This window comes from Nicotiana sylvestris, chromosome 6 (assembly GCF_000393655.2).
Source record: "Nicotiana sylvestris chromosome 6, ASM39365v2, whole genome shotgun sequence".
Taxonomy (NCBI): Eukaryota; Viridiplantae; Streptophyta; class Magnoliopsida; order Solanales; family Solanaceae; genus Nicotiana; species Nicotiana sylvestris.
The window spans coordinates 122,565,727-122,637,815 of NC_091062.1; the positions used below are offsets into that span (position 1 = coordinate 122,565,727).

Genomic DNA, 72,089 nt, shown 5'->3' on the forward strand with positions numbered 1-72,089 from the left:
TGGCGTTTCCCCAACCTTTGCGTCTCCTATGAATTTCCCAATTATGTCCATTGCTTTCCGCATTGTTCTTTCTTGATTTTCCACTGGCCTTGGCCTTATAACCCTCGATTTCTGCTGGGGATATCCTTCTTGACATTGGTCCATCCTTTTGTCAATCTCATCATCGAATATACCCTCGGTTCAATCCCTCTGGCCCTCTTTTTGTTGTACTGTCCCTGAATTGATATGGACCAATCTTGGGTATTTTGCGCGAACCTCAAAGCACGTTGACTATTACCAGCTCATTGTGCATGTTCTTTCCTGGCTTATACCACTTTGATGTACTAGTTAGATCTCGTTTTGCATAATTGGAAAGCTGATGGCAAATTTTGAAATCATTTCTCACTTGTTCTGACCAAAGAGACTCAAGAAGAAGAAATGACAAAGGTAAAAGGAACGGAGTAAAAGACAAAAGGAAGAGATGGCTCCTAACGAGAAAAACTACAAAGTAAAACCTATCAGATGTGGATACCAACTCTATTGGCCATGACATGCACACGTGGCCTATCCTCCGTCGTTAATCGCCTTTCACAATCTTCGTCTGGTGATTTCCTGTATGATTCTCAATCTTTATTCGACTTGTAGTGCCCGAAGGGTTTTCACTATCAAGCCTCTCTCATTTTGGTTTTTCTCTCAACTTATAGCTGCCTCAAGGTGTCCGTGAAGGTTTTCACCGATAAGACTCTCTCATTTTATTACTTTTGCCGGGGATCAGAGTGTTATTCTCCACTCCCATTTGCATGACTTGGCATCTTCCGAAGACTGGTCAAAAGGTCTTTCTTTGGACCGTAACATGGGGTTTTGGATAGGGCTAGAAACAAAGGGTATTAGCGGCTCAAAACGAATCAATTTGGGTTCAAAATTTACAACCTTCGGAACCAGATTTATTTATATCAAACACAATTTATGCCCCAGTTTCTTGCTTGGGGATTTTTTTTATATTTGTTACACTATGCACACTATGCACACTATGACCGAGCCGTGAGGCGCTTATGTATCCTTCTTTGAGGAATCAGGTCAAACGTAGTTCCCAATTCCTTTTTTTCGTTTTCCTTTCCACTTATTTATTATTTTTCTTTTCTTTTTTTCTTTTTCTTTCTCTTTTGCTCATTTCTCCTTTCTCTTTTGTTTTGTTGTTTCTGTTGTTTTCTTTTCTTTCTCTTTTTTTCTTTTTCTTTATCTTCCATGCTTGTGTTTTCTAGTCTTTGCTACTGATTCCGAACGAGGAGTACGAAAGAAAACCAATAAGGCTCAAAAAGGGTTAACGAAGGATAAAGTGTTTAGATAGCAGAATAAAATGCCTTCGTCATTCCAATCTTCAAAACATGCCAAGCACAAACAAAACAATTAAACATTCGCCACATCTTCTGATTGTGCCGGACTTGATAACCATATCCACACATTCGCCTTTTCATTTGGCATTTTTAAAGCACCGTTGGGCAATACTCTCACTTGCTTTTATGGTTTTTCTTTATGTTTTACTTGCCCCAGTTTCACGTGGCTCGGGCTTCAAAGAATCTCAAGCTGTTCCTATTTCCCTTAAGTGTCCCGATCACCCCCCCTAATGGCTTTATAATTAACTCTTAAGATTAGGCCCAAACTTTGCGCGCATGTCATGTCACTAGAATCGGCGTTGAACAAAGACAAAACAAAAGGATAAAAATAACTAAACAAAGAAGATGACTGGGGTAACAAAAGACCGGAATTTGCATTAGACAAGCGGTGAAATGATTCGTATAACAAAACAAGCAAAACAACTGGGGTACAACCTTAGACCAAACCTAAAACAATCCTAGACAACACTAAACAAACCATTAAGACAAAATGGAAGGATAAGAGGGTTTGACACAAGACAATGTCTGGATTACAACCCTGCAAATAACCCGGACAACAGAAATGATAACAAAATGAACCACCAAAACTCCTCCCTGACCAACCAAGAAAGGAACGTCTTTCCAATTGCCAAGCTCGACATCTCAGCCACTGGGTTCCCCATCAATATTTCCAAAACCATTAACAACTTCAATATCATTAACTTCAGTCCGCAAATTCCCAAGAGGATTTGCATGCTCCTTGTCATTGTCATTGATCACAATTACCCCTTCTTGAATCATTCTTTCTATTTCCCTTTTCAAAGAACGACAATCTTCAATGCTATGCCCTTGGACATTAGAGTGGTACATGCATCGTACAGTAGGATCAAAGCCTTTTGCATATGGGTCTGGAGTATAGCCGAGAAGCGGCTCAATCAGGCCAGAATGCTTTAACTTTTCAAACAGACTTGCATAATATTCTCCGATCGGGGTAAGAGCCTTTTCTCGTTTCAGCAACCTCTCGTTCCTAAATGCTTGATTGGGCCGGAAACCTGATCCAGAGGGCTTTCGGTAGGCTTGTGAGGGTGGATAGGCATTTTGTGGAGCTGAGTATTTGGAAAATGAACCATGTCTTTGGGAGTCTCGTGGAGAAACGTAGCGTTGGGAAGGGGAGTAGCGTTGACGAGTGATGGAGCTACTCGGGTGGCTGGGAAAGCTATCATAAGTGGGTTGATATGGAGAGTATGGGAGATCATCCGTTATGGTGTTGGGTGCTTGGGTAAGGACAGAGTTCAAGAAGCTAGGCGGTGGCGGGGTTGGTGCTTTCCCAGTCATCCATGCCTGATATATGTCTGCCACATGCTGTCTCAACATTTTTACCTCTTCTACCAACCCGCAGTCATGTTCAACCAACCGCTTTCGGGCATCGGTACCAACCCACTCAGTTCTGTTGTTTTCTGCCATTGTCTTTTGCCCTTTGTGTTGCAGGGAAGCGTTACTTTCAGGACCACAACCAACCACCTTTCTAAAGATTGAAAAGGGAACAAAAATGAGAGCAACCGGTTAGCATTAGGGTTTTTCACAGATAGGAAAAACACACATTGAGGATGCAATGCAACTAGGCAGTTAACCCTTTCTATCATGCATTTGCTTCAGTTACGTGCGTCATTCCGGCTTCTTGTAATTGTGCTCCCCTTTTTTCTCTTTTTTTTTTCTTTTTAATAGTGGTCGAATCTTATGTGGATTGCATACGTATCATGTCCCTGCATGAATCAGACCGGGCGTAGTTCTGCCACATAAAAGGTAAACAACAATAAAACATTTTTGGAATCACTTAAAGACGAACAACAGACTCGAAAGTCAAACGACCCACATACTCTAATCAAAAGAAATACAAACTCAAGAAAAATAAAATGACAGATTCCTTCCCCTATATGCCAATTTTAACCAAATCGTTGTTTTTGCAAATGTGGCCCCTTCCCAATTTCATATGAATTTTGAGGCCGGGAAGATTATTTTATGACACTTCACAAACTTGTCCGTTCTTTTACAAAAATAGCCTTTTGACAACTGAAAGATACTCTAAGGCTATCTCGGCAAGAACGGTTTAAGACACCGCCGAAGCTGGTTCGGCTTAAAAAAATCTAAACGGTATTCTTGATCACTGACTCTTTTTCTTATTATTTTTCAAATTAAAATAAAAGACCGGGTTTTGCCAATGCGGCCTTTCGGCACCTCGGGGACGAAGATTTTAAGGCTGTGTTAGCTAATCGACCAAAATCCTAAAAACATGACCAAAGGTGGCCGTTTATGCAAAGTCAGCCTTCCGGCGTCCTTTTTGGGAACATTCGGCTATTTCTGACAAAAACAGCATCACCCAACTCTATGACGAAAAAATTAAATTTTTTGACATTTTTTGGCTATTTTGCAAAAGGGGAGGTTGGACCCGATGAGGGCTGCCTACGTATCTCACATCTTGTGAGAATCAAATCGGCGTAGTTCAAGCCGATCAGGAATAAAGAAAATAAACTAACTCTTTTTTTCGAATAAAATACTTACAAAGAAGAAAGAAAATATTTTTTTGGATTCCGATTTGTTTTTTTAAAAAAAAAAAAAAAACTTTTGAAGAGAAAGACTTCTAAAGAAATATTTTTTTGAATTTTAACTTCTTTTTCTTTCTCTTTTTTTTTTGGAAATTTCGAAAGAAAAAATTCTAAAGAAAAAAGGAAATATTTTTGGACTATTACTCTGAATTTATAAAAGAAATACTACAAAAGGAAAGAAAAAAAATATTTTTGAATCTTGAATTTCTTTTGAATTTTTAAACAAATATTTTTGGATTTTGAGAGAGATTAAAAGGAAATATTTTTGTATTTTTTTTTTAAAATTGAGGTCTAAAAGATAGACTTTCTAAAGAAGCGAGCAATGAAAAATATTTTTGGTTTTTTTTTTTTTGAATATGGTGGGCCGGAACCGAAGAGGTTTGCCTACGTATCTCACATCCGGTGAGAATCAGACCCGCGTAGTTCGGGCAACATAAACTAAACTTGTAAACAAGACTCCTTTCTTTTGTTTTTTAAATAAATCAAACTAAAAAAGACAATTTTTTTTCATTTTTCAAAATTTCGGCAGGGTTTTGACACTACTTGGACATTGGTTTTATTTTTCTAAAAATAAGTAGTTATCTCCCTACACTGCTATTTTTCTTTTTCTCTTTTTCACAATTTTTTAAAAATTCCCGATTTCAGAAGCCGGTCAGCATGCAGATCTGAAGCAAATAATTGTGCAAAACAAACAAGATGCAGCAGGATGGTCTTTTTTCATTTCAGGTTGCTTGTCCTAGACGGACTCAACCCCTGTGTTGAGTCCCCTAAGTCAAATGCAACATGATGCAAATAAACATTCCTACTAGGGATCCGGCATGAAGTCAAGTTATTCTAGGTTCAACCTGGGTATATGTTCTAGACAGTGTACCCGAGCGGACAACTCGAGTTGAGGAAGGAGCTCCTTTCGGGGAACCAAAAGGCCAGTAGGCTTAGAAACTTTCCGAGCCTCTTTTATTTCAGGGTATGACATTAACAGAATAGGTAGTCTCAACCAGTAAGCACATCCCCGGAGGTGAGAAGAGAAGGTTTCGGCACAATTTATATGTACAATCCAAATAATATCAAAGCGGTAAAAAAGCATCATTTTGCGCATTTAAGCACAATCATACGATAAAGCCAAATACAACAATTATTCTAAGCTCGAATTTCTAACCCTGAACCAGTGGTTCTAAAAACCATCCCCAGCAGAGTCGCCAGAGCAGTCATACCTCCTTTTTCGCCCGTGCCACCTCAAAGGGACGCGGAAGGGAGTTTTTTCCAATTAAAGGACAATCGAAACGGGATTTATTTATTTATTTCAAAGTCGCCACTTGAGAGATTTATGGTATCCCAAGTCACCGGTTTTAATCCCGAATCGAGGAAAAGAATGACTCTGTATTACAGTCCGCAAACCAGAAATCCGGATAAGGAATTCTGTTAACCCGGGAGAAGGTGTTAGACATTCCCGAGTTCCGTGGTTCTAGCACGGTCGCTCAACTGTCGTATTTAGCTTAATTATCTGATTTTATACAATTATGAACTTATGTGCAAACTTTAAACTCTTTACCGCTTTTATTATTGTTATTTTTCAACGAGAATTGCAACGTCGTGAAAACACATCTCGAACCACGTCACATCAATGCACCCGTGGTTAGAGACACATTTCGACTTTGTTGAGATTTGGGTTTGGGTCACATAAATGTGCACCCGGGTTTAAGAAGGTAATGTTACTTAAAGTACGCGCCTAAAGAGACTAACGCATGGTTATTTTGGGAAAAGGCCGTGAAGTTCGCTAAGCGGCCGATCTCGAGTTCTAAGTAATTAATACATATATGTGTGAGGGCCCCGCAATCTGTGTGTTTTGCTAGGCGAGGCTCATCTCATTTATTTTAAAAGGACAATCCTAAAGTGACTACATTTTCTCTATTAAATTTGTCTCTAAAAAAAATTCTAACTAATTACATACTTGAAAAGGCCGCTACTTATTTATCGGATTAAGACAAATGCAAGCTGAAAATTGCAATCGAGACAAAGGGAGATTGTTTCATGCCTTATTCTATAATTGAATATTACTAAAATTGAAATTATAAATAGAATACGGAATTTACAAATAATATTACCAAAATAAACTAATTATCCTCTAACTAATTTAAACCCACATTGTTAGATGAATTGAACCGTTGGAATTAATTGTTTACAACTATTTGAAACTGGAATTAACCTTAATCACTAATGCTTATTCGAAAGTTTGTTAAACTTAATCGTTAACTCGTCTTGTTTGAACTCAACTCATGCCTATTGGATTAATGATCTTAGCAATTACTACTACGATCCTAACTTAAAATATAGTGGGCCTACTGATTCTACGAAATTACTGGCCATTTTTTATCCTGCCTAATATTTACAGATCTCCATTACTAACATGATTAGAAATTTACAAGCTTTGACTCATTTCTATTCCAGCTAGCATGAATTCAGAATTATACTTCACTAATTAAACTAAATCAAAATAATTTCCAGTAATGACTATCTATCAATTCATGTACCCATAGGCATATAGAAAACAATTCAAACTACTTAGAAAAGTTCTAGGTACAGTCCAATTTTCAGTATAGTTATACAATGTAAATACATGTCTAAGATGAGTACAAACATATACAATATTTTCTAATGTACATTCTAATACATTAATTGAACACACTTTAATAGGCAATCTGTTAAGCCTTTTAATTCAACATTTTTGCAGTTTGAAGTCACATCAGTACTAATCTCAGAAATGTGTACCTGGAAAGGGACCACAAGGAAAAGAAAGAAAAGGATCAGCAGGAACAGTAGCAACAACACAGCAACAGCAACAGTAACGGAAAACAGAACAACCCAGTAACAATGTTTAATGAAACCAGAAGAATTACAGCAACACCCCAATGAAACAATAACAAATAACCAACCAAACTCAAGGAACAAACCAAACGAAAGTCCAGAATACCAACAACAATCAACGGGCAGAAACAAAGTGAACCTTTTTTTTTTAGGTTGAAAGGCCAGTTAATGTTTAACCCTTAAATTCTTACTCTATATATCCAGTGTATTCAGAGTGTATATTGGGTGTATACTACTCTTCTCTTTAGATTTCCAGAATGTTTTTTCTGTTCCGACAAATCCCCAATTCTCTCTTAATGTTCAGAAAATCCCCCCAATTCTCTCTTAATATTCAGAAAATTACTTCCCCTAACTTGTGTCAAGCTCTCCTTTATTTATAGCCAAACTTGAAGCACTTAAATTAAATCTCACCATCTTCTTCTCATCCCCCTTTTGAATCCCTCTACTTAATGTTTTGTCCCCCACTTTTATTAAATAAATGTATTATTCCCCACTAACATATGTCTTGTCCCCCACTATATTATTTTAATACCTTATTTTAATATTATTAGTGCTTAGTGGACAGAGCACTCAAAATAAATAATTGTTCAAATTTTCAATTCCAAAAATACCCCTATGAAATTACCATTCTAACCCCATCAGCTATAACCAATTAACCAAAATACAGCAGCTATAACCAATTCCTAATCAAATTTCATCAAAAAATTTAAGCTAGAAACTCAGATTATGTCAAATATCATCAAAATAAAGACTAAGGACTCAGGGAACCAAACCATATGATGAACAATAAAGAAACAACTGAAATCATTTTGACTGAACAACATTTTTAACAACAAACATACTTTCAGATTCAATAACAGTAACAAATTGAACATAACAAACAAGTAGATTCAAATCACTAAACTCAATAATCAATTGAACTTCAAATTAAATCTAACAACATTACAACCAAGATAAAGGATTCAAGTGATTAAACTAACACACTTCTATATTAAAACTAAACAAGAACAAATGAATAAAAACAAACTGAAGAAATAATCAAGAAATGATAAACAACGAACAAGAAAAGAATCAAACATATACTGATTTCAGATCCGAGAATATCAAACAAAATACGGACAGAAATGAAATTTAAACAAACTAACCGGATCAGAACAACGACGAACTCGAATGGAAACAAATCTGCCCGGAAACTTTGAAACCAAAATAACTCGAATCTGCCCAGAAATTTTTTGTATGTTTTCCGGTTGATTTCAGGCGATGAAGCTGGACAACGAAGACGACCACGAACACCACTGAAAATGACCGAACGGTCAGTGGTTTCCGGCGTGGCTGGGCGACGGACGAGTGAGCTGGGTTGCTCGACGAGCAGGAACGCAGCAGTGGCGACACTGGGTAGTCCGTAGGGGGTCGTGCGAAGATGGAGCTCGCTGGGGTTTCAGGTGGACGGGGATGGTGGTAACGACAGGACGGGGTTGTTCGTTTGGGGTTTTGTCCGGCGGTGAGGGGGTTGACTTGGGTGGTCATTTGGTTTCAATGGCGGACGGGAGGTCGACTTGGGTGGTCTGTCGACGGAAAAGAAGAATGGACCGGGAAGGGGGCTGGACAGTGGTGAACGGAGGGGGGGTGTGGGGTTTCGTAGAAGATGAAGAGAAGGGGGGGTGCATGGGTCCGGCGGCTAGGAGAAAGAGATGGGGTGTCTTTAGGGTTTTTTAGATAGTGAGTAGCAAATGAAACAAAAATGAGAGAAAGAGTGGGGGGGTCGTGTGGTCAGATGGGGTTATGGGGCGGACCGGATCGGGGCGGACCGGGTGGGGTCGACCCGGTGGGGTTTTTTAGGTTGGATAAGGGGTTATTTGGTTTTGGGCTTGTGGTTTAGAATTGAAGAAAAGGCGCAATCTGATTTTCTTCTTCTTTTATTGCTTCTTTTTTCTTCTTTTATTTTTTCTTAAACTAAAACTAAATTCTAAAAATCCTAAATAATCCTATAGAACTAAATTAATTTATAAAAATGCAAATTAACTCTTAATAACAATTAATGCACAATTAAATAGCAATTACGGTAAAATCACACAATTTGGACATTAAATGCTAAAAATACAACGTACATTATTTTTATGATTTTTTGTTCTTGTAAAACAAACTTAATTGCTCCTAATTGTAGAATTAAATCCTAAATACAAATGCGACATATTTTTATATATTTTTTATTAATTTAACAAATAAACATGCACGGACAAATACAAATAATTATCCAAAAATGCCACGAAAATTCTCAAAATTGCACACAAAGAAATATTGTTTTATTTTGAATTTTTGGGAGTATTTCTCACATAGGGCAAAAATCACGTGCTTACAGTTATCTCTTATGTGAAGGCTCGATGTATGGTCGAGAAGGGGTGTTTGGCCTATTTGGCGTATATTCGTGATTCTAGTGCTGAGGTTCCTTCCATTGATTCTGTGCCCGTTGTTCGTGAGTTTCCTGAGGTTTTCCCTTCAGACCTGCCAGGTATGCCACCCGACAGGGATATCGACTTTTGCATTGATTTGGCTCCGGGCACTCAGCCCATTTCTATACCGCCGTATTATATTTCCCCGCCTGAGTTGAAAGAGTTGAAGGTGCAGTTGCAAGACTTGCTTGAGAAGGGTTTCATTAGACCTAGTTGTCACACCTCCTTTTTACACACCCGAAGGTAGCACAAGAGAGTTTTTCCAATTTAAGTGACATTGTTCGAAATGAGATTAATTATTCAATTCAGAGTCGCCACTTGGGATAGTTTATTTGGTGTTCCAAGTCACCGGTTTATTTTAAATCCCAAATCGAGGAAATTTCGACTTTCCTTTTGAAGTCTGCGAACCAGAAATTCTGAATAAGGAATTCTTTTAACCCGAGGGAAGGTGTTAGGCATCCCCGGATTCCGTGGTCCTAGCACGGTCGCTTAAACTATTATAATTGGCCTATTATCTGAATTTAATACATGTTTTAGCCTATGGTATACTTTTAACTTATTAGCCGCTTTTTAATTATTTTTAGGAAGATTCAACGTTATCTAAAACACATCTGGAACAACGCCACATGAAATGCACCCGTAGTCCACGACATATTTTATTTAACGTTGTTGAGATTTGGATTTGGGTCGCATGAAATGCACACCCGAGTTTAAGGAAGTTAATTTAAATTACGCGCCTAAAGTAACTACGAAATTTCGAATTAATAACAAGGTTTGCGAGGTCCATAGGAAATTCAATTGATGGCGCGCCTCGAATTTTCTTATAAAAAAATAAACTAATTAGTTTTGTGAGGGCCATGGGCTTAGGGATTTTATTTAGCATGGCACGCCTCAAATTATTTCAAAGGGTTGTATTCAACTAAAGCAAACTAATGGATGTTCATTATTTATTCTTTCTAAAATTAATTTGAGATTGTTGCAAAGGCCAAGAATTATGGATTGGTTGCGAAAGGTATAATAAATTAGTTATGAAAAGTGGACTAGTAGAATTCCTTTAGCCTACTCAACAATTTCACTATTTTTAAACCACTCAATTCATTCAAGGGAAATTATGTACATAAATGAAACACTATACCAAACCATAACTTTGAACATTCAGTTATAGTTACTCGAGAATCATGAGACAAGGAAGCAAGAATACTAGATTGGGATCACATTCAATAGCGTGACATATTCTCAAACATTTGTTTACCAAATTATAATATACAACATCTTATATACTAAAAATTCAAACTTTCCAACAACAATAAGTATCGAGTTAGCCGTTTCGGGAGAAAAATCAGTGAGTTGCTATCAATGAAGAAAAATCTTTAACTAAAAATATAAAAGAAAGTAAACTTTCATAGAATCAGGAGAAAGCAAAATCGACTTGCAATCTAAAATCAATATAATAAGAACACATTCACGGAGTTTACTTTAACTCACACGAATTGACATATAGTGAGCCTTCTATAACAAATGATTGTTTCTGTAATTCAATCATAATTAAACAAATTGCACTATTAAAATGATGATCCTGATTATATAAAAAGGAAGTTCTGCAACTCAAATAAAGAAAATGTTATATAAAAAAAACATGTCTAGCGCTCAATTAATCATCCTTACACCTTAACTATACAAAACGGGTCATGCGTTCAGCTCCAAGAGTTGCTTTCCAAAAATCCAAAATCACTTAGAGAAAAATTATATGTGAGTTTCATTGTTGTGAATATGGCTTCAAAACACTTGAAGAGATTCAAACTAACTATTCAGATTTTAACACTTAACAGAAAAATCAAATGAAGGAGATCTAGTAGCCAATCACGATGAATACACAGAATCGTACATTGATTCAGCAAACAATTCGGATTTCATTCCTCAAATTCACTTCATAACCAAAGGAGTTACAGGGTCGTGTACCTGATGACAACAAAGAAACACCAAAGGAAATGGAAGAGCAGCAGTCAGTAGAAGCAGGAAAATAGCCCAGATTTTATCCGAGAAAACAATGAATAACCCCGGATATATCAATGTATCAGTTAACAGATACAAAACTTGAACAAACACTTTCCGAAACCCATTCAAATCGTTTTCCAACACTACAGAAAATCAGAAACTATCTAGGAATAGAAAGTTTCAAAAATTCAAATGCAGAACAATAATGGAACAGTAGTTTTCTCCTTTTCTTTTCCAGAGTATTCTCAGTTCTTCCCTCTCTCTTCCCTCCCTTTACTATCTATGTGTGCTCCCAGTTATATACCTCATCAACTAACCCTTTCCAGCTCCTCTTTTTCTTTAAAATTGTATTCTTTCCGCTTTTGAAATGTCCCCCATGTTAACTTACTTTCCAACTCTAAAAGAGGCATTAAGCTAACCATTGTTAGTCTTCTTTTCCTTTTTAATTCACTCCACTAACCTAGTGCTTTTAATTAATTCATCAATGCAATTTCTACCCTACCACCATTGAGAAACCCTCTAATTAATTATTGATAGGTTTCCCTACCCAAATTACCCTCAAAGCTTCTGTTATTCATCCCCCCTAAACTCCGAAGTACCACAATTATAGTAAACAAAAGACTAAAACCTTTAAAAATCAAAATCAGCTATTAAATTAATTAACGACATACATGAATATGCACCAAAGACATCGAATGGACAATTCACAATTTTAAACCTAATTCAAAACTTAAGAAGAGAAGAAGATGGGGCAGAAGTGGAATAATAACGAGAAAAGAAAAGAAGTAGTACTGGATACTCACCAACTCAACGGGCTCATTTGGCACTCGATTTTTTTTTCTTTTCAACTTCATCGCCAAATGATGTTAGTCATTTGTTCTTTGTTAGAACAAATGATTATCACCATTTTTCGACGAAATCGGCCCTGAAATCATCAACAATTCTTGTATTTAACTCTGACTTTTAGAGTCAGAACTCAAGATTTGAAATTCGACCTATTTTAGACAAATTCGAGGGAAACCAAATATATATTGGATATGAGGAGGTAAAGCAGGTTATGGGGTGTCAGTTTGGGGTCGATTGGTTAAACTAGGGTTCGGGGTTCAGATTTCGATCGAAGATTCGATGATTTTGGCCGTGATTCGAAAGGAACGGTTTGGGAATTTGAGATGATGAGGCGAAGGAGAATCAATGGTGTTAATTTGGGGCTGTTTGGGCCACCGGAACCGCCGTGAGGTGATTTCCGGTGGGCATACGAGGGCGGTGTGCGGTGGTGCATGTTCTTGGTCTCTGAAGAGACGAGTGGGAGGGGGGGTGTTTGGTATATTAAATTAGTCAGTTAATTTGGATCATTGGATGATGGGAATCCAACGGCTCCGATTAACTTTCTGATGAAACGGGGTCATTTTGTGTAGTTACTGGGTGGTCCGGGTATGGAAATGGGTCGGATTGTGGGGAAGGTTTGGGACCGTCCGATCAGGATGATTCAACGGTCCAGATCGAAACAACCGAAATGGCGTCGTTTGGTCTAAGCAGTGACGGACCGGACCGGGCTTGTGTTGCGCTGGGTTAATTGTTTGGGCTTCTTAAATTAAATTGAATTTGGCCCAATTCCAATTTCCTTCTCTTTTTTTAATTCTTTTTCTTTTCTTTTTTTTTTCAAAATTAAAACTAAGATCCTAAATTAAATTACAAAACTAAATTAACTTATCACAAATTTCAGCTAATCCTAAATAATTACCACAATTTAATTAAATATCAATTTAAAAAGAAATCACAAAATTTAACATTAATCATTAAAACGCAAGATACATTATTATTATTTTTTTATTTTTTATTTTTGTAAAACAATAATTTACTTAATTACTATAAAATATAAAATTATATTTTAAATGCAAATGCTATATTTTGTATTTTTAATGCATTAGTAAAATTAGACATGTACACAAACATAGGCAAACAATCAGGAAAATCGCACAATAATTCCTAAAAATAATATATAATTAAAGAAAAGACCTAATTTTGGGAATTCTTTTGGAGTAATTCGTGTGAGGCAAAAATCACGTGATCACAGCTGCCCCTCTTTGTCCGGAAACACGAAGAGTTTTCGTGCAAAGACAAAGTGAGTGGATACGATCGATTTTTGCCCGTCTGAATATTCCGTGGGAAGCATTTTTTAAAGAATTTGACCGAACCTCTGCTTCAAAGGTTTCCTACATATCCTTGGATATAGAGGAATTAGGTCAATGTAGTTCGGGAAGTTTCGGTAGCTGGGACTACCATGAAGCTGTGGTTTAACTGTTACTGCTGCTGCTGCTGATACTGTTTATTGACCTCCTTATTTCATCATGACAAAAATGAAGAAGCTAGACTAAGTTATAATCTATGCTTTACAAAGATTTATTTTCAGACTTGGTCTTGTGACTGTTGCTGCCTTGTTGACTTGTATTTTCTTCAGAAGTTCCTTTGTTGCTGACTCGAATTGTATTTTTGAGATGCTTTCTCTCTCCTCCAGGCGGGTACCTGATTGCTGAACTCGAAATGTATTCCCTTGTTCTCCGGGTAGGTTCCTGATTACTGAACTTAAATTGTATTCCCTTGTTCTCCAAGTAGGTTCCTGATTGCTGAACTCGAAATGTATTCCCTTGTTCTCCAGGTAGGTTCCTGGTTACTAAACTCGAAATGTATTCCCTTATTCTCCAGGTAGGTTCCTGATTGCTGAACTCGAATTGTATTCCCTTGTTTTCCAGGTGGGCTCCTGACTGCTGAAACTCGAGTGTATTCCCTTGTTCTCCAGGTGGGCTCCTGGCTGTTGAAATTTTGACCGTCTTTCCTTGTTCTCTAGGTGGACGCCTGATTTCTGAAACTTGGTCCATCTTCTTCTTGGAACTGTTTTTCTTTGACTTGTTCTCCCTCGTTCCTCCAGGTGGGCGCCTGATTACCAATACTTGTGCCAATCTTCCTTTGAAACTTGATTTGTTTTCCCTTGTTCTCCAGGTGGGCTCCTGATTGCTGAAACTCGAACTGTTGCTCCTTGTTCTCCAGGTGGACACCTGATCGCTGATACTTCAACTGTTGTTCCTCGTTCTCCAGGTGGTCGCCTGATTGTTGATACTTCAACTGTTGTTCCTTGTTCTCCAGGTAGACGCCTGATTGTTGATACTTCAACTGTTGTTCCTTGTTCTCCAGGTGGACGCCTGATTGTTGATACTTCAACTGTTGTTCCTTGTTCTCCAGGTGGACGCCTGATTGCTGATACTTCAACTGTTGTTCCTTGTTCTCCAGGTGGTCGCCTGATCATTGATACTTCAACTGTTGTTCCTTGTTCTCCAGGTGGTCGCCTGATTGCTGATACTTCAACTGTTCCTTGTTCTCCAGGTGGACGCCTGATTGCTGATACTTCAACTGTTGTTCCTTGTTCTCCAGGTGGACGCCTGACTGCTAGTGCTTGGTTACGCTCTTATCTTTACATCTGTGTTTTTCTCCCTGTTCTTCAGAGGGGCACCTGACTTCAACAAAAATAGACAAAACAAAAGAAAATTTTCTGCCCCAGTTTGGTAGTTGGGCGTATCTGTGAGTGTTAAACTGAATCATATTACCAAATATTACTAAGAATTTGAAAGCTAGGTTCCATTATTCAGGGTGGGTCCTGACAACTCTTAATTAAATGACAATTTTAAAGCTAAATCATATCTACTGAAGGTATGTCTTATGTTAAATCTTGTTATCCAATGGAGATCTCAAAGCTAGGTCCCATTATTCAGGAGGGTCCTGAAAATTCCTGATTGAATCATATCTTAAACACGCGAACTTTAAACCATCTTATTCCTTGGGATACATTTATGCTAGATTTTACTACTCGTGACTATTTTAAATTTTAAACTAGGTCTCATTTTCCAGGAGGGTCCTGAAAATTTTCGATTAAACTGGGGAAAAGGTGGAAAAAGATGGTGTTTCTTCTTGGGGGAAAGGTTGAGGAAGCAGAAAATCATGACTACCAGTTGGGGAAAGAAGAGAAGTCAGAATCTTTGTTCTCATGGGGTAATGTCCAAAGTGTATCTCCAACATGCAAACTTTGGAGCTCCACTTATCATCCTCTATGGTGCATTTATGCCAAATCCCGCTACTCATGATTATTTTGAATTTTAAATTAAGTCCCATTTTCCAGGAGGGTCCTGAGAATTTCCGCGATCAAATCTGCCTAGTACTTACTCTCCCTACGGATGATTTCTCGAAACAAATGCCATTTTTGCCCCTGTTTCAAATCAAAGAAAATTTTGTCAGTTTAAAACGTGGTGGTTCGTTGTGGCATTCTTGCTGGAGGTGGTTTTCTCTTTGCCATTCTTTTCTTCATCCAACTGCCTTGAACTGATCGAAAAGATTATTTTGACCTTCTGACTGGTCCTTAAATGCAAGATCCCCAACTGCTATTCACCCCTCCTGACCTTTCTGCCTGAAACCGTACATCTCCCACGACATTACTGAACCATTCCACCGTTTTGACTTTTGCTTACACCATAGGTCCCATTTTTCATCATATCATCTTTGGCACGTTCTAGCTGCATTTTACTTTGTGCAATTTCGAAACTGGTAGTAAGCTTTGAAATTCCTTCTTACAAGGCTAAACTTGGAAGAGCTTTAGAGAAGTAAAATTAACAGCAATGAAATGCAAGGATTTTAATAATAAAGAAAAGAATCCAAATTTGGATGATTGTTGGAGATAGGAAAAGGGACTTATCTGAGCGGAATCACCGGCGCCAGTGATCATGGTATGCATTTGGATTAATCAACCCAGTCTATTTAACCAACCTTTTTTCCAATTGTTTTGCTTTGTGCTCCAAGACTTTCCATAACCCAAATTTACTTTCCGCTAACTTTACGGACCTTGTTCGACTTGCAGTGCCCCGAAGGGTTTTCACCGACAAACCTCTCTCATTTGTTGATTCCTCAATTACTTGTCGCCTGATGGTGCCCGTGAAAGTTTTCACCAATAAGACTCTCTCATTTTTATTTTCTCTCAGCTTTCGTCGCCTCATGGTGCCCATGAGGGTTTTCACCAATAAGACTCACTCATGTTCATTACTTTCCCTGCTTGGACCAGAGTATTACTCTGATATGAATCACCTCTATTCGCTCGACTTGGCATCTCTCGAAAACTAATCGGAAGGTCTTTCTTTGGACCGTAATGTGGGCTTTTGGATGGGTTTAGAAAGAAAGGGTATCAAAGGCTCAAAATAATTTTGACATGGGTTTAAAATTACAACTTTTGGAATCACATTTCTTATTACAAATATAACCTCTACCCTAGTTCCTTGCTTGGGGATCTTTGGATATTTTATTTCACTTTGACCGAGCCGTGAAGCTGCCTACATGTCCTTAACAGGAATCAGGTCAAACGTAGTTCACACATGAATTTCCTTGTTGTTATACTTTTTACTTCTGTTCTTTTCTCTTTTTCTTTTCTTTCTTTTTCTCTTTTTTCGTTATTGATTCCAAAAGAGGGGTATAAAAAAAAGAAATAAGGCTCAAAAGGGGGAACAAAAGGGTAAAGTATTTAGATAGCAGAACAAATTGTCTTCGTCATTTCAATCTTCGAAATAATGCCAAATACAAACAATCAACAATTATACCAAAGAAATCATACATAATATCTTTTTACCGCATCAGCATTGATAGCCATGTCTATGCATTTTCCTTCGATATTTGTTAAACATAAAGCACCATTGGACAATACTCTGAACGAATGGCCCTTGCCAATTTGGGGCGAACTTGCCTTTCGCTTCAGCCTAGTGTGGAAGGATACGTTTCAGCACCTGCTGGCCCACTTCAAACTTCCGGGGACGTACCTTTTTGTTGTATGCTCTTGTCATTCTCTTTTGATATAACTGACCATGACACGCTGCTGCCAATCTTTTTTCATCAATCAAATTCAACTGCTCTAAACGGGTTTTGACCCACTCATTATCATCAATTTCAGCCTCAGCGACAATCCGAAGGGACGGGATTTCAACTTCCGCAATTATCACTGCTTCGGTTCCATATACCAACAAATAAGGAGTTGCACCTACTGAAGTACGGACAGTAGTGCGATAACCCAGCAACGCAAATGGTAATTTTTCATGCCATTGCCTGGAATTTTCTACCATTTTCCGAAGTATCTTCTTCATGTTTTTGTTGGCTGCCCCAACTGCTCCATTTGCCTTGGGACGATATGGGGTAGAATTGTGATGTGTAATCTTAAACTGTTGGCATACCTCTTCCATCATTTTACTGTTAAGATTAGCACCATTATCCGTGATGATCACCTTTGGGATTCCGAATCGACAGATGATATTTGAGTGAACAAAATCGACCACTGCTTTCCTGGTCACCGATTTGAAAGCCTCAACCCACTTGGTGAAATAATCAATGGCTACCAGAATGAATCTATGCCCGTTGGATGCTGCTGGCTCAATTGGTCCAATGATATCCATGCCCCAAGCAACGAAGGGCCATGGTGCCGACATCGTGTGCAATTCCGATGGTGGAGAATGAATCAAATCTCCATGTATCTGGCATTGATGACATTTGCGCACAAAACTGATACAATCTCGCTCCATGGTGAGCCAATAATAACCTGCTCGGAGAATTTTCTTTGCCAGCACATACCCACTCATAGGTGGTCCGCAAACTCATGAATGTACTTCGGACATGACAGCCGTAGCTTGTCTAGCATCTATGCATCTTAACAATCCAAGGTCTGATGTCCTTTTATACAAAACTCCTCCACTTAAGAAGAATCCACTCGCCAACCGTCCAATTGTTCTCTTCTGATCCCCCGTGGCTTGCACTGGATATATCCCTATTCTGATGCACTCCTTGATATCATGAAACCACGGTTCGCCATCAAGTTCTTCTTTAATCATGTTGCAGTAAGCATGTTGATCTCGTACTTGAATGTGCAAAGGATCGACATAGGCTTTGTCCAGATGGTGCAACATTGACGCTAGGGTAGCTAAAGCATCGGCGACCTCATTATGGACCCTAGGAATATGCCTAAACTCCACTGATCAAAACTGTTGACAAAGATCATGCAAACATTGTCGGTATGGTATGAGCTTCAAATCTCATGTTTCCCATTCTCCTTGAATTTGATGTACCAGAAGATCCAAGTCTCCTAAGACCAAAACTTCCTGGACATCCATGTCTGCAGTTAGCCTCAAACCCAAAATGCATGCCTCGTACTCAGCCATATTATTGGTACAATAAAAACGAAGTTGAGCCGTGACAGGATAGTGATGCCCTGTTTCAGAAATAAGCACAGCTCCTATTCCGACTCCCTTTATGTTAGCCGCCCCATCAAAGAAAAGTTTCCAGCCTGGTTTTTCAATTTGCTCCAGTTCATCGATATGCATCACCTCTTCATCGGGAAAGTAAGTTTTCAATGGCTCGTACTCATCATCAACCGGATTCTCGGCCAAATGATCGGCCAATGCTTGGGCTTTCACCGTAGTTCGAGTCACATAGATTATGTCAAATTCTGTGAGCAAAATCTGCCACTTCGCAAGTCTTCCTGTCGGCATTGGATTTTGAAAGATATACTTCAATGGATCCAAGCGTGAAATGAGGTAAGTAGTGTAAGATGACAAATAATGTTTCAATTTCTGTGTCACCCAAGTTAGGGCGCAACATGTCCTTTCCAGGTGAGTGTACTTAACCTCATAAGTCGTGAACTTCTTGATAAGATAGTAGATGGCATGTTCTTTCCTGTCGGTGATGTCATGCTGCCCCAGTACACAGCCAAATGAATTTTCCAGGACAGTCAAGTAAAGAATCAAAGGTCTCCCTAGTTCTGGCGGTACCAGCACAGGCGGGTTAGACAAGTATCCCTTTATCTCATTGAATGTTTCTTGACACTCATCAGTCTACTTGATCGCAGTGTCCTTCTTCAGCAACTTGAAAATAGGCTCACAAGTTGTCGTGAGCTGAGCAATAAATCTGTTGATATAGTTCAAACTTCCTAACAGACTCATCACTTCAGTCTTGTTCCTCGGAGGGGGAAATTCTTGTATGGCTTTGATCTTTGATGGGTCCAACTCGATGCCTCGCCGGCTGACTATGAATCCCAACAGTTTTCCGGATGGAACACCAAATGCACACTTGGCGGGGTTCAGCTTGAGGTTGTACCTGCGAAGCCTCTGGAAGAATTTCCTCAAATCCCCAACATGGTCGGCCTGATGCTTTGATTTTATGATCACATCATCTACATATACCTCAATCTCCTTGTGTATCATATCATGAAACACAGTAATCCACAAAAGATCCAATCTCACGCTTGGCACAATTATTGATCAAAATATGGATATTGGGTAGTGGGAAGTTATCCTTTGGACTTGCTTTGTTGAGATTGTGGTAATCGACGCATACTCTGATCTTTCCATCCTTCTTCGGTACAGGCACGACATTAGCAAACCAAACAGGATATCGAGTGACCCGAATAACCTTTGCATCCAATTGCTTGGTAACTTCTTCTTTAATATTCACACTCATACCAATTTTGAATTTCCTCAACTTTTGCTTGACGGGAGGGAATACTGGATCAGTGGGCAATCTGTGGACCACTAAATCAGTGCTTAAACCCAGCATGTCGTCATATGACCATGCAAAAACATCTTTGTACTCGATGAGTGTTTTGATTAACTCCTCCCGGATTTTTGGCTCGATGTGGATACTTATTTTAGTCTCTCGGACATTGTCTGTGTCCCCTAAATTGACGGCTTCTATGTCATTCAGGTTGGGTTTGGGTTTTTCTTCGAAGTGAATTAACTCCTTACTAATCTCTTCGAAGGCTTCATCCTCATCATCGTATTCTGATTCGTAATCACAATCTACTTCTTGAACTAATATTTCGGAATCAGATTGATTTTAAGACTGAGCTGAGGATTCCTTATGCATGCCATGTCATTAGAACCAGCGTAAAAAGAACTGTATAAAAAAGAAAACAAAACAAAAAGGAAAACCATCAGGAATGATGAAGAAAGGGAAATTGTATTTTATTGAATGATAAAAGATAACAAGGTTTGCACACTCAAACAGACTGAAAAAATGAAATTTGGATTACAACCCTAGAATAATCCGTACAAACTTAAAGGAAAATCAAAGCAAACTACCAAGACTCCTTCCGAGTAGGGAGAGGAGTAGCCTTCCAATTATTAAGCTTTGTTGTTGGCCCGACAAATTGCACTTCCGCGTTGCTAGAACCTTCTCCAATTTCCACCATGTTCACACTGTCGAACAACTTCTCAAATCTTCCAATTAACTCCTTGTCCGGATCAATCACAGAACCGGGAATTGCTGTCACTGGGCGACTCCTCGTACCGGACTTGACAAATGATCTGGAAAGACGTGGGACCGGCTTTGGAAGGACCCATGCCCTCTGTTTCAATTTCCTGGCTCTTTTTATGTCTGCGGATGTGGGCTTGAATCCTAGACCAAATGTTCCCAAGTTTTCAGGAAGAGACACGGGCTGTATGATGCCTTGCAGAGCTGATCCCAAACCCTTTCCTGGTACAAAACCATTCTTCAACATTTCATACGCTACCATGACTGATGCGGCAGTTATCTTCGGATTTGGGATACACTTCCCTTCTGGAACTTTCTCGACTGACATTGCATCAGAAACTTGGTAGACCCATGGTCCCTTGTCATCTTCCACTTCAATGAATGGCACAATGGTGTTGCTGTGAGCGCAAAAATTATCTTTGCCGTGCACAACTATTCCTGTCTGTCCCATTCAAACTTGACCATCTGATGGAGTGTTGATGGTACTGCTTTAGTGGCGTGGATCCATGGTTGCCCTAATAGAAAATTGTGGGAAACAGCTATATTCAACACTTGGAATTCCATTGTGAATTCTACTGGACCTATAGTCAGCTCTAACATTATGTCCCCGACTGAGTCTTTGCCTCCGCCATCAAATCCTCGCACACAGATATTGTTCTTATGGATCCTCTCATCTTCTACTTTCAGCTTGCTTAGAGTGGAGAGAGGATAGATGTTCACACTTGAACCATTGTCAACCAATACCCGGGTAACCACGGAATCCTCGCATTTTACTGTCAGGTAAAGGGCTTTGTTGTGCTCAGTACCCTCTACGGGCAATTCATCATCGGAAAAAGTGACTCTGTTTACTTCAAAAATCTTGTTGGCTATCTTTTCCAGATGGTTTACCGAGATCTTGTCGGGGACATGGGCCTCATTCAAGATTTTCATCAGCGACTGACGGTGCTCATCTGAATGGATTAGCAATGAGAGCAATGAGATCTGAGCGGGCGTTTTCCTCAACTGTTCTACAACAGAATAGTCATGCACTTTCATTTTCCTCAAAAATTCCTCTGCCTCTTCTTTAGTTACAGCTTTCTTTACCGGCGTTGGATTATCTTTAGTTCTTCTTAACTCCTCGGGAGTAAAGCACCTTCTTGAGCGAGTCAAACCTTGTGCTTCACAAACTTCTTCTTTGATTTCTTTCCCTTTGTAAATCATTGTCACTCGTTCATAATTCCAAGGAACAACCTTGCTATTGATCACTGGAAGCTGAGTTACTGGTTTTATAATAACAGGCTCTGTGCGAGCACCCTTCAAGCCCACAACAGGTTTACTTGCAACCCCTGGCACTACCACTTTAGCTTTCTCTGGTTTCACTGCAACAATGTTTGACGACCCTCTATCGGCTACCACAGCGGGCTTATCGACTACCCTTTTCGATTGGACCATTGATTTCCCACTAGTTACCTTTTCCTTTGAGCTGGTTTCGCTGGAACGGATCATCATTACCGTCTGCGAGGGCTTCTTGGGATCTCTTCCTTTGTGTATCAACTCAATCATATGGGTCTCATAGTGAGCTGGCAGTGGATTCTGATTGATATTTTGTGCTTCTAGGGCCTGAACCTCGATCCGATGAGTATCAATAAGCTATTGCACAACTGTTTTCAGTTTCCAACACTTCTCTATATCATGCCCCGGGGTTCCTGAACAGTACTCACAACTCACCGAGTGGTCAAGATTTCTAGGAGGGGGATTTGGCATTTTAGGCTCAATTGGATTCAGCATGCCCAACTGCCTCAACCTGTGGAAAAGACTGGTATATGATTCCCCCAGTGGAGTGAAAGTCTTTTGCTTCTGTAACCTCTCATTCTTGAAGGCTTGGTTTGGTCGGAAACCCGTTCCGGGGGGATTTCTGTAGGCTCTTGGGGGTGTATATGTGTTTTGTGGAGCTGGGTGTGGATTTTGTAGAGCCGGTGCACGCCATTGTGCGTGTGTCGGGGTTTGGGTATAGGTTTGTGCATGATGGACAGGAAAATGGGGATCTGGATGTGGGTAGTAATGCTGTGGAGGGCTATATGGAGCGTGGGGGTAATTTTGGTGGTAGGGTCGGGGTTAGTTATAGTAGGGTGATGGGCCTTTAGATCCAAACCAGGCTCTGGACTCAACTGTCGCGACATCTTCTTTCTTTTTTTTCCCAAGCACACCCCTAGTGCCGTTTTGAATGGCCTGGGTGGTTGCCTTGATTGCTGAATAACTCATGATTTTGTTGGACTTAAGCCCCTCCTCTACCATGCCTCCCATTTTTACAACCTCATTAAAAGACTTGCCAATTGCGGACACCAAATGACCAAAGTAAGTCGGCTCCAAAGCTTGCAAAACGTAATCAACCATCTCGCTTTCTTTCATTGGGGGATCTACCCTTGCTGCTTGCTCCCTCCACCGGAAACCATACTCTGTAAAGCTTTCACTGTGCTTCTTCTCAAGTTTAGTCAAAGATAGTCGGTCTGGAATGATCTCAAGATTATACTGAAAATGACAAGCGAATGTTTGTGCCAGATCATCCCATGTGTACCATCTTCCGTGATCTTGGCAGGTGTACCACTCCAATGCTGATACGCTCAAGTTCTGACTGAAGTAAGCCATTAGCAATTCATCCTTTCCTCCGGCTCCCCTCATCTTACTGCAAAAACCTCTCTAATGAGCCACCAGATCACCTTATCCGTTGTACAAGTCGAATTTGGGCATTTTGAACCCTGCCGGTAGTTGTACATTTGGGAATAAACACAGGTCTTTGTAAGCCACACTTACCTGACCTCCTAGCCCTCTCATATCCCTGAAGGATTGTTCTGTGCTTTTCATTTTTCTGAACATCTCTTCATGTTCGGGATTTTTGGTTGGTCTCTCAGCTTCTCTCGGGAGATCAGAGCGTGGATCATAGGGGTAGGTTTCGAGAACTTTGAGGGTGGGCTCGGGGGATAATACCGGTTGTCCTGAGCTTGGAACATAGGTTCGCTCGAGGATATATGGAGTGCAGCTGGTAGAGATGCCACAAAGACAAGGGCGACTGGCGGAGGGGGGTATGGAATTGATTTTGGTGGTGGAGCTTGTGGCATATGAGAAGTAGTGCCATGGTAATGTTGGTAAATGGGAAACCTAGATCGGTGGTAGGATGATCCTGAGACTAAGCTAATGGTGGGGTAAAAGTCGGGTTAGCCGGGTAAGACGGGGGTGATTGCCCTTTGGACTAGGCCTGGTACATTTCGGCCATCTGTTGCTTAAGTTTGAGCATCTCCTCCTTTATTTTATTGACATCCAACTCCTCCACCTCAGTACTAGTGTCGACATCCGGGATAGACATGATTTCTAGTATTGGTCCTTTCGATTTCGGCTTCTCATAATTGTGCCCCTTCTTTTAAGCTTTTTTTATTCTATCCTTCTTTATTTCCCCTTTTCCTTTTTAGTGGTGGTCGAATCCTATAGAGATTGCCTACGTATCATGTCCTCGCATGAATCAGACCGTGCGTAGTTCTGTCGGAAACAATTATTATTTTATTTATTTTAACAAACAAAACAGTACAATGACAGAAATGACATTACATTTGGACAACACTTTAAGAAAATGGTTTAAAAGACTCAACATGGACTCAAGCTAAAATATGACTATTATATGAAAAGTTCCAACAACTATGACTACGCTTCACTCCACAATCTTTTGCTTTCAATCACTAGAACATCTGCTCACGGTGGGGTTTGACCCGGCGGACCCCCTAGTGTACGGTACATCCTCTCTAACTCCATTGCAAGATGACGGGCAAAAGTAGGTGCATGCTCTAAAAACCTCTCATAATCCATCCCTTGACAGTTCACATAACTTTGAGAGGTGTAAACAGCCAAATCATGGATTTGTGCTCTGAAGTCCTAGAGATTCTGGTCTTGGTTTTGTAACTACTGTTGACGAGTGATGGCTATGTCTCTTATGTGGCCCTCACGATCTAAAGCCGATTCCAATTGAGCCCGAAGTCTCGCCTGATCGAGTCTTGCCTATGCTCTCTCCTTGTCAATATATGCATGCTGATGTTCTTTATTATACCTTCTAATTTCTTCCAACTGTGCATGGAGTTGAGCTTCTGAATGCATCCAATGGTCCTTCTCTCTCTCGAATTGAGCTATTTCTTCTTCAAATCTCATTACTTGGCGTTCCTTACTAGATTTGGCCTCCTCATTTAACTGTATGATTTTTTCCTTAGCTTTGTCTAACGCCTTTTCAGTCTTTGTCAAGATGGAGTCATAATCTTGCATTTTTTCTATCAGATTGGCAATGATTCTCTGATCTTTCCAACTTCTTACTGGCGCTTCGGAGGCTTTCTTCATCTGTTGAAGCTGAGCATAGAGAGTTTTATTCTCGCAAATCAGAATCTTCTTTTCACCTTCTGCTTCCTGTGCTTGTAAGTCTTTCTCAAAATTGAGGTTCCTCAGGCTTTTTTCTAAGGCATGAATAGTCGCTTTGTACCCCTTTTCTTTTTCACCCCAAGCCAGCCGTTCTTGGATTTTATCCTCAAAGGCTTGAACATGCGGCCTTTTTATGGGCCTTCTGGGATCGGGTTCTGATACATCATCCACACGAAATCTTTTCTCAAACCAGCTAGCATATCCTGGATCTATCTCACCCTTCGCAGGATCTGGAACTTGGGTATCATCTTTCAAGTATCGACAACCATTCCAAATCCGCTGGATTAAAGCCTCAGGGAGTGTGGCTTCGGGGTGTAGCTCAATCACTTGCACACTCAAATATTCATCATCAGGCACCACTTGGTATCTCCTTAGCTGTCTTAGAACTCTATGTGGCACGTACGGCTGGACACTTCTTAAACCCAACAACAGCAAATAACTCTTTAAGGTTGACATGTGTAGCACCTCTTTTACCGGGAGCCATCCCAAAGTCCACTCGATTTGATTTGCCATTAAAGATCTTAAATGGGATACCCAGGCTTCCACCCCTTCTGGAGATTTATAATCTTTTATTCTTTCTTCATAACTTTCAATGAAATTGTCCTCGCTTGGACCATATCGCATGAATTTGGGGTGATGTCGGAGATGTTCAGACAACCACATTTGCAACAAAATATTGCACCCTTCGAAGAATTTTGCCCCGGACTTACACAAAGTCAATGCCCGATAAATGTCTGAGAGAATCATCGGGGCAAGAGTGTGATGCTCTTTGGTGGTGAGGACTTGTACGACTCTGGCTATGCGAATATCAATCCTCCGCTCTTTGTTTGGGAAGACCATGATTCCTAGAAAGGCCACCATGAAAGGGAAACGACGGTGAACCTGCCAGGTGTCCTTGTTTTGTTTGTTAGTAAGGCCCTTTTCATGAATTTCAAACCCATCCGGCTTTCCGAACCTTGAATATAGGAAGTTGAAAGAACAACACCTTTTGACAACGTTGCTTTTCCTGATTTGATTACTGATATTCAGAAGACCAAAAAATCGGTGTACAGAAGGAGCCTTTGGGAATATAAGATTCTGGTTTCTCAAATCTCCGTCAAAACCGGAATATCCAGCTATTTCTTCTAATGTGGGAGTAAGCTCGAAATCAGAGAAGCGAAAGACATTGTGAACAGTGTCCCAAAAAGTCACTAGTGCCGTAATCAAATCATTGTGCGGTTTAACTTTCATAATATCTGTGAGAGCTCCCAAATACTTAATGACCCATTTCTGACCATCTCCTCCTAAATCATGCCACCAATCTGAAGCTGAAATAAAAACTCATCTGCATCTTTGAACGGTGGGTTTTGGACGGTGCTCATTTTGTACCTGTGAGCGATGTTAATTTTAAAAACCCAAAATCAAGACTCATTTTGAAAAAATCATTAATATTTCTAAAAAAATTCATATATATAAAAAACACTTCGATGAAGAAGGTTTAAAGGCTGTGTTTGCTAACCGGCAAAAAAATTATTTTATTTTATTTTTTTTGAAAAAACAAACGACCAAAGGCGGTTGTTCTTGCAAAAACAGCCTTCCGGCGCCCTTTTGGGGACATTCGGCATATTTTGGACAAGAATGACATCGCCTTACTTATGACAACACAATGACATTTATGTACCCACATTTTTAATTATTTATTATCTATTTATTTATTTTTTATATATATATTTTTTAAAATAGTTGGGCCCGATGTGGGTTGCCTACGTATCTCACATTCGGCGAGAATCAAACTTACGTAGTTCGTAAAAAAAACCACTCTTAAAAGGAAAACAAAATTGGCAGAATTTCAATATTATTTTGGAATTTGGTTTTTCAAAAACAGACAATTTTCTCTCTCGGTTCTCACATTGATCTTCCTTCTCTAACTTTCCCCTATAAGCCGGTCAATATGCAAATCCAAAACAAATGAATGCACAAGTAGCAAGTAAGATGCATCAGGATGGTCTTTTCATTTCGGGTATACCTGTCCTAGATAGACCCAACCCCTGTGTTGAGTCTCCAAAGTCAAATGAATATGATGCAATCAAAATTTCCTACTAGGGATCCGGCACGAAGCTGAGTTATTCTAAGTGTAAAACCTGGGGTATATTGTTCTAAACTCGGCTTACCCAAGCAGACAGCTCGAGCCGAAGTGGGGGCAACGTACCGGGAGCACGAAAGTCTACCCGGCCTAGTTACTTGACCCAACTTCGTTCTATTTGGTATGACTTCTAACAAAAAGGTGGGACACGCGCACGTGTGCACCATAAATTCAGAAGACTCAGAAAGAGGAAGGGTTTCGTAATAATTTATATACAGTTCACCAATATCAAAACGGTAAATAGACAGAAATTAGCACATTAAGCCCAAACATGTGAATAAACCAGATAATAAATAAAGCCAAATATAACAATTATTCTAAGCTCAAATTATTAAACCCTGAACCAGAGATTCTGGGTTTTCTCCCCAGCAGAGTCGCAAGAGCTGTCACACCTCCTTTTTACACAGCCGAAGGTAGTACAAGGGAGTTTTTTCCAATTTAAGTGACATTGTTCGAAATGGGATTAATTATTCAATTCAGAGTCGCCACTTGGGATAGTTTATTTGGTATTCCAAGTCATCGGTTTATTTTAAATCCCAAATCGAGGAAATTTCGACTTTCCTTTTGAAGTCTGCAAACCAGAAATTCTGAATAAGGAATTCTGTTAACCCGAGGGAAGGTGTTAGGCATCCCCGGATTCCGTGGTTCTAGCACGGTCGCTTAAACTATTATAATTGGCCTATTATCTGAATTTAATACATGTTTTAGCCTATGGTACACTTTTAACTTATTAGACGCTTTTTAATTATTTTTAGGAAGATTCAACGTTATCTAAAACACATCTTGAACCACGCCACATGAAATGCACCCGCAGTCCACGACACATTTTATTTAACGTTGTTGAGATTTGGATTTGGGTCGCATGAAATGCACACCCGAGTTTAAGGAAGTTAATTTAAATTACGCGCCTAAAGCAACTACAAAATTTCGAATTAATAACAAGGTTTGCGAGGGCCATAGGAAATTCAATTGATGGCGCCCCTCAAATTTTCTTATAAAAAAGAAACTAATTAGTTTTGTGAGGGCCATGGGCTTAGAGATTTTATTTAGCATGGCACGCCTCAAATTATTTCAAAGGGTTGTATTCAACTAAAGCAAACTAATGGATGTTCATTATTTATTCTTTCTAAAATTAATTTGAGATTGTTGCAAAGGCCAAGAATTATGGATTGGTTGCGAAAGGTATAATAAATTAGTTATGAAAAGTGGACTAGTAGAATTCCTTTAGCCTGCTCAATAATTTCACTATTTTTAAACCATTCAATTCATTCAAGGGAAATTATGTACATAAATGAAACACTATACCAAACCAGAACTTTGAACATTCAGTTATAGTTACTCGAGAATCATGAGACAAGGAGGCAAGAATACTAGATTGGGATCACATTCAATAGCGTGACACATTGTCAAACATCTGTTTACCAAATTATAATATGCAACATCTTATATACTAAAAATTCAAACTTTCCAACAACAATAAGTATCAAGCTAGCCGTTTGGGGAGAAAAATCAGTGAGTTGCTATCAATGAAGAAAAATCTTTAACTAAAAATATAAAAGAAAGTAAACTTTCATAGAATCAGGAGAAAGCAAAATCGACTTGCAATCTAAAATCAATATAATAAGAACACATTCACGGAGTTTACTTTAACTCACACGAATTGACATATAGTGAGCCTTCTATAACAAATGATTGTTTCTGTAATTCAATCATAATTAAACAAATTGCACTATTAAAATGATGATCCTGATTATATAAAAAGAAAGTTCTGCAAATCAAATAAAGAAAATGTTATATAAAAAAACATGTCCAGCACTCAATTAATCATCCTTACACCTTAACTATACAAAACGAGCCATGCGTTCAGCTCCAAGAGTTGCTTTCCAAAAATCCAAAATCACTTAGAGAAAAATTATATGTGAGTTTCATTGTTGTGAATATGGCTTCAAAACACTTGAAGAGATTCAAACTAACTATTCAGATTTTAACACTTAATAGAAAAATCAAATGAAGGAGATCTAGTAGCCAATCACGACGAATACACAGAATCGGACATGGATTCAGCAAACAATTCGGATTTCATTCCTCAAATTCACTTCATAACCAAAGGAGTTACAGGGTCGTGTACCTGATGACAACAAAGAAACACCAAAGGAAATGGAAGAGCAGCAGTCAGTAGAAGCAGGAAAACAGCCCAGATTTTATCCGAGAAAACAATGAATAACCCCGGATATATCAATGTATCAGTTAGCGGATAGAAAACTTGAATAAACACTTTCTGAAACCCATTCAAATCGTTTTCCAACACTACAGAAAATCAGAAACTATCTAGGAATAGAAAGTTTCAAAAATTCAAATGCAGAACAACAATGGAACAATAGTTTTCTCCTTTTCTTTTTCAGAGTATTCTCAGCTCTTCCCTCTCTCTTCCCTCCCTTTACTATCTATGTGTGCTCCCAGTTATATACCTCATCAACTAACCCTTTCCAGCTCCTCTTTTTCTTTAAAATTGTATTCTTTCTGCTTTTGAAATGTCCTCCGTGTTATCTTACTTTCCAACTCTAAAAAGGGCATTAAGCTAACCATTGTCACTCTCCTTTTCCTTTTTAATTCACTCCACTAACCTAGTGCTTTGAATTAATTCATCAATGTAATTTCTACCCTACCACCATTGAGAAACCCTCTAATTAATTATTGATAGGTTTCCCTGCCCAAATTACCCTCAAAGCTTTTGTTATTCATCCCTCCTAAACTCCGAAGTACCACAATTATAGTAAACAAAAGACTAAAACCTTTAAAAATAAAAATCAGCTATTAAATTAATTAACGACATACATGAATATGCACCAAAGACATCGAATGGACAGTTCACAATTTTAAACCTAATTCAAAACTTAAGAAGAGAAGAAGACGAGGCAGAAGTGGAATAATAACGAGAAAAGAAAAGAAGTAGTACTGGATACTCACCAACTCAACGGGCTCATTTGGCACTCGAATTTTTTTTTCTTTTCGACTTCATCGCCAAATGATGTTAGTCATTTGTTCTTTGTTAGAACAAATGATTATCACTATTTTGCGACGAAATCGGCCCTGAAATCATCAAAAATTCTTGTATTTAACTTTGACTTTTAGAGTCGGAACTCAAGATTTGAAATTCAACCTATTTTAGACAAATTCGAGGGAAACCAGATATGTATTGGGTATGAGGAGGTCAAGGAGGTTATGGGATGTCAGTTTGGGGTCGATTGGGTAAACTAGGGTTCAGGGTTCAGATTTCAATCGAAGATTCGATGATTTTGGCCGTGATTCGAAAGGAACGGTTTGGGAATTTGAGATGATGAGGCGAAGGAGAATCAATGGTGTTAATTTGGGGCTGTTTGGGCCACCGGAACCGCCGTGAGGCGATTTCCGGTGGGGCAGAGGATGGCGGTGTGCGGTGGTGCATGTTCTTGGTCTCTGAAGAGACGAGTGGGGGGTGTTTGGTATATTAAATTAATTAGTTAATTTGGGCCGTTGGATGATGGGAATCCAACAACTCCGATTAACTTTCTGATGAAACGGGGTCGTTTTGTGTAGTAACTGGGTGGTCCGGGTATGGGAATGGGTCGGGTTGTGGGGAAGGTTTGGGACCGTCCGATCAGGCTGATTCAACAGTCCAGATCGAAACAACCGAAACAACGTCATTTGGTCTAAGCTGTGATGGACCGGACCGGGCTTGTGTTGCGCTGGGTTAATTGTTTGGGCTTCTTAAATTAAATTGAATTTGGCCCAATTCCAATTTCCTTCTCTTTTATTAATTCTTTTTCTTTTCTTTTCTTTTTTCAAAATTAAAACTAAGATCCTAATTTAAATTACAAAACTAAATTAACTTATCACAAATTTTAGCTAATCCTAAATAATTACCACAATTTAATTAAATATCAATTTAAAAAGAAATCACAAAATTTAACATTAATCATTAAAATGCAAGATACGTTATTATTTTTTTTTGATTTTTCATTTTTGTAAAACAATAATTTACTTAATTACTATAAAATGTAAAATTATATTTTAAATGCAAATGCTATATTTTGTATTTTTAATGCATTAGTAAAATTAGACATGTACACAAACATAGGCAAACAATCAGGAAAATCGCACAATAATTCCTAAAAATAACACATAATTAAAGAAAAGACCTAATTTGGGGAATTCTTTTGGAGTAATTCGTGTGAGGCAAAAATCACGTGCTCACACTAGTGTTTCGCCTTGGGTGTACCGGTGTTGTTTGTTAAGAAGAAGGATCGGTCGATGAGAATGTGTATTGATTACCGGCAGTTGAACAAGGTTACAATCAAGAATAAGTATCCATTGCCGAGGATTGATGATTTGTTTGATCAGCTTCAGGGTGCCAAGGTATTTTCAAAGATTGACTTGAGATCTGGCTACCATCAGTTGAGGATTAGGGCATCCGATGTCCCTAAGACAGCTTTTCGCACTCGGTACGGGCATTATGAGTTCTTGGTTATGTCATTCGGGTTGACAAATGCCCCAGCAACTTTTATGGACTTAATGAACCGACTGTTCAGGCCTTATTTGGACTCGTTCGTGATAGTCTTCATTAATGACATCTTGATATATTCCCGCAGCCAGGAGGAGCACGAGCAGCATCTTAGAGTGGTTCTTCAGACCTTGAGGGATAGTCAGTTATATGCTAACTTCTCGAAGTGTGAGTTCTGGTTGAGTTCAGTTTCATTTCTGGGTCATGTTGTATCAGCAGAAGGTATTCAGGTTGATCCGAAGAAGATTGAGGCAGTCAAGAACTGGCCTAGACCAGCATCAACTATAGATATTTGGAGTTTCTTGGGATTGGCAGGCTACTATCGTCGCTTCGTGGAGGGGTTCTCATCTATCGCAGCCCCGATGACCAGGTTGACCCAGAAGGGTGCCTAGTTCAGATGGTCGGATGAGTGTGAGGCGAGCTTCTAGAAGCTTAAGATAGCTTTGACTACGGCACCAGTGTTGGTTTTGCCCACGGGTTTAGGGCCTTATACAGTTTACTGCGATGCGTCTCGTTTTGGGCTTGGTGTAGTATTGATGCAGGATGGCAAGGTCATTGCATATGCTTCGCGGCAGTTGAAGATTCATGAAAAGAACTATCCGGTTCATGATTTGGAGTTGATAACCATCATTCACATGTTGAAGATTTGGAGGCATTATCTGTATGGCGTGGCATGTGAGGTGTTCACGGATCACAAAAGTGTTCAGTATTTGTTCAAGCAAAAGGAGTTGAATTTACGACAGAGGAGGTGGTTGGAGTTGTTGAAAGATTATGATATCACTATCTTATATCATCCGGGAAAGGCTAATGTGGTGGCCGATGCTTTAAGTATGAAGTCAGCCAATATGGGCAGTCTTGCTTATATTTTGGTCGGTGAGAGACCGCTTGCTTTGGATGTTCAGGCTTTGGCCAATCAGTTCGTGAGGTTGGATGTTTCTGAGCCCAGTCGTGTGTTAGCTTTCACAATCGCTTATTCTTCATTATTGGAGCGTATTCGAGATCAACATCATGATGATCCCCATTTGTGTGTCCTCAGGGACACGATGCATCGCGGAGGTGCCAAGCAGGTTACCTTAGATGATGATGGAGTTTTAAGATTGCAGGGTCGAGTTTGTGTGCCAAATGTAGATGGGGCTTCGGGAGTTGATTTTAGAGGAGGCCCATAGCTCCCGGTACTCTATTCATTTGGGCACCGCAAAGATGTATCAGGATTTGCGGCATCATTATTAGTGGCGGAGAATGAAGAAGGATATCGTTGCATATGTGGCTCGGTGTTTGAATTGTCAGCAGGTTAAGTACGAGCATCAGAGGCCCGATGGTTCATTTTAGAGGATTGAGCTTCCCGAGTGGAAGTGGGAGCGGATCACTATGGATTTCATTGTTGGACTCCCATAGACTCAGTGGCAGTTCGACGTAGTATGGGTCATTGTTGATAGACTGACCAAGTCAGCGCATTTCATTCCTATGGCAGTCTCTTATTCATCCGAGAGGTTAGCTGAGATTTATATCCGGGAGATTGTTTGTCTTCATGGTGTGCATGTGTCTATCATTTTGGATCAAGGTACGCAGTTTACCTCGCATTTCTGGAGAGTAGTTCAGCGAGATTTGGGCATGCTGGTTGAGTTGAGCACAGCATTTCATCCTCAGACGGACGGGCAGTCCGAGCGGACTATTCAGATTTTGGAGGATATGCTCCGAGCTTGTGTCATTGACTTTGGAGGCTCGTGGGATCAATTTTTGCCTTTAGTAGAGTTTCCTACAACAATAGCTACCAGTCGAGTATTCATATGGCTCCTTATAAGGCTTTGTATGGGAGGCGGTGTTGGTCTCCGGTTGGATGGTTTGAGCCGGGAGAGGCTCGGTTGTTGGGTAAGGATCTGGTTCAGGATGCCTTAGACAAGGTCAAGATCATTTAGGATAGGCTTCGTACAACGCATTCCAGGCAAAAGGGTTATGATGACCGCAAGGTTCGTGATTTAGCATTTATGGTCGGTAAGCGAGTTTTGCTTCGAGTGTCGCCTATGAAGGGCGTGATGAGATTTGGGAAGAAGGGAAACTTAGCCCTAGGTTCATTGGCCCATTTGAGATTCTTGATCGAGTGAGAGAGGTGGCTTATAGACTTGCATTGCCGCCGAGCTTATCAGCCGTGCATCCAGTGTTTCATGTGTCCATGCTTCGGAAGTATCACGGCGACCCATCCCACGTGTTAGATTTCAGCACTGTCCAGTTGGACAAGGACTTGTCTTATGAGGAGGAGCTGGTGGCTATTCTAGACCGGCAGGTTCGTCAGTTGAGGTCGAAGAGTTTTCCTTCTGTTCGTGTTCAGTGGAGAGGTCAGCCTCCTGAGGCATCGACCTGGGAGTCCGAGTCCGATATGTAGAGCCGTTTTTCCCATCTTTTCCCCGACTCAGGTACTTCCTTCTTATGTCCGTTCGAGGACGAACGGTTGTTTTAGAGGTGGAGAATGTGATGACCTTGCTTTTAAATTGAATTTTGTGTTCCGATGCCTTGAAAATCTCATTTTAGTATCACCTCGATTTGCGTGCGCAATCCGGGCGCGTTGCATGAAAGCCTAAATATAAAAATCTATGAAAATGATAAGTTTTGACTATAAAATGAGTTAACTTGACTTCGGTCAACGTTTTGGGTAAACGGACTTGGACCCGTGATGTGATGGTCCAGGAGGATCCGTAGGAAAATATGGGAGTTGGGCGTATGCCCGGAATCAAATTCCGAGGTCCCAAGCCCGAGAAATGAATTTTTAAAGAAAATTGTTTTCTGAAATTGTTTAAAGGAATTTGAAATGAACTTTGATTAGAACATGTTGGTATCGGGCCCATATTTTGGTTCCGGCACCCGATACAGGTCTTATATGTGATTTAAGATAACACTGTGAAGTTTGGTAAGAAACGAATGTCATTTGACATGATTCGGACCTAAATTGCAAAATTTGATATTTTAAGAAGTTTGAAATAATTCATTGATTTTGAGGTTTAATTCGATGTTAATGATGTTAATTTGGCGATTTGATCACATGGATAAGTTCATATGGTGTTTTCGAGTTAGTACGTATGTTTTGTTTGGAGCCCCGAGGGCTCGGGTGAGTTTCGGATGTGTTTCGAAAGGTTTTAAACTCTTAAAAAGTTGCAGGTTTTCAGCTGTTGGTATTCTAATATTTCCTTCTTCACGTTCGCGGGAAGACCCTCGCGAACGCGATGTGATAATTATGTTGAAGTAAATTCCTTCTACGCGAACGCGAGGCATTGGGGGGTCTTCCCTTCGCGAACGCGGGCCTGGTAACGCGAACACGAAGGCTAATTGAGCCTGGGCAGGGGGTGGGGCATTAAACCTATGTGAAGGCGACCACATGGACGCGAACGCGAAGGTTCGAGGGGTCATTTCTCCACGAACGCGAACCTCTTCCGCGAACGGGAAGGCCTAGCAGGCCTAATCCATCGCGAACGCAATGGACTTGTCGCGAACGCGATGAGTAATTTCGCCCAGTTATTTTAAGTTCCAAAAACAGAACACATTACGGGATTTTCATTATTTTTCACAAACTTCATCTTCTCCACACCTCTTGCTCTATTTTTGAAGAACTTCTTCACCATAACCTCTTGGGTAAGTAATCTTTAACTTATTTTCTTCCATTTTTATCAACACCCACTAGATTTCTAGGCCTAAAATATGTGATTAAGGGTAGAAAATTAGAGATTTGGGTATAGTTAGAGCTTTTTAATTATTTGGGAATTTGACCTCGTTTTGGGGTCGGATTTGAAAACAAATTATATATTCAGGCTCGTGGGTGAATAGGTAATCGGGTTTTGGTCCGAACCTCGTGTTTTGACCAAGCGGGCCCGGGGTCAATTTTTGACATTTTGGGAAGAATGATTAGAAAGCTATAATTAAGCATTGAAATTGGATTGATTAGCTCTTATTGATGTTATGAAGTCGATTATGTATAAATACAATTGATTTGGAGCCAAATTCGAAAGGAAAGGCGGTGTTTGAGGCTTGAGTTGGCCGTGGAAGTTCGAGGTAAGTGTTCGGTCTAACCTTAGCTTGAGGGATTAGGAGTTGTGTCTTATTTACTATTTGCTTCTTGTTGAGTACGACGTATAGGCATGGTGACGAGTATTTATACGTTGGTGTTGAGCATGACCGTGAGTCTTAAATTAATATTTGTTATGTTCTTAAATAATACTACGGATGCTTTACTTGGTGATTCTCAATATAGAGCAAGAATTTAGTTTATTTTCGTGGAAAGTAATTATGATTGAGTATTGGTGTTAGCTGAGATGAGCAGGGATTGAGTTAAAATTGGTTATAGCTGATTCTCCCTTGCCGGGACCTATATACTTTTACCATTGAATTCCCTTGCCGGGATAATTTAGTTTATTGTTGATCCCTTGCTGGGACCCATGGTATGGTTGAGTTTAAGGTATATAAATATATTGGATCGGGTTGCACGCCACAATATTATTATATATTGGAACGGGTTGCACGCCGCAACATTATTATATATTGGATCGGGTTGCACGCCGTAACAATGTTATATTAGATCGGGTTGCACTCCGCAAAAGTAATATAAATGGATCGGGTTGCACGCCGCACAGTGTTAAATGATAAGGGATCGGGTTGTGCGCCGCAACAGTGTTATTATTGTTTGTTGTAGAACTTGAATTGTTCTCTCTTGTCACTCTTTAGCTTTTGTTGGATTTGACATGTTCCCTGTAGCATGTACCCCCTCCCATTTACATTATTTATTCCTATTTTTTTTTGCTGTATATTATATAACTGCACAGGTTTATCTAGAGTCTGATCCTCACTACCTCGCCGGGGTTAGGCCAGACACTTACCAGCACATGGGGTCGGTTGTGCTGATACTACACTCTGCACTATGTGTAGATACCGAAATAACATTTGGACAATAGCAGTTGGGGAGCCAGCCTTCAGCCCACTCAGAGATCCCGAGGTAGTTCTGCAAGCGTCCGCAGGCCCGACGCTCTCTTCTATCTATTTATATATTCTGTTTCTATTTGTTTCTGAGACAGACTGTATTTCCTTGTTCAGACATTTGTATGTAGTATTCATAGACAATCCGTAGATATTGTGACACCAGTTTCTGGGTAGAGACGGATGTTGGCATTTTCGTACTGATTTTGGTATTATATTAGTCTAAGTCTTTCGCTTAATTTCATCTTTCGCTATTATTTAAATGTTGATCACCTATTAATTCAATTCGTTAAAAAGAGTTAAAAATGAAAGAGATTGAATTTTTTTTATTTCGTGGCTTGCCAAGCTTCTACGAGTAGGCGCCATCACGACTCCCGAGGGTGAAAAATCCGGGTCGTGACATTACATCATTCAAAAGAGGAAATTGTAAGACAAAGAGTTGAGAGGAAAATTCCCCGCTCCCTTTTTCTGAGAATCCCCTTTCTATATATAGTTCTTGGAATTTTACTGTGTTCTTTGACCAACGTACTCTCACGTGACTGTCTTTTCGTTGTTATTCGAATACCGTTTTTACTTAACATGCACTGTCGATGATTGGACCGAGGTTAGTTGTGGTGCTTCCCGCCATTTTGCCACTTAGGCGAAGTCCCAGCTTGAACGATCACTGTGGTCAGATTTTGACCTATACAATATTATTAATATTATTATGATAAATGGAGAGCTAAAGAGACAACTTCATTTACTAATACTATGCTTTTCAGTTGCACCGGATAAGAGAGTTTGTTACTATATTGTAAGTATTAATTAATTATTACAATGATAGAGGAAGGACTCAACAAGGAACTATATCCTATTACTATGCTCTTCAGCCACTACTTACCGGGAATAAGAATGGTCTTTAACTAAAATGTTGATTGATAAATGAAGAACTAAAAATGCAATTATATATGATTATTGTGCTTTTCAATAATTGGAGGAGAGGCTTGTTAAATATTAAATTGTAGTATCAATTAGTACTCCTATGACTTTTGGAGAAATAAATAGGCAAAATAGATTATTCATTAAAGCATGTACAAGTGAAAAGTACTCCTAAATTGTAAACTTTTCTGATAGACGTTATATGCGAATTAACTATCCAATTTAAATTTGAGAATAGAAATAAACCTTATGTAATAAAGGGCCAGCATAACATAATTAGTTATTATATAAAATAATAAAGCCTATTAGTACAACCTTTTTTGAGTTCCACTTTGAAGTAATAAAGAGCACAACAAGAATTTTTTTTTAGAAAAAATCAATAAAACTATAGAGAAAAGAAGATAAATATATTCCCTAGCCTAAGAGAGCTGACACTTTACTCATAAGACTAAAATTGTATGCAGACGCACCATTCGGGTGATGAAATGTTCGAGATCCTTCCGGCTCTAAAAGATTTTGGACTCGAGCCCTAGAAATGAAAATATAATTTGCTTTTTTAAAGGATTTTATTTATTAATCAAGTCAATAAATATAAAATACTGAATGGTTAGAGATCTATATTAGCTCTATGCTCCTAGTAAATTATTAAGTACTATACCTTTCCAATTATAATATTGACAAGTGAATTGTGCGGTTATCTCGTTACAAATTTTTACGGTAAAAATATAATTCTTTTTAATACTATTACCAATCTTCTATTTATTTTTTCAAATTAAGTAGAATCTATTCTAGATTTTGTGCGCGTGTATCCCAAAGCGGTGTATATCTTTTTTTTTTTTTTTTTTTTTACATGATGCTATAGATGTATTTATGAAAACTATGAAGTCCAACCTCCTTTTATGTATGGAGAAATTAAAAAAATAAAAATAAAGGATCGGGTGTGGAAAAAAGAAAATTTAATGGACATACATTATCAATATAGTTAGCAATTATAAAAAGTCACTTATTATATCTCTAGTTTTTAACCAATTCTTACTTGCTATAAAATATAGAATGTAACATACGTTGATTTAAAAAAGGAGTAATATGTTGGTAACAAAGATCTTTACTTTGTCATGGTAGAAACTAGAAATTAAAAACTCCAGAAAAGTAGGGAAATTACGTGTGTGTGGACCTGAAAATAATTAACATTAGAGTGGAGGACCGGAGGGTAAATTCGTCCAAGCAAAATTCGGTTTTCCTTTAAAGGCAAATACAACTTCCCAGTCTTTTCCACTTCTTCCGTGGTCACATCTCAACACTCACAAAATCAGCACTACAGTGCATTTGCTACTTACTCTTTTTCTCTCTCGTTGCGTCGATAGCAATGTCGGAACGTGGACGCGGACGTCGAGGCGGTGGTGGTAGAGGTGGTGGCGGTCGAACACCGTCTTCTTCATTCGGTGGTCGGGGCGCCGGAGGGCCGTCTTCTTCCGGTGGTCGTGGAACATTTAGTAGTGGAGGTTTGCCGTCTTTCAATGCTCCACCGGCGTCTCAACCTCAACGACCGGCGATCACGGTTTCATCGGTGTCTCGCGAGGTAGAGCAGAAGCTTTCGCTTCAGCCTTCATCATCACAACGTCCTGTTGTGGCCCAGCCTGTGCAACAATCGGCACCGGCGACTGGTGTAAAACCGCTACAGCCGCCGCCGGCGTCCTCGAAAAGCATTCAGGTTCCTAATAGACCGGGATACGGAACTGTTGGACGGAAGTGCCTTATAAGAGCAAATCATTTTCTCGTTCATGTTGCTGATCGGGATCTGCATCACTATGATGTAAGTAATTTATGTGTTACTAGTTGATATGTGTTAGGTAATCATGCTAAACGTCATTTTCTTTCTCTGTATATTTTATAAATATTTTTGTTACTACCATATGTGTGTCTGTATATAACAGTGTTGTGTATATAGCGCTAAAGGTCTCTCTCTGTGTTTGTTTGTGTGTGTCTATATATATATATATATATTTGTATGTATGTGACTGTGAGTACGTATATATGTATAGTTATATACTTGAATCGTCTGTATATATGTAACACTATATATATGTGTGGTGTCCAATACCATATTAATATTTGGTGCGTCTGTGGGTATTTAGCGCTAAAGTGTCATGGTGTCTCTCTGCGTATATGTATTTGTGTGTCTAGCAACGTTTATGTATGTATGTACATCATATGTGTTTTTTGTGTGCATTATGCATATAAATACGTTTGTTAATTACGAGCAGTAGTTTCTAACTTATTTTATCTTTAATTTCTATAATATTTAGAATTTACTGAAACTTCATCTGAGTTTAACAAAATTGAAGTGGTTTTAAAATTTTGTTTTGTCCTTATGTCCTAACAATGTTTTTTCATAGCTGTTAATAAAAATTTAGATGTGTGTCATGATGGACCAAATGTAGAGTTTGTCATAGCGCTGGTATTGTCTTTGCATATTCAAATGTTGGTAAATCCTGTGTTTCTTTGTTGATCTGATACGTGCCGAGCACACTTGCTGCCACTTCAATCCCTGTTAATCCATTCTTCGATGCTACATGTCAAATTCTCCCTTTATTAATAACTTCTAATATTGAATTTTCAGGTTACAATCTCTCCAGAGGTTCTGTCAAAGAAAGTATGCAGAGAGATTATGAGCCAGCTAGTTAATGACTATAAACAGTCACACATGGGTGGTCGGAATTTAGCATATGATGGCGGGAAGAGTGTTTACACTGCTGGGCCTCTCCCATTCTCCTCCAAGGACTTCGTTATCAAGCTAGATGGCAATAGTGGTGGAGCAAAGTAAGTTTTGCTTTTGGTGTTTACATGTTTTCAAGCACTTTTTTTCCTTGTAAAGTGATCAAGCCCATGGAGATACTTTTAGTTCCAAGCTCATCAGGATTCCAAGGCTTGAGCTATAGATTTACAGTTTTTGATGATTTACCACTTTTTATTTACTATTAGTGTTTCTTTTATGGACTTTTGTTGCACTGTTTTGTTTGGTTTTGTTTCAGGAGGGAAAGAGAGTTTAAGGTCTCTATCAAGTTTGCTGCCAAAGCTGATCTTCACCACTTGAAACAGTTCTTGCAATGTACGCAATCAGATGCCCCGCAAGAAACTATACAAGCTTTGGATGTGGTGCTTCGAGCATCACCATCAGCCAAGTATGTTCCTAGCTATTTGTATTCTTTTCCCTTTTTCCTTTTGAATGATAATTGAGACACCTTGACCTTTGTCAATTGCAGATATGAAGTAGTGGGAAGGTCCTTTTTCCATAAGACATTGGGAGATTATGGTTTGCTTACTGATGGTTTGGAATACTGGAAAGGGTATTATCAAAGTCTTCGGCCAACCCAGATGGGCCTCTCTCTAAATATTGGTATGAACCCACAACGAAGCCTAGGACGTGGATTGCTACATTTTGTGTTTTTAGTTCTCTTTTGGCTTCTTTCAGACTAATTGGATTACTTCCTTTTAACATGCTATTTCCTGCTACTATGCTACAGATATGTCAGCCAGAGCATTCTATGAGTCTATTTATGTGTACGAGTATGTTGCGAGGTACTTGAATCTCAGGGATCTTAATAGGTTGATATCTGATCGCGACCGTATCAAGGTAACTGAAAATTGCTTATTGGTAATTGTTATTTTGTGCTCTGTATGTCTGCCACAATTTGAAGTATTTGAAAAGTGTATGTCAAAGAGAATTGAAGATTTGTAGGATCATTATGTCTCTAGATATCCTCTGGATATTAGTTTGAAAGTGTTTTAGATGTTTATTCTACTTATCTGAAAAATGTTTTAGATGTTCATTCGATTTCACATAGGTCATACGTTTGTTCCACTATTAATTTCAGGTCAAAAGGGTTCTGAAAGGTGTTAAAGTTGAGGTGAGTCATCACGGCATCAGACGCTACAGGATCTCCGGGTTGTCCGCTCAACCAGTGAAGGAAATAATGTATGTCATTAGTTTGGGTACTATGACTTAAGTGAGACAATTAGACTCACTTCACAAGCTTGTTGGGATGGTTATGGTTGTTATTTTATGGGTTTGCAGTTTGTTAATGCTTTTAACACCCTTATCAAAAAAGTTAATGCTTTCAACACTACGAGGCTTTTAAGCATGTCAACTTCACCATCAATTTAATGCAACATCTATCAGTATTGTTTAGTGTATTCTTTTTAGTTCTATATTCGTAGGATTTGTTTGAAGGAAGTATCTCTAGTATGGCTATAGCCTTGTTTATTATTTTCGCTCTTCTTGTGTTGTTAGCTGTCGCAATTATATTTTTCAGGATTATTTTGTGCTCTTCTAGGCATGACTAATTATTTTGACAATTTCTATTGATTAAGGTTTTCCGTTGACGGCACTGGAATGAAGACATCAGTTGTTGACTACTTCCGGCAGAAGTACAACATTGTACTTAGGTTTCCAATGTTGCCTGCGATTCAGGCGGGCAGCGATGCAAAGCCCGTGTATCTGCCTATGGAGGTTACTTACTCTTAGTGCCATTCTGCTTCTTTTCATTTTTATTTTTGACCTTTGCTATTGCTGTTATCTCTCTGCATGTACAAATTTTCTCTTCTGATATGTTTGCTTTCAGATTTGCCAAATCGTTCCAGGCCAAAGATACACAAAAATGTTGAATGGAAGGCAGGTCACAGAGATGCTAAAGGCAACTTGTCAGAGACCTGCTGATAGAGAGAAAAGCATTGAAAAGGCATGTATACATCAGATCTATATAACACGAGTCCTCCTGCAATTAGTTTCATGTACTTTTTAACATGTGTTTTAATTAGATGTTTGTTTTTTCCCCGGTAGATTGTGAGTTCTAACAACTATGTTGCTGACGAAATGGTGAAAGAATTTGGTATTGAAGTTCGAAGTGAACTCACCACCATTGATGCACGGGTTCTTCAGCCTCCAATGGTAGTTCCTTGGTCTATGTTTTTGGTGTATTCATGGATCATTAAAGCTTTAATTTCATGTGTGTTTAGCATCTGCATCGTTATTGGTCTTGCAGCTAAAGTATCATGAATCTGGTCAAGAATCACGAGTGGATCCTAGGATTGGTCAATGGAACATGATAAATAAGGTATTAGATTGTCACTTATCCTCTTGAGTGTTTTTGCATTCATCTGAGTTTTTAGGTAAAACTTGAATACTTATTGTTCCTGATATTTTTCTAGGATTTCTTGTTCTTATCAGTGTTAAATTGATGGGATGCTCTTTATTCCCTATTTCTCATTATATGAATGTAGTGTGGGGTTTATTTTCAGAGTCATATAGAACTTGAACTGAGTGCAAATGCATCTCTTCCCATTTTGTCAAAGGCTGTCATATTCAGTGGTGTTAATGTTCTTGAATATTTTTATCATGTCATTATCCATTACAAGTATTTATGGCTCAATCTGTGATTTTTGTTTAGAAAATGGTCAATGGTGGCAAGGTAGACACTTGGACTTGTGTCAGCTTCTCACGGGTTGATCCATCACCGTTCTGCAAGGCACTGATTGAAATGTGCTGTAGTAAAGGGATGGTAAGGCTATAAATTTCACTTCCATAGTTGTGCAGTTGCACATGCTTATCAAGTCGCATGCCAGATCTGACTCGTTGTGCTTGGTTGTAGGTGTTCAATCCTCAGCCTTTGGTGCCCATTCGCTCAGCTCATGCTGGGCAGATTGAGAAGACTCTGGTTGATATCCATACAGCGTCTACTCAAAAGCTAGCAACTATGGAGCATCAATTGAAACATCTTCAGCTGTTAATTGTTATTCTTCCGGAAGTTTCTGGATATTATGGTGAGTTATATCGGATTATCGGGGGGGGGGGGGTGATATCAGATTGTTGATTAATTGACAAACTGTAGGAAAAACATAGCACCACAATATTGAATTAATGTAGTTGAAAGTTGAATGATGATTTATCTTGGATGACATCTTTGTTTTTCAGGGAGGATTAAGCGAGTATGTGAAACAGATTTGGGAATTGTGTCCCAATGCTGTCAGCCTAAGAATTTATCTAGACCCAACAAACAGTATCTTGAAAACCTTGCTCTAAAGATAAATGTCAAGGTTTGTCATGCCTAGTATTGCAAAGCTGTTTAAGTGTTTTCAAAAGAGATTCTGTCGTCTTTTACCAATGTTTGGTGTACACTTTTTACTTCAGGTGGGTGGAAGAAACTCTGTCCTGGAGCAGGCAGTTCATAGAAGAATACCTTTCCTCACTGATATCCCCACAATTGTCTTTGGTGCTGATGTGACACATCCACAACCAGGAGAAGATTCTAGTCCATCTATCGCTGCTGTATGTTGTATTACTTCCCATCTCTAATTTTAAATTGCTTAGCTATTGAAAGCTAAAAGGCTCTTCCACACTCAGCTAAAATGATAAGTTTTCTTTTGCAGGTAGTCGCTTCAATGGATTGGCCTGAAGTGAGTCAATATAGGTGTCTTGTTTCTGCACAACCCCACAGGAAAGAGATCATTGAGGACTTGTATCAAAAGCACGTAGATGCTAAAAAAGGGATTGTTCATGGCGGAATGATAAGGTAGAGGTCCTTAATTTTGTTCCATGCTTGTGCTTTCCATACCAAAGCTCTTGTTGTCTTACAAATTATTTCTTTTCAGGGAGTTACTGATTGCGTTTCGAAGATCTACAGGGATTAAGCCTGGTAGAATTATCTTTTATAGGTCTGTTTTCTTCCATTTGATTATGTTGGTGATTTTGCTCTCCTTTTTCCTCATTAGCCAATCAATTTCACTGTAAAATGACAGAGATGGAGTGAGCGAAGGTCAATTCAATCAGGTTTTATTGGAAGAAATGGACGCAATCCGCAAGGTATAAAATCCTGTCCCAAGGCTTAGTGCTTTCTGTATTTTCATTTTGTAGATGCTGTTTCTTAGATCTTCTCACGTTATTGTTTCTTGATTTTGTCAAATTAGACAAATTTGATATATGACTGATGAAGCCACAAGTTTATTTTGTATATTAACTGGATGTATGTTAATGAAATACATTTGAGATGGTAAGGGTTACATCACAAGTCCTGAAATTCAGCCTTTCTTACATGCAAAAACTTAATTTTCTTTAGGCATGCACATCCTTGGAAGAAGGTTATCTGCCACGAGTTACCTTTGTGGTAGTGCAGAAGAGACACCATACACGTCTGTTCCCTGTTAATCATAACGATCGTAATATGACGGACAAGAGTGGAAACATTCTGCCAGGTTTCAAAATTTTGTTCTTCAAGCATCTGATACAAGCATTTGATCATATTTTTTATGTGTGAATGCATTGATGAAAAATTAATAGTATGACTGCTATTACTTTTTCAATATAGGTACTGTTGTTGATACCAAGATTTGCCACCCTATGGAGTTTGATTTTTACTTGTGTAGCCATGCCGGGATCAAGGTAAATTTGATGTTTTGGTGCATTATCAGTTGTATGATCCTTTATGATCTCTCATGTTGGTATTCATCAGGGTACTAGTCGTCCCACGCATTACCATGTCCTGTTTGATGAGAACGGATTCACTGCAGATGCCATACAGAATTTAACAAACTTCTTGTGTTACACGTAAGATCTCTCAAACTTTATTTACTCGGAAGATGTATTTCTTTATGTTAAGAGTGTCTTATAATCCACATCTGTTCATCTCAGCTATGCAAGGTGTACACGCTCGGTTTCCATAGGTCAGTTTTGCTAGCTCAATGGTTTCAAAACTTGTCTCTTTGCATTTATCAAGTGCTCTATTTTTAACTATATGTGGCTGTGTATGCAGTGCCACCTGCCTATTACGCCCATTTAGCTGCGTTTCGTGCACGCTACTACTTGGAGGGTGATATGTCGGATACTGGATCAACTAGTGGTGGTGGTAGAGCAACCAGGGAGCAGTCGGCAGGGGTCAAGCCGCTTCCTAAGATTAAGGACAATGTGAGGGATGTCATGTTTTATTGCTAAGGATTCCCTTTATCTTTGGTTCTGTAGGAATGTTCTTTTGGATTTTTGTTATTTATTACAACAGATTGCCATGCACAAATAGTTGAATTATATACTCAGTGTTTTGCTGGCCTGTGGGTTTGACACAAACCCACAGAGTAACATACTTGATTTTTGCAACTCTTATGTTGGGTTTCGGATGTTAATGGTTACAACAGACGGTAAAAAAGAGAAGTTATATTTACGTAATTTTCAGGTATATTCTGTTCAGCTTTCCAAATTTCTGTTGGGAGGTTATAGTTATGTGTGCCTTTCTATCTTTATCAGTCCCTATTTATGGAGTATTTATAAGAGAACTTCTTTCGAAGATAACTTGTCATTCACCTAAGCGAATCAGAAAGATTATAAGGATCGAGTACATTCAGTTGTCCATTTCTTTGTCCGTATGGGGTGCAGTACAGTTAATCGTTTTTTTTTGGGCAAGATCAAGAATATGATATCTGCTGTGTAGTCGTCTAGTATATATAATATAAGAGATATATTTATTCCATGTCTAGAACAAAAGGCAAGTACTAGTATATTCTGGGAGGGTTAAATTCACATGGCAAAAGAGTTCGTCTTCGACCAGAGGGTCTTATTTGAGTTCAAAGCGCAGATTGCAATTGCAAAAGGAAAGCAAAGGAGAGAAAATGGGGAGTTTAACATATATAAATCGGTTATACACTAAAGAAAAGATAGATTCTAGTTAGCCTACCCATATTTTACATGTGTATAAGGCAAAAGAGCTTCAGATAGTTTTGGCAAGTGGCCAATGCATGAAGGTCCACCTTTCATGCCCAAGGCTACTTGGCTTGAAATGAAATGACGCCAACAACATAATGACAGACACATGCAGTGAGGTTGGGGTGGGTGGGTGGGGTGCTGTGGCACCCGGGGACACGGCCAAAATTCTGGCCCTAAAACTTCCGTTGTACAAGCTAGAATTCGAACAAATAAGGAATTAAATACAACATATTCCGTGATTGATTTGTCTTCAAGGATCAATAACTTAGTAAATGAAATTAAATTAACTTAAAACCAATCGAACTATTTGAACTGATGGATATACATAACCTACATATTAAGTCTCTGTGACCAAGGGTGAGCTTTTTTTTTTTTGGTATTAAACAGAAAGACTAAGCGAACCAGAAATTTTTGTTTGGTCTTTCGGTTTAGTTACGGACACTAAACGAGACAGGCCTAAAGATGAAGCTTTGGATGCATCCCTTCATTTCTAGCACCTCATCAGATTTCTGTAAATCTGCTTTCACAATCAGGGAACTGACGCGTCTGACTTTATAGTTTATACTAACATCTTGTGCTGTATTTCATAGTGCTTCCTGATCAACAATGTTAGCTACACTAACTTATCACAAGATTAAATGTCAACAAATCCATTAAAATAGAATCGAACATTAATTGGTGGCAAAAAATTTGACCTACCAGTCAATAAAACACCTTAGCACATGAAATGGAAAACAGCATTTATTACCTTACCTTATTATCTTAGGGAATTGAGCAGAGAATTGAACTCAACAATAAATATAGTACAAATTGCTAAAGATACAGGCTGTAGAACAAGAAGCAGCTAGTGCCTAAATAATATCACAAGCTCATCATATATGCACACACCACGCAAAACTATGGTACAGGCACAAAATTAGCAGATATTTAACCTGCAGCTGTAGTACATAAAATACAACGCATCTGCGGGGCACCTGAGGCGTCCTTGTCCTCGTCCTCATCATCATCGTGAACACCATCATCATATTCATCATATGAGACAGTCCCCTGGGCAGCAGCTCCTGCCTCTTTTTTGCCACCGATGGAAATGGTGGACTCCATCAGACAAGTTGTATGATAGGCATGACAACAAAAGAAGGCAATGATTGATACATTCTGTATAGAAAATGGATCGAAACATATGCAACACCTTCCACCTCCCCTGGTTTTAGACTTAACCTCCATGGATTTCATGCTCATTACTCTCTCTCCCAGATGTGAAGCCCTCTTCTCAGCCCTATGGGAAGATGCCTCATCTACTTCATCACTCAAGCAAACAGCGCGCTTTGCTTCTTTGTAATATTTAACTAACAAGTTCACGCAATCAGCCTGTCAGTAAAACCCAAATTGTCAAAGAACTGCCCCAGTACAACTTCTAAGATAATGCGAGTCTTCCACAAGATATCATGGATGGTAGATACATAGAATAATATACCTTGAGTATATCATTGCACCCATGTCTAAGAGAAGTCTCTGTTCTGTAGTCGGTCACAATCTTGACCAGACGATCCCTCAGACTGCAAATGAGAGCAATATTGCAATTACATTTACGTTGTTAGCTCTAAATAAAATCCAGATCAACAAATAGTACTCAGAAAGACCAGCTGACTGAAATTGAGGGTAAAGCAAAGGACAATTCTAATGCAGTACAAGTAAAATGACAATATTCCATATTTTATCAGGCAGTCTTCTCTAGTTTCTACAACCTCCGGAGTCCGGAGAGAGGTTCCTCTGAAAGGAAAAAAAATTCCTCTTAATCAGCATACACAATAAATTCCTATGTGGTACAAGATAATGACAATATCCATATTTCATCTGGCACTCTTCTTTGGTTTTACAACTCATGGGGAGAGGTTCCTCTGAAGGAAAAGAAATTCCCTGCTAATAGCCATGGATTTGTAGATACTTATACAATTGAATCATAAATATAAGAGCCTTGGTTGGGAAATCTTTGGACCATTCGCTGAATAAAGCTACAAGTGTTAAACCAATATTAACCAATAAAATAATTTGGACTCTATAAATGGTGATCCGCCAAAACTAATCTCTAAACTGAAAAGTCCACTTTCTGCATGAGTAAGTTTAAAAAGTTCATAGTTGGCCTCCTAGGATCTTTGTTAACAAAAGCTCATACAAAAGTATACAAATAACTTGTTTTTAATACTTGGATCCAGTAGGCTGGTCACAGTTTCTAACATCCACAATTATTCAAAAAGATATTAGACAACTACAGCAGCAATTGGCTGTCTGTTTCGGGGCCAGATTAAGTAATACTAATTACAGAGAACAAACATAGAATTTTGTGAATAGACTCTCAAGCTGCCTTAGAACAAGTTACCCTTTTCTATTTACAATTGATAGATTCTTAGATTCTCAAGCTGCTTTCGAATAGTTATCTTCTGCACCCAAGTGTATATAGTGTCCACAATGATTGATAAAGCAATTTTTTTTTAAAGTAGAGTCTCTGTCAGCTCCCTAATAATTATTTAGTGGACCCAAACGCATGGAGAGTCTACTTTATAAGCATATGATGCAGCTTTTATCCAAGACAGAAAGGAAAAGAAAGTCTAAATACCATGATTGAAGCAGAAGACAAATTTTGCGAGGAAGACCAGTAAGAACCCCCCCCCCCCCCCAAATACTTAGAACAGAAGAACGAGTTTTCCTGACTAACTTACCGAGGTATCACCAGGCCATTTGGCAACATATTGACAATGTAAAGGGGATCAAGATTTCCTACAGTATGCTCTAACAGTACACCAACCTGTCAATAAGATGAAATATAGAAACGTGCACTTAATATGCCGCTTTGCAAAGATAACGGGAAAAAATAAAGTGATGAACTTCACCATTTCAGGCTTATGAAAACTTTGCTTTATCAGTTCTTCCCAGAGTTCATCATCTTGTTGCACGCTTACGAATTCTATGGCCTGCATTTTAGTTATGGGGCTTGTCTCATCACCAAAATTTGGAAAATAAGATGAAGATTATAAAATTAGGTTCAAGTACCTCTTCGATATCTCCTAACCTATTAATGATAACAGAAAGGGCTTGCTTTGCATTCCCCATTCTCCCAAGGATGAAAACTTGCTCTTTCAGTAAATCTTTCTTCACACAGATTTCATAAGCCTGACAAAATTTTGCTGTAACAAGGTGAATAAGAAGAACAATCAAGCAAAGATTTGGATTGTCAGCCATTCATGTCACGAACCTTCTCCAATGTATAATGCTGGCTGCTTCTTAGAAAGGTAAGCATCATCTTAGGATCATAGTCAGCATACAGCTCAACCTATGGAAGTCATAACAAGAACTATCAAATAGTAATAAACATTACAGGAAACACCATAAAGGCATTTCAATTTTAAAAAAGGTGCCGGAGCATCCACACTAAAATTAGATGCATATACTTTTGAGAATACAGAACATAAAGACAAGGAAAGACACAGTAAAGTACTTGTGTTTTCTTTCCCAACATCATATATTCTTGGAGGTTACAATTACATATTCTTTCTCTTATAGTGCATAAAGGACAGCTGCTTTGTTTTTAGCCTCATTGGTTACAGATACTAAAATCAGCCAAAAGATCAGAAAATCAAACTGTTGGAACATTAATGTAAAATGTGGTTGGATCTTATTTTTCGTGTATGGATTGAGAATGCAATTGACAACAACCAGACATAAGATATGGAACATTGGTAGAAGATTGTCTCATTATCAAATTACTAACGTGAGTAGGTAACCGTAACACATGCAGTAGCTTTTGCTTGAGCTATTTAAGGCTCGTACAAATATTGATAAAGAAGCCATGGTGATACAATGATATCAAAACTAGCGGCTATACATACTTATTGATTGAATCGCTTCAAATTACTAAACTTAACATATTTGGAATGATTAAAACAATTTAACGTTTGGCAACGGCTTGGGGTTCCCCGGTAATGATTTGTGAAGTTCAACTAAGTAATAGTTCTAAAAGAACAAATACATCAGGTAGTATTAATAGTACATGGCCACCTAACAATATATTACAAAGACACCGTCTCTACTGTCAGGTAACATTAAAACACAAAACAGCCCCAAACTAGCACAAGAAGAGATATAATCCCGCTTCTGGAAGACGTCTCATCAAGTCACATAATTTTACCTCAAGACCTTTTCAAGTTTTGAGTCCACTTCTTGAAGTCAATTTTACAAACCTGCATGTCATGGTAATCCTTTCCAGAATGGGGATTTGCTTCAAATAGTGAATGCAGATAGAGATGCAAAAAGTATCGGCAATCACACTTATCCTTTGCAGCAATAAGCTGTGATACCACTTCAGATGGTGGTATTAAGTCACGTTGCTGGATTAACAGCAGTACCGCACGCTTGCAATCGATCATCATAAGTTGGACTACCTATCAATCCATGTCAAGGGAATTAAGACTGTTAAGTTGAGGAATTAGTGCTACATTTTCCAAATGAGACCACATATACAAAAAACAGAGCTTATCTTTTTTACAAATTGTAAAATTTAGTTGGCCTACTTCTGTTAGAAGATAGTAAATAACAATGAAAAAGAAATAAACTTTGCACTCCAAATAGATTCGAGTTGTGCTGAATTACATCTCTCTCAAAGCTTAATATGAATCGTGTTAATAATTTCAGCCAGTCCATCATAAAATCGTACCTTTTCACGAACAGCATCATGCAAATTATGCTTTTCGATGAAGTCAAATAGATCCGGTTTCATAAGCTGAAAACATCATGAAATAAGAAAAAAACAAAATAAAAAATCAATGTAAAGCAGAGAAACCACACCCTTTTTCAGAGTGATGCACTTAATTCAGCATGATGATTGTTATAGGTGGAACTTACATCAGCATAAAGAGCAAAAGCTTTATCGTGTTGTCCATCGATTACAAATAACTCTGCTAGAGCCTACATGGTAAAACTAGCACACTAAGTGAATATACCAAAAAGCATCTTGGATATAAGTCATAGGCAGGAACATCTATGCACTTACCTCTTTGAGTGGATTCGTCATAGATGAGGTCTTAATCTGAGGTTCAATAGCGGAGATAACAGGCATTGTAGAATAAATGCGAGGTGGCCAAGATTTGACAGTTGATAAGAGATCCTTGTGGAAAGATGGATTTGTAGCCAAAGCAACAAGAGCTACCTAAAGCACAACAGACGCTTCACCAGTTGAGTTTCTTTAGCTGTGAAAGAGAAGTCATACCAAGACGTGAAAGAAAAACCTATCACAGCAATGTTCAGACCTCATAAGCCGTATCACGTAATCTTGGGTTTTCAGTTGGGATATATGGAACCAGAACTGGAAGCTGCCGGAGATGTGCAAAGTGGAAAACCCATCTAGTACAATATCCAAATCAAATTACTAAAAGTATACTTCCTAAAGATAGTGATTTTAACAACATTAAATACCTTTCCCATCCGGAAGCTGATCCTCGCAATAACTTTGGACACAATGATGCCGCTTCAGCATATTTTCTTTCGACAATCAAATGATCAAGGTATCTGGAACCGACCTGATTGAGAGAGAAACAAACAATAATGAGATTTTTACTTGGTTATGCAATCTTTAATCACATATAAAATGGAAAAAGGAAGATCAAGAATATTCTCAACATGGCAATTATCTAACATTGAAAACGACGACGCCAAAATTGAGAAACTTCCTAAATGAATCCTCTCCAAGCATGATTATCTCCATTAAATACACCCCCAGTGGTGGAATTGGGTGCAAACCCAATGACTGTCTAATCAACCACTTTATTAAGAGTTTGGGTAGTTAACAAGTGTTATAACTGGGTAGCCACTAATACTCATTATATACATGGTTGTATAACCACCACAATCATCAAATCAAACAACTATGATCACCATAAATGTTTTTCTTAAATTTTCTAATACTGAATTAATAGTAGGAGATTTCTAATACTGAATTAATAGTAGGAGACAGCACCAGCCAGTAGTTGGATATTTCCGTCGCTGTATCCTGCTGGCGGCGGTTCACTTCTGTCAGAAGGTTCACCTCTGCTTATGGAAACCATTATCCGCTGCTGGTAGGTGGCTGCTCGACTAGTAGCTACGTAATATATACTAGTATTCTTTCAACTAATGGTTTATTAAATAACTAAATTTAGATTTGAGATTTTAATAATAGATTAATCTGTGTCAATTACAATAACTTTTTACTTAAATTATCTTGAAACTTTTACCTAACCATTTTGCTACCTCTCGGACTGCCATTTCTGAATAAGAGGCAGAAACTGAAAGAAGAAAAGGGCTTGGTGGCAAATGATTACTTGGAAAGTTATCTCATTAATAGGTAATGTTGTTGAAGAGGCTATTCCTGTGTGAGCTTATAGAACTTAAGCAAGAGCAGAAAGGAAAGATGAACAAACACCAAATAATTAGGCAATGCAATGTGATAGATTTATGCAAGAATTGCGCAGCCCAGTATGGGAGGATGCAGGGACAAATAATTGGGTATGAGGCTGGAGCGTGAGCTCTTTTCTATAGCTGATGTACTGAACTAACGCTCAAAGCTAGACTGTTTTGGCAGTATGTCATTTATCTAATACTTGGGGGAATTGGTTTCCTTGATTGTAGATTATAATAATAATAATCTCAAAATAGTAATTTGACCATTCTAAAGCACATCTATAAGCCTGACCTCAGTAAAGCAGTACAGTTAATGAGATTTGTAAATTGCTTGTTCTGGTTTGCAAAAGAATCAAAAGAATAGTTAACAACATAAAACTAGATCCTAATATTGCTTATGTCATTGAAAGTGAGCTGATAGGTGCCTTAAATCTCTGGAAGAGATCAGGAAATCGTGACACTTAGCCAGACCATCTTCTTATTTAAACTGCGAGAAGGCTAATTATCTCATCTTATTAGTTCTGTTTTTTGGATTGAACTAAAAAGAACTTTCATTTCTTTCTCTTTGTTAATTTATATTCTACCCCTTCCACAAATTTCGGCTCTGATCCAGAGCCCCCTGCAGCAAAAGTGAGACTGACACGGTTTTCTATGGTCCGTAGCAAAGACAACCCAAACAAAAGTGCTATTTCCTGGCTATCGAATCAGTAAGGGTGTGAGTCAGATGGATCAACAGAGAAGACTATGTCTGATGTGGAGATGCCCGTGTCGTAATGGTTTCAGTTCTTTTGTAGAATGAAGTGTTCTTTTCTGTCTTCAACTGTCTTTATGCTATTGAATTCCTCACAAGCCAACTAGATTCATCCAATTGAACATGTTGCATTAACCATTTAGACAGTGAGTTTCATATGCCATTGGCAACTGAAATAAATCTTACTTAGTCCTCCCATCCCAGGGTCTCCAACATCAAACTTCCTGTTTCCTGTTCGATGAGACTCCATGAATTCTAAAATCTAAAGAACTACATTAGAGACAAAGTAAAATGTAATTTCAAACCCAATCAAAGATGGTTGCAGAATGCAAAGATGCTTTTTTATAAGGTTTTTGTAAAGTTACATAATTTTTTTTCCACATGTGCAAAATGCAAAATGTTTACATTGTCAGTTGAAACCCATGTTAACTTATAAATCAAAAATGTCTTTTAGGCACAAAAACACACATATTCATATATTGTATTTGCAAAAGAATGGATTCATAACACTTCAACTAAAACAGATCCCTAATTGTATCTAATGCTAGTTTGATTTGATGATTCGCCCATGAATCATAAGGAAGTTAAAACATTTATATATTGGGGATTTGAAGGTGACATTGGATTCTCTTTTTCTAAAAAGCAAAGAGGGCACTTGCTCAGTAACAAGGAAAAGCGAACGAATAGACCAAAAAACAACAAACATAATAGCAAACAAATGAGATCTGTTAGTGGAGGTGTTATTCAAATAAGCAGCAGAAGAGAAATTTTTTTGACTGTGGAGTGACCTGGGAATCCCAACCCATTGCCGTCAGTACTCAACCTGATTGAGTGCACACAAAGAGACTACTAGTTGCTGAATCAATTTAACTGTCTTATACGAAAGCATGCAAGCCCAGGAAAAAAGAATCCTTTCCAGAAACTTCCCAATCCGTTTACGCGTAAAGACAAGTGAAGAAGCAGTTGAGAGCTATATAGAGCATAATGGCAGGAAATTAACATTACATTCAGCTGAATTAAGATTAACATTACACCCTTGAGTATTAGAAACCAAATTCAGATTGAATACCTCATCAAGTAGTTCACTCTGACCCTGATTGGCTTCAACAGCTTCTAAAGCTTTCTCATGCCATCCATGCTGGAGAAGCCAATTAATGTGATCCTCTGCATCCCTAACAACCAACCTCAGAATATAAGCATATTAACATGACAACTATTGTCAATCTGCATTCCTATATCTGAAAAGGGGGGAGGGTTTTCCATTTTTTGGGATAAAAATAGTTGTCCCAGGGGTTAGCTCAATTGGCAAAGGCCTCAGACTTGTGTCTTAAGTAACAAGTTCGAGCCCTTAATGTAAATTGGATGGGGCATCTTCACTTTCGGAGCTTGCATGCTACTCTCATCCGATAACGTCCTTATAGCATCCCACTGTACTACATGTCTTTGTTCACAATTCTTGAAAGGCAGTTTAGAGGCCTGTGTGTGCTATTGGTGACTTTCTTTGGGAAGAGTACATCTTATTTTATGGAGGAACTACTTAATTGAGTTGGGATTTAGTTTGTTAAGCCAAAGTGGAAGTCTGGGATTAGAAAGTTTGGTTTCTTTGATGGCCATCTTTTGTCAAGAATGCTAGTACCGATAGTCAAAAATATTTTTCTGTTAAGGAGAAATAGGCCTCTTAAGGATATAAATAACTTACCAAAGGAATGTCTTCATTCATTGGACATTCAAAAACGATAGATGTGCGCATATGACCAAAAGTTTCTTTTACTAATCATTGCGTGTTATGCTGACCGAAGAAATCCCTTTTTTCTATACTTTATAACAGTTTACTTTAGTAGTAAATTATCTATTCTATTCGAGAAAATGGAGGATATGCAACGGAAAAATTCCCCTATATAAATACCACTTTATCTTAATGCAAATAAAAGATAATAAATAATAGTGTAACAAAAACTTCAAAACCATATGGAGAATAAAGAAGAGCTTACAAACCTTGGTTTTGCAATAACAACATCCTTTGGGGACACAATATAGTATAAGGGTTCATCACCAGCAGCCCACTGACCTCCTGCATAGCTGCTACCTATAATCATTTGGACATGTTACCTTGTCCCATAAAAACTCTCACCACATGCCAATGTGAAAGAAGAAGGAATTAGGGAACTAGCTATAGTCAAGCAAACAGTACCAGAGAATGGAGCATGAGCCAGCGAATAGTCTTTGGCCTTGTAATGCTCAAAGCCATTAACAGGAAGAGCGTCCGTCGCGAGCTCATCATTATTCCATGTCACAACTCGCACTTCTGGTCTTTGAGCATTTCCCTGTTGGATATTCATAAAGTCCAGCAACTATTACCATATAAATTTATCAAATAATAGGGACATTAGTAGGCTCAAGTGTGCAAAACGAAGTTCAGATAAATGCCCTCAACTCTTCAAGAACAAAACATAAAGAGGATGAGTGAAGGAAACCATATAAATCATGCATACAAAGATGGTTTCATGTGTTAGAACACTGCACAGACATGACTTTTTAGATGGCTACGGTAGTTGAATGCACTTTCCTCCTCTTTTTTGTATTATTTTATTTTGACCCATTAACCCTCCTCAACTTCTAATATACACATAACTCCTTCAAATCTGTGCATAGAAGTGATATCCAGTATGTTTTCATCCAAGTTAACAAAAAGTGTATACAACCCATTTTCGTTGTCAAAAGCAAGAACTCTTACCAAAGTGAGCTGCATGTGGACTAGATTAACCTTCTCACTAAAGACACCCCTCTTCAGCCCCTATGCTCCCAGTCCAACCCTTCATCCGGAACAGTTGACTCCATCCTGAGCCTCTATCCACTTCCTCCAGACCTATATTTATCTTCTTCTTTTTTTGGTGTTGAAAGTTAAGAGCTAAATTGCTAAACTTTCTTTTATGAAAAATAGGTTGGCGTTAAAGTTGTTGAATTGAAAAAGGGATTCCTGAATGCTTAGTTTGTGAATCACGAATCTTACCGTAACAGAAGATGCAGAAGAAATTACAAATTGCTTAAAATATCATAGTTCATTCCCTAAGCTTTAGGAGTAGTTGAAAACAGCAATCGTGGTTGAAAACTCAAAAAGAAGAAGGAAATTATAGGTTCACAGAAGTAGCGTAACCATACTTCTCGATGATACCACCCTTCATCAGTATCTGAATTACACATACATGTTGAGCACATGAGAGCATTTCACCAAACATAAGGTAGAGCAAGTAATGAGATTGATCCATGTAGGAAAAGGGCCAAGTACAAAGAGATTTGATCCGCGAGTCAAGATCAAGGTCCAAAAAAAAGAAAAGGAAACAGATACCTGTCTGGAGGGAATAGTGCTGCTGAAGTCCTTCTCTCCATCTTCTTCACCCGGAATATAAGCTAGAATAACCAAAGAATCACCAAAAGGAGCAATTCCTGAAATGAAATAGCTGGTTTGAAAAGATGCCACTATATCCACCTGATTCCGACTAGACATAGGTATATGCTTGTATGTCCCGTTCACGCCTTTGCTTTGAGTTGTTCTTATCAATGCTATTTTCACAGAAGTTCCCCAACCAATGACCAAAAGAGTGTCGTCCTGAATGTCATTATAAAACAAGAGAACAAGCCAGAATAATCAGAAGTAAGACACATGATAACTGAGCCCCAAAATGTACAACTGCATTCTTACTTATTCAAAAAAGATAAAGATTACCACTATGATCTTATTCTCCTTGCAAAATATGCAGGGAAAGGCTACACAAAGTAGCAGCATTAAATTGCATTATCACATTTCTAAATCTCTTCTAAGTGAAGAAATATGTATAACTCAAAATAAGTATAATCCATGGATATGGTTGGTGCTCGTAAGCTGCATGAGAGTCACAAAGCTAACCTGCCAAACTATATGAGGGAGCAGCAGTTCAGGTCGAGGAATCCCGCGAGGTCTTTCAATAAATGTTATACGCTGATCATTGGCAGCATCATAGACTTTAACTCCTGTATCGTTTGCCCAGGCGACGAGGCTACTTCTCCACTTCACCGCATGAATTGGACCTTCACCAGAGTGCAAAACCTGCCAAATAAAAGCACAATAGGAATAATCAAAAGACTCCCAAGGTCTTTCCAAGTCTTTCAGTAAAGAAAAGTACAGGTAAGTAATTACCACACAAAAACATACAACAAACCTGGTCACGATAGCCTAGCCACTTCTTAACATTTAAATACAAATGACCTGCCAAACCACCAGTAACAAATTTTCTGGAAGATTTTCTAGCATAATCAGGGTCTAGAGCAATGGCCTTCATTGGTCGGTGATAATCAAATTTCATTCTCTCATCAGTAAAAAGACTATTTATTACAACAGAGCCATCATCAGAGCAGCTACCAACGTATTCCCCTTCTGTGTCAAAGCAAAGGTCATTCACAGCAGCAGTGTGAGCAGCAAACTCCTTAATCTGTAGAAAAATAAAGTTGCTTTTATGTACAAACTAAACGATGAAATGCATACTGGTAGAACATTAATCCTTTTGCCTACTGTGAAAATACAGATAAGTCCATAAGGTTTAGCTCTTGATGGTGTTTTTAAAAAAAAATGAGGATGGGTTTATATTTATGCACATGGTTTTTTTTACAATAGTGAGTCCGGACAAGCTTGCGTGCAACTCCACTGAGTAACTGCATCCTCTCATCAGTACAAAAATCACCTAGCTTTTTCGCGTCTACTAAGATTTGAACTCGAGTCTCTGATGGTCTCCATTAGGGCTCACCCTTAGGCGTTAAGTGCTTATGCACATGTTATCATAATCATCTAAAAGAGAATCTTACAAAATCAAGTTAAAGCACCAATTCAAGTAGAGCCTTATCAACAACAAAATAATCCAATAAAAATACGTTAAAACAATCAATCAGGACTAAATCAAATTAAAGGCAAAAAAACTCGATAAAGTTTACTATAAGGTGATTGACTGATCAATGCTTGATAGAGAATTCAAATAATTACACAATGTAACATTAACTTCAGTCACGAATAAACTAAACTACGAGTTAGAAGTCAATTCAATGCAAAAGAGCAAATACTAATCACCTGATTACCGAGGAAATCTAGAATGTGAACAGCTCCAGCGTGTGTACCAAGGGCGATCATTCGTTCGGCGACGGCAATACACGTGGCAGCATCAGTTGATAATAGCGACGGCACACTACCGCCCATTCTCTGATACTTCAACCTCGGCTCATCCTCCTCTTCTTCTTCTTGTTCTTCTTCTCCAGAATATTCTTCAGAATCTTCTTCTTCTCTCTCATCGTCGCCGTCGATTCCATTCTCCGATGGCATTTGAGACATCACGATACTGTTCATCGCCGTAGAAGAATTATTAAGAAAGAGAGATTATTAAGATCTATCTGGAAAGTGGAAATTGAGCTTCTTTGAAAAGAAGAAGAAACTTTTTTGGTGCACGTTAAACAGTTGATTATCATTTAACGGACTAATAATTTATTTGCAACAAAACAAAAGGAAGCTGACGAATTATGATTACCACCTGTCCGCTTCTTTGTGCTTAATCCTCATTTATTTTTATTTTCAAATAAAATTTGGATATTTCCGTATTGGATTAGGAATGTTTCTTGTGTTTTTTTTTGGGTAAACGTCTTTTTCTTTTTGTCAATTAGAGTGGTCCCGTCAGTTAAATCTAATGAATTTTTGGTATACAGAATGAGTTAATTTACGTACTGAGTTTTAACCTCTCCTTTTTAAAATATTTAGTCAATGAGGTTTAAGTAACTTTAAGAAGATAATAATATCTTTCTAATCAAAAGCTTCGTGATAAAACAAATTAATTGTCGGATAAATTTTAAAGTTAAAATTTCACCAAAAACCCTCAACCTCTTAAGTTTGAAAATACTAAATACTACTTTCTTAATATTGTCAAAGGAACGGACCCTTTGACCTTAAAATTAATAGCCAAAATGAAATTATCATTGCTTTAATTTTTAAAAGTAAAAAATTGACCCTAACTTAGTATAGATTACAACAATTTTCTTTTAACAAAATTAGTCAATAATATTGTACAAAAAAATAAAAAATCTCTATTATTTTCTTCAGTTTTCTTTTAAATCCGAAATGCTCATTTTGATGTGACGTGGCGGAGAGATATCTTTAAATTTTGCTCTACAAATTGGGACAAACTGAACTCGGTTTCCATGTTCACGTTTGAAGCAATACATTGAAAGTGAAATGAATGTGACTAATTAGACAAATTCACAAAAGCCCGATTAAAATTGTCCACAAATTAATTATAGTAGGATTTTTCTCCGTACTTTAATACTTAACTAGCCTTGCCTATACATAGGTTGCCTAAATATTATTATTCCGTTGGCTGCTTAGATTGACTTATTTAGGGTATAACTCGTCTTCAACCCGACAACATGTTTGGAAAGCTGTATATGGTCGAAATCAGATATGCCCGATTTCCTGGACTTGAGGGGTTGCCTTAAGCCCGAGTTCAGGTAAGGTCGAGTTCGAGCTCGATGGATCAGACTCGAGCTCGAAGACAGAGTGCTATGCCCGAGGACCGAAGTATGCGATGGGCATCGAAGCCGAGTATGGTCAACCCCGAGATAATACCATTATAGATTTGTAACAGAATGAGCAAGATTCCGGCCACGTCCCCAAGATCATAGCGTAAATCCCATATTAGATTTGTACGAATCCGTACTAGGCGGTTAGATAGCTGTCCCAATAAGATTCTTTACTGTAAATAGAAATGTACCTTATTTAGAGTTCTCCTATTATATAAAGGGGACCCCAATCATTTGGAAAGGACATCTAATCATTGGCAAAGAATATACTCTCTTACTTTTTCACTCATTGTTCATCAGAATTGTACTTTAGCTTTATTGTTCTTGCTTTATTGTTCTAGACCCATCTCGAGGTCACTTTGGCTCGAGGTCGATTCCGCCTAGCAACACTGGTTTGACTTACTCATTTTTTTCATTTATACGTTATACTTCTTGATTATTAATTAGTATTGAACTAAATCACATATCTTTAAAACCACAAACTAAATTTAATTGTTACTCGTATTTTCGAGGTAAACAGTTTGGTGTCCATCGTGGGGCTAAAGATAATAGTGATTACTTCATTACTGATTCTCATAACACACGATATTTTTACACTTTTTCTTGTCAAGAATTTTTGGTTCTCAGGCTAAAACATGTCTAACTCGCAAAATGCACCTGTACACGACAACGATGGTCTCGGATTTCATGGGAAAAATAACAATATAGGGGTCGGTACCACCAATAAACCCTGGAGAAGTGCCAAATATGGAACCAGTTAATGTTAGTTCACACATTGCTCTGAACGCGGATTTAGGCACAGACCCCGGAGGGAGTGTACGCAGGGAAGCCCGATCTGGTGGCCAAGGAACGCAGGGTATAAGAGATGTGAGAGTCAGCCTCCAAGTGATATTCGAGATGCTACAAGCTCAATAGATTGCCATCGCTCAACTTCAAAGTCAGAATAAAACTTCGAGTATAGCCAAACCATAAATACTCAACGTGCTGAATCGGAGCTGGAGAGATCAAACGGTAGTGGCTCGGGGACTGACCCCAAAATTATGAGGATGCTCGAAGAACTCACCAAGAGGATCGAGTCCGGGGAAAAGAAGATTGAGGATAATGACAAAAAGGTGGAGACTTATAACTCCCGTGTTGATCAAATACCGGGGGCACCTCCGGTCTTGAAAGGTTTGGATGCTAAAAAGTTCATACAAAAGCCGTTCCCTCCGAGTGCGGCTCCGAAGCCTATTCCTAAAAAGTTTTGCATGGCCGATATATCCAAATACAATGGGACAACCGACCCTAACGATCATATTACTTCATATACTTGCGGTATTAAAGGAAACAATTTAAATGATGATGAGATCGAATCAGTATTGTTGAAGAAATTTGGGAAAACTTTGTCAAAGGGAGCCATGATTTGGTATCACAACTTGCCCCTGAACTCTATCGATTCGTTTGCTACGTTAGCAGACGCCTTCGTGAAAGCACATACCGGGGCCATAAAGGTAGCAACAAGGAAATCAGACGTTTTTAAGATAAGACAGATGAACGATGAGATGTTAAGGGAGTTCGTATCCCAGTTTCAAATGGAGTGAATGTAATTACCACCGATCTCGGATGACGGGGCAATGCAGGCTTTTATGTAGGGTTTGAAAGAGCGGAATTCGATCGCGTCTCAACAAGTAAAGCAGAATCTTATCGAGTATCCAGTTGTTACATGGTCAGGCGTGCATAATCATTAACAATCGAAGATCAGTGTCGAGGACGACTAGTTGGGAGCCCCCTTGGGTTTAGTTTATCCTAATAGATTGGCAGCTAAGCCCCCAAGGAATACAGATAGGGAATCAAGATCGAACAAGGAATGATATCAGCCGTATGTAGATCGGAGAAACAATGGCTCGGGGCACAATACTCCTCAGAATGATTGAAGAAATGATCGAGGTCAAGCTCTCGGGGACTCATGAGTAAGAATGGGTTCTATAAACATACCGACCCCGTAGGAAGCACCTCGATTATCAGAGTATAATTTCAGTGTAGATGCATCGGGGATCGTGTCAGCTATTGGAAGAATCAGAGACACCAGGTGGCCTAGGCCTATTCAAACCGATCCTTCTCAAAGAAATCCAAATTTGATGTGTAAGTATCATGACACATATGGCCATAGAATCGAAGACTGCAGGCAGCTAAGGGAGGAAGTGGATCGGTTGTTCAACGAGGGTCATCTTCGAGAATTTCTCAGCGATCGTGCTAAGAACCACTTGAGGGAAAGAGATGCAAACAAAAAAAAATGAGCAGGAAGAACCGCAGCATGTAATCCATATGATCATTGGCGGTGTCGATGTTCCACAAGGGCCTGTGTTCAAACACACCAAGGTATCGATCACCAGAGAAAAACGGACTTGGAGCTATGTGCCCGAGGGCATCCTATCTTTCAACGACGAGGAAATGGAAGGCATATCTCAGCCGCACAATGACGCCCTGGTAATTTCTATTTTGTTAAATAAAATTCAAGTTAAACGTGTTCTAGTGGATCTAGGTAGCTTAGGAAACATAATCAGATCGAGGGTCGTAGAGCAGCTCGGCCTACAAGATCAAATTGTACCTGCATCCCGAGTCCTGAATGGCTTCAACATAGCGAGCGAAACAACAAAGAGGGAGATAATCCTACCAGTGAACGTGGCCGGAACCATCCAAGATACGAAATTCCATGTCATCGAAGGTGACATGAGGTATAATGCACTTCTCGGGAGACCATGGATCCACAACATGATGGTTGTACCTTCAACCCTTCATCAGATGATGAAATTCCCAACAGTGGATGGTGTGAAAACGGTCTATGAAGAACAACACACTGCAAAGGAAATGTTCGCAGTCGATTAGGTGACACCGATTCTAGTGACTTCGACCTCGGGAAAATCGGGGGTCAAAGATGAACGGGCGGCCAAATAGCAATCACCGATTCCAATCCCGATCGAGCTAGAGGAACAGGTAGTAAAAGAATAAGAGGATTTCCTTACTCCTCGAACTTTCATTGTTCCCGAAGAGTCAGACGCAACCAAGTCAACGGTCGAGGAATTGGAATAGGTCATACTAATCGAGTACATGCCTGAGAAAATGGTATACCTGGGAACAGGATTAACCCCCGAACTCAGGAAAAAACTCATTCAATTTCTTATTGATAATATGGATTGTTTTGCTTGGTCCCATTTAGATATGACAGGGATCTCACCGGAAATAACAACGTACCAGCTAAGCATCGACCCTAGGTTCAAACCAGTAAAGCATAAAAGGAGGCGCTAGCCCGAGGTGAAGCATGCATTCATAAAGGATGAGGTAACCAAGCTTCTTAAAATAGGGTCTATTCGAGAGGTAAAATACCCCTAGTGGTTAGCCAATGTAGTTGTAGTTCCTAAAAAGGGAAACAAACTTAGAATATGCGTAGATTATAAAGATTTAAACAAAGCTTGCCCTAAAGACTCTTTTCTACTGCCTAACATCGATCACATGATCGACGCCACGACCGGCTACGAGATCCTTACCTTTCTCGATGCCTACTCCGGGTACAATTAGATTCAGATGAACCCGGGGTACCAGGAGAAGACCTCGTTTATCACTAAGTTTGGAACTTATTGTTACAATGTAATGCCCTTCAGGCTAAAAAATGTGGGAGCTACATACCACTCCTAGTCAACAAAATGTTCGAGGAACAGATAGGTAAACCAATGGAAGTTTACATTGACGATATGTTGGTTAAGTCCCTGACCGCAGAGGACCATTTAACTCATTTGCAGGAAACAATTAAAATCTTGAGGAAGTACAATATGAAGCTTAACCTGGAAAAGTGTGCCTTCGGAGTCAGCTTGGGCAAGTTCCTTGGCTTCATGGTATCTAATCGGGGAATCGAGATCAACCTCAATAAGATCAAGGCCATCGAAGGTATCACAATTGTGGATAATGTGAAAGCCGTGCAAAGACTAACAGGATGAATAACCACCTTGGGTCGATTCATTTTGAGGTCATCGAATCAAAGTCATAGGTTCTTCTCCTTGCTCAAAAAGAAAAAGGATTTCGCATGGACCCCGGAATGCTAACAAGCCTTAGAAGAATTAGAGCAATACTTATCGAGCCCACCTCTACTTCACACCCCGAAGGTAGATAAAAAGCTTTACTTATATTATCCGAGATAGCGGTAAGTGGGGTACTAGTTCGAAAGGAACAAGGTGCGCAATTCCCTGTTTATTATGTAAGTCGAACTCTAGAGGATGCTGAAACCATATACCCTCACCTAGAAAAATTAGCACTTGAATTAATAAGCGCATCTAGAAAGTTAAAGCCATATTTCTAGTGTCACCCAATATGTGTGTTAACCACTTATCCTCTCCGAAATGTTTTGCATAAGCCTCAACTATTAGGCCATTGGCCAAATGGGCAGTCGAACTTGGCGGGTACGATATCGAATATCAACCCTGAACGGCCATCAAGTCTCAAATCTTGGCTGACTTCGTGGCCGATTTTATGCCGACCCTCATATCCGAAGTGGAGAAAGAACTTTTGCTAAAATCGGGAGCATCCTCGGAGGTATGGACCCTTTTCACGGACGGTGCCTCGAATGTAAAAGGGTCCGGGCTCGGCATTGTTTTGAAGCCACCAACAGGTAGTACTATTAGATAGTCTATCAAAACTTCTAGGTTGACTAATAATGAGGCCGAGTATGAGGCCATGATTGCAGGTCTCGAGCTAGCTAAAAGCTTGGGGGCAGAAGTCATTGAAGCCAAGTGCGATTCACTTTTGATGGCTAATCAAGTAAACAGAAGTTTTGAAGTTCGAGAGGATAGGATGCAACGGTACTTGGATAAGATACAAGTAACTTTGCACCGCTTCAAGGAGTAGACTCTAGATCATGTGCCTCGAGAACAAAATAGTGAGGCCGATGCACTTGCTAATTTGGGGTCATCGGTTGAGGAAAATGATATCATCCTGGGATTGTCGTCCAATTATCGAAGTCTGTGATTGAAGAGGATCATGCCGAGATAAATTCTACATATTTGACTTGACATTGGAGGAATAAGTACATCTACTACTTGAAAAATGAAAAACTCCCATCGGACCACAAAGAGTCAAGGGCTCTATGAACCAAGGCTGCTAGGTTCACATTAGATGAAGATGGAACATTGTACATGAGGACGTTCGATGGACCATTAGAGGTATGTTTGGGGTCGGGGGACACCGATTATGTTTTACGAGAAATCCACGAAGGTACTTGTGGGAATCAATCTGGCACCGAGTCTTTGGTACGCAAAATTATTAAAGTAGGGTATTATTGGGATAACATGGAAAAAGATACTAAGGAGTTGTTAAAAAGTGTGGTAAATGTCAAAGGTTCACACCAATGATTCATTAGCCCGGAGAGCAACTACACTCAGTCCTGTCCCCGTGGCCTTTCATAAAATGGGGAATGAACATAGTCGGCCATCTACCAACGACACAGATAAAGCTAAATTCATTTTATTTATGACTGACTACTTTTCTAAGTGGGTGAAAGCACAGGCCTTCAAGAAGGTCAGAGAAAAAGAAGTTATCGACTTTATTTGGGACCACATCGTGTGTCGGTTCGGGATACCCGCCGAAATCGTGTGCAAAAATGGCAAGCAATTTATCGGCAGCAAGGTAACGGAGTTCCTCAAAGCACACAAAATAAAAAGGATTTTGTCAACACCATATCATCCAACCGGGAACGGACATGCCGAGTCAACAAACAAAATTATCATTCAAAACCTAAAGAAAAAGTTGGACGATGCAAAAGGAAAATGGAGAGAAGTTCCACCCGAGGTCCTTTGGGCATATCAAACGACATCGAAGTCCAGCACGGGGGATACTCCGTTCTCTCTAGTATACGGTTTCGAGGCTTTAATTCCGGTCAAAGTCGGAAAACCCGGTGCCAGGTTTCGACATGCATCTGAGGAGTCAAATCACGAGGCTATGAATATTAGCCTCGATCTATTGGATGAAAAATGAGAAGCATCACTTGTTCGAATGGCCGCACAGAAGCAAAGAGTTGAGAGATACTATAATAGGAGGACCAACCTTCGACACTTCAGAATTGGGGACTTAGTTCTACAAAAAGTCACCCTTAATACTCTAGACCCGAATGAAGGGAAACTAGGCCCGAATTGGGAAGGACCGTGTCGCGCCCCCTTTTTCCTCGCGGAGTCTGGGTTTCGACATTTATTGGGAACAACTCATTTCCTTTTGGGAATTTGGTACGGAATTTGAAGAGTCGCCACCTAACGGATTTAAGGTGCGTTAGGGTACCTAAAGCAAGTAACTCATAAAACCGGTTTGCATTACCAGAGATTGGGTAAGGGCTCGAAATAACCTTGAGAAGAAGGTGTTAGGCACCCCTCGCGGTCCACAACGGTGGGTCCCGGTCTTACTCAAATTATATGAATTAGTCTTATGAACGGATAAAGCAACTTAGACAAATTGATATTATACTTAAAACAAGGAGTAAATGGGGTCCTACGTTTTTTAGCCTACAGGATCACTTTTGTATAGTGCTTGATAATCGTCCGCAAGTTTAGGTTCTACACATAGCATTAGCGCACAAGTCATCATATCATTTACTACCCAATTACCCTCCCCTTAGCGGTTGTATAAGTGATTCTAATTAAACGTGCTCTATGCGTGCATTACCCGTTCCTTCCTTATGGACCTGGAGGTGTTTAGGACCTCTAATAAGGCAGTTCTAGACTCTCCTAAAGTGCTTGAAAGGAAAAATCTAGGCGACAAGCAAGAACAAATTGAACATTCACATAAAGGAAATTAAAGGCTCACTTTTACTTCCTCACATAAGCAGATAATAGCACGTTTCAAATAACAGGATTTCAGATATTTCAAAGGATTCTAGAGCAGAATATATCTAGGTGAGCATGACAAACAGAATATGCAGCATTGTGTTAAAGCGAGGCGATAAAGACCTAATCAATTTGCCTATTGTTTTAGGGCTGAATCTAGACTATTCACAAATAACAAAGCATAATTTTACAGTTTGCAGGATTTTAGTCGCCCTATAGGCTTACCTAGGCGTGTAACAGTGATGTCCTATAAACATGGTGTCTAGTCATTAATCAGAAGTGCAATAAACCAACAAAATAATTTTAAGCGGGCAGTTTGGTTCATTAGATCGTATATGCATGCTGTCTAGGTATGAGGATTGATTTTATACTTATAGACATGGTATCTAGACACGAGAACTGATTAAACCTTATAGGCATGTTGTCTAGGTGTGGAAATTGGCATTAAATTTATAGACAATGGTGGCTAAAAATTGATTTTAAAATCCTATGGACATGTCATCTAAATGCAGAAATTAGTTTTAAAACCTTATGACATGCAGAAAACTGATTTAAACCTTGTTAGTATGCATAGACTGGTTCCTTTTAAACTTACAGGCAGGGTGTCTAAAATACAAGATTAATTTTAAAACCCCCTATAGGCATGGTATCTAAATGAACAAACATTGCAACAATCTATAGGCATGGTATCTAGATAAACAAACATTGTAACAACCTATAGGCATGGTATCTAGATAAACAAACATTGTAACAACCTATAGGCATGGTATCTACCCTTTCTCAACGAGATATGTAAAGGAACCCCTCCCAGTTTCACTAATATCCCCAATATCTATTTACAACAAAATTATTATTACAAACCAACATTAATAATGAATTACAGAAGTGAAACTATAGGGAACCTGAACAGGCCCGAACAATAAACCTGAAAAATCATGCCTTCAACCAAGTATGAACATGCCAACACTCTCATAGTGCACCCAATGGTATCCTGGTATGTCAAAGTTCCCAATGGACAGGGACCCCAGGCGATGCTCACACCAGAAAACTTTCAAAGCAACCATTTTTGGTGAGCCAGTTTGGAAAGCCAACTCTAGTGTGTCAAAGTTCAGAGGCGTCTCATGGACTCCTAAGCAACGCTCACACTGGAGGGGCAAGACCCTAGGAGTTCTAAGGTTAGGAGTTGAAAATAGGAGATAGTTTTTTAAGAAAATAGTTTTGGATTCTCAGGAAGTAAGGAACAAACAGGGTCACTCAATCCTAGCGACTCAAACAAAAGTCCAACAATCAAGCAATATACAGGAACATGATCACTTAGTTTATTAACTGTTACTAGGTGAGCATATAGTCACATACAAAGGGATAGCAAGGCTTAGGAGCATTGTTAGTCAGAAGCCTGTGAAAGGTGAACATAAGGTAGGAAGAACATGCTAGTGAACAGACATAAGTATAGTTTATCTATAAACAAGTATGCAGACTTGCTGAGAGCAGAAGCACATGAGTAAACAGGTTGAAAGCAGGATATACATAGGTTTAATCAAACAGAAGTAGACATGCTATTGCAGTAAACACATAGGTTGAACAGAAGTATACATGCTTAATGTAGTAAACACATAGGTTTGCTTAAGCAAAAGAAAGACATGCTGATTATAAGGAAACACACAGGTCAAATTTGAATAGCAGTAAGCATAAAGTCTAGTGAACATGCTGATTGAGAATAATAATCATGAAGCATAGGATCTAATGAGATAAGTAGACATGCTGATTATAAGAAAAACACATAGGTTTAATTGAAGGGCAATAGTGAGAGCATACCAGTTAAGGAAACAAAAACAAAAGGTAAAGTAGACAAGATTCAACAGCCTAGCCTTGGCTTTCAGCCGGCGAGACAAGCAATGAACACAAGTAGCAGAGAGAGAGAGAGAGGGAGAGAGAGAGAGATAAGAGAAAGTATATGTATGTGTGTGTGTGTGTTTGAACTCTTGTCCCTATTTAAGAATCAGAATGAGAGAGTATATATAGCACTTAGGGAGATGAAACAAATAAGGTAAAAATGATTTGGAGTTCATAAATAAAGTAGGTAAATATAATCAATCAGTTAATTGGGGCTAATCCCATTAATTCGCACAAACAGATCCGAGAAGGTCATATCAGTACAAAGGGAATCCATTACCAGCCCTGATTGGGGCTTAAATAAGGTAACAAATCGCAAATTGACCATAAATTAACTAATCAGCTGGAATAAAGCAAGTAAAACTAATTACAGGCCACAAATAAGGAAAGTAAGTAAAAATCCCAAGGAATACTGATTTTAACAGGAAAAATTGGTTCAAATCCCTAATAGAAATCAATTAAGTAAAAAAATCCAAAGAATATTGGTTTTAACAGAAAAATTATTCAGAACTAAAAATAAAATCAGTCAATACAACTAGTTCATAGAAGTAAACACAAAATCTAAAAAATTTGAAGAAATCAGTGTCACAAACAGGAACATCTAGAGTTTAAACATATACATGAAAATTAATCAAACATGTAAAGAAACCAATAGGTTAAACACTTGAACGTAAAAAAACCTTTTGAAGAAAACCTGGGACGAACCCAAAATTTCAGAAAAATAACGGAATCGAAATAACATTAGCAAAACAAAAGATTTTTAAGGAAAAAGTACCAAATAGGACTCAGAACACTTCAGATCTACGAGAATCTGAACAGACCCAATGGTCATGGAACTAGGGTTTTCAAAAATAGTAGAGATGAAGAAAACTCAGTCAGAAACCAAAAATTCGAACTAAAATTAGGAGGAGATCAGTACTCACAAACGAGAATGGCCCTAGACAGGCCTGTAAACAAATTTCGGACAAAGAATCAAGTCGAATCTCCCTGAGATTCTTCTAAGAACCCATGCAATCAACAACCAGAGGGTATAGAAGGTTGGTAGGAGCCGCAGAATATACAGAAACTCCATAGACGGGAGTTTTTTGCCGGTGACAGCGATTAGGGTTAGGGGTGATTGAGAGAGAAGCGGAGGGGTTGAGGGATTCAAGGGCGACAGAGTGTAACAAATGAGTTAGGTTAGGGGGGCCATTTGGGTTAAAAATGGTAAAAAGGAATATAGGCTATTGATCTCAGAGATCAACGACCAGGATGAGAAGGGGTCTGGGTTGGGTAGGATTTTAATTGGATTAGGGTTGTTTTGAATTGGGCTTGGATTAATTAAATTGGAGGGGGTCCGATTTTGGGTGTAGATTAGGTGCTATTTGTTAAATACCCATTTTCCTAAATAAAATAATTTTAAAAATAGCTAATTAAATGATAAAAAATAATTTTCAAGCATAAAGGTGATTTTAAATAATTATTCAATATTATAAATATATAAAAGATCATTTTCTGTATAGATAATGTAGTTATGCATATATAGGGGCTATTCTTTTTGTAAAATATGCAATTATAGTCTTAAAAATGCAAATGTAATTATAAAAAATGCCATTAAAATATTTGAATACTCATATGAATATAAATGATGAATTTAGATGATTAAATCATCATAAAATAATATGAGGGATAGTTTTGAAAATTTATGTAATTAAAAAATGCAGAAATAAATGGATTTAGGACCTTGAAAAAATGTAGAAAAAATTGTAAAACACTTGTGCATGTTTGTAAATGCATGTACAATATTTTGAAAGTGTTCATGTATATTTAAAATATATGAGGGAAAAATTGGGTATCAACAACTGCCCCTCTTTACCCGGAAAGGATGAAAGAGTTTTTGGGTAAAGAAATGATGACCGATTTTGACCGAATGGGTGTTTTGAAAAAATAGCGGCCGAATCCTGATCTCTAAATTGCCTACATATCCCTGATTTTACAGGAATCAAGACACGTGTAGTTCTGGACCCAATGATGAATGAAGCTGATGGAAAAGGTCCTTTTGTGAAGTGTAATGTCGGATGGAGTTTTGATTGTGAGTTTGGAGCGTAGCGGATGCATTATAGGGCAGATATATGAATGGTCGTAGAGTAAGGTGGGTAATTGATGGGAATCAGTTATAATGGCAAAGTGAAAATGGCATGAGCAGAAACCGGAGCGAGCGAAGGTTGCTCCTGATTGAAGAACGATTACCTTCTGGAATTACCTGTAGAACTTAAAACACAATGCATGTGAGTATATAGATGATTCAAATTCTCTTTGGACCATGAAAGATTGCCTTTGGACAGTGCAGATGTCCTGGGCCATGAATTGTGAGATAAGAGATTCCCAGGCCATGAAATGATGTTCTCGGTCCATGGAGATGGTACCTTTGAACCATGACGCCTTTGAATAATGACGTGCAAGCATTGAGAGATCCTCATGCTATGAGGATGATGCCTTTTGACTATGACGCCTTTGGACAAGTTGGCTATATGTCGGCCCACGAAGTGCAGAGATATGATACTGAAAGTGTTAGCGAGACAAAGCTTAGTCTCGTGCGGAGTTTAGGGCAAAGCTTAGCCCGAGGGAAGAAGATAGTGCCAATAATAGAGCAACATTTATGCAGGGAGGGACAATGCTTAGTCCCATAAGAAGGTAGTGCTTGGCCTTATGCAAATGTGGAGGCATGGCTTAGCCTCATACAAGATTTGAGACAGGGCTTAGTCTCATGCAAAGAGAAGGCAATGCTTAGCCTTATGCAAATATGGAGGCAGGGCTTAGCCTCATGCAAGATTTGAGACATGGCTTAGTCTCATGCAAAAAGAAGGCAATGCTTAGCCTTATGCAAATATGGAGGCAGGGCTTAGCCTTATGCAAGATTTGAGACAGGGCTTAGTCTCATGCAAAGAGAAGGCAATAATTAGCCTTATGCAAATATGGAGGCAGGGCTTAGCCTCATGCAAGATTTAAGACATGACTTAGTCTCATGCAAAGAGAAGGCAGTGCTTGACCTTATGAAAATGTGGAGGCAGGGCTTAGCCTCATGTAAGATTTGAGATAGGGCTTAGTCTCATGCAAAGAGAGGGCAATGCTTAGCCTTATGCAAATACGGAGGCAGGGCTTAGCCTCATGCAATATTTGAGACAAGGCTTAGTCTCATGCAAAGAGAAGGAAATTCTTATCCTTATGCAAATATGGAGGTAGGGCTTAGCCTCATGCAAGATTTGAGACATGACTTAGTCTCATGCAAAGAGAAGGCAATGCTTAGCCTTATA

General features: G+C 38.9%; 2 protein-coding genes across 2 annotated transcripts; one reads left to right on the plus strand and one right to left on the minus strand.

The window, feature by feature from the left end:
- The first annotated feature begins 38,830 nt into the window (after nucleotides 1-38,830).
- On the plus strand, nucleotides 38,831-45,772 carry LOC104235128 (protein argonaute 5). The gene is made up of 22 exons (XM_009788807.2): nucleotides 38,831-39,363; nucleotides 40,171-40,370; nucleotides 40,583-40,732; nucleotides 40,814-40,947; nucleotides 41,075-41,184; nucleotides 41,426-41,526; nucleotides 41,922-42,060; nucleotides 42,173-42,289; nucleotides 42,391-42,498; nucleotides 42,593-42,664; nucleotides 42,998-43,108; nucleotides 43,199-43,370; nucleotides 43,522-43,643; nucleotides 43,738-43,875; nucleotides 43,977-44,119; nucleotides 44,199-44,261; nucleotides 44,346-44,409; nucleotides 44,663-44,798; nucleotides 44,912-44,985; nucleotides 45,056-45,150; nucleotides 45,235-45,266; nucleotides 45,356-45,772. Exons 1-22 carry the CDS (start codon nucleotides 38,917-38,919, stop codon nucleotides 45,532-45,534), a joined length of 2,907 nt encoding a protein of 968 aa, XP_009787109.1. The 5' UTR covers nucleotides 38,831-38,916; the 3' UTR covers nucleotides 45,535-45,772.
- Nucleotides 45,773-47,019: 1,247 nt separating this feature from the next.
- On the minus strand, nucleotides 47,020-58,958 carry LOC104235129 (vacuolar protein sorting-associated protein 41 homolog). Its single transcript, XM_009788808.2, has 19 exons — nucleotides 58,572-58,958; nucleotides 57,673-57,942; nucleotides 57,381-57,560; nucleotides 56,823-57,083; nucleotides 55,668-55,800; nucleotides 55,472-55,562; nucleotides 54,546-54,648; nucleotides 51,763-51,866; nucleotides 51,597-51,690; nucleotides 51,341-51,496; nucleotides 51,193-51,255; nucleotides 51,005-51,070; nucleotides 50,532-50,732; nucleotides 49,547-49,624; nucleotides 49,345-49,464; nucleotides 49,185-49,265; nucleotides 49,014-49,099; nucleotides 47,771-47,852; nucleotides 47,020-47,664 (listed from the first exon to the last, which is right to left on the minus strand). The coding sequence occupies exons 1-19, from the start codon at nucleotides 58,842-58,844 to the stop codon at nucleotides 47,224-47,226; spliced, it is 2,883 nt and encodes a 960-aa protein (XP_009787110.1). The 5' UTR covers nucleotides 58,845-58,958; the 3' UTR covers nucleotides 47,020-47,223.
- Nucleotides 58,959-72,089: the final 13,131 nt, after the last annotated feature.

What these genes read in the sequence shown, in the direction of transcription:
- LOC104235128 (XM_009788807.2), top strand. Translation starts at nt 38,917, where the DNA reads ATGTCGGAACGTGGACGCGGACGTCGAGGCGGTGGTGGTAGAGGTGGT. An exon ending in CAACCAGTGAAGGAAATAAT is followed by an intron (nt 41,527 to 41,921) that starts GTATGTCATTAG and finishes CTATTGATTAAG; the next exon opens with GTTTTCCGTTGACGGCACTG. An exon ending in CCGTGTATCTGCCTATGGAG is followed by an intron (nt 42,061 to 42,172) that starts GTTACTTACTCT and finishes GTTTGCTTTCAG; the next exon opens with ATTTGCCAAATCGTTCCAGG.
- LOC104235129 (XM_009788808.2), bottom strand. Translation starts at nt 58,844, where the DNA reads ATGAACAGTATCGTGATGTCTCAAATGCCATCGGAGAATGGAATCGAC. An exon ending in TGACGAATCCACTCAAAGAG is followed by an intron (nt 51,256 to 51,340) that starts GTAAGTGCATAG and finishes TTTACCATGTAG; the next exon opens with GCTCTAGCAGAGTTATTTGT. An exon ending in AGGATTACCATGACATGCAG is followed by an intron (nt 49,625 to 50,531) that starts GTTTGTAAAATT and finishes TGACTTCCATAG; the next exon opens with GTTGAGCTGTATGCTGACTA.